A 72,089-nucleotide genomic window follows, 5' to 3' on the forward strand; every position below is an offset into this window, starting at 1 on the left:
CAGAATAACTTCACACACACGCTTCTGTGCATTTCCAAGTCTAATTCTGTCACTAAATCCATACCGGTGACCCAGCGCCTAAATACTAGGCCTCAAATTTAAATCCCTCTAAATCTCTCGTTACCGCTGTCCTGTTGTAGCTGGGAAAGTTATTTAGTGCCCGTCAAAGCACATTTTTTGTTCTGGGTTGAAGTACAATTCCCAATTTAGCAATTTCATAATTTAGTGGTTCCTGCTATATCAGAGCTATTTGAAATCTATCCCAAAAAGGGTATATAATATTCAAGGTGCACATTGGGTCATTCAGAATAACTTCACACACACGCTTCTGTGCATTTCCAAGTCTAATTCTGTCACTAAATCCATACCGGTCACCCAGCGCCTAAATACTAGGCCTCAAATTTATATCCCGCTGAATTTGAATACAATACATTGGGCCAAATAATATATTTGTTGTTGTGGTGAACCATAACAATGAGAAAAACATCTAGTAAGGGACGCGGACGTGGACATGGTCGTGGTGGTGTTAGTGGACCCTCTGGTGCTGGGAGAGGACGTGGCCGTTCTGCCACATCCACACGTCCTAGTGTACCAACTACCTCAGGTCCCAGTAGCCGCCAGAATTTACAGCGATATATGGTGGGGCCCAATGCCGTTCTAAGGATGGTAAGGCCTGAGCAGGTACAGGCATTAGTCAATTGGGTGGCCGACAGTGGATCCAGCACGTTCACATTATCTCCCACCCAGTCTTCTGCAGAAAGCGCACAGATGGCGCCTGAAAACCAACCCCATCAGTCTGTCACATCACCCCCATGCATACCAGGGAAACTGTCTCAGCCTCAAGTTATGCAGCAGTCTCTTATGCTGTTTGAAGACTCCGCTGGCAGGGTTTCCCAAGGGCATCCACCTAGCCCTTCCCCAGCGGTGAAAGACATAGAATGCACTGACGCACAACCACTTATGTTTCCTGATGATGAGGACATGGGAATACCACCTCAGCATGTCTCTGATGATGACGAAACACAGGTGCCAACTGCTGCGTCTTTCTGCAGTGTGCAGACTGAACAGGAGGTCAGGGATCAAGACTGGGTGGAAGACGATGCAGGGGACGATGAGGTCCTAGACCCCACATGGAATGAAGGTCGTGCCACTGACTTTCACAGTTCGGAGGAAGAGGCAGTGGTGAGACCGAGCCAACAGCGTAGCAAAAGAGGGAGCAGTGGGCAAAAGCAGAACACCCGCCGCCAAGAGACTCCGCCTGCTACTGACCGCCGCCATCTGGGACCGAGCACCCCAAAGGCAGCTTCAAGGAGTTCCCTGGCATGGCACTTCTTCAAACAATGTGCTGACGACAAGACCCGAGTGGTTTGCACGCTGTGCCATCAGAGCCTGAAGCGAGGCATTAACGTTCTGAACCTGAGCACAACCTGCATGACCAGGCACCTGCATGCAAAGCATGAACTGCAGTGGAGTAAACACCTTAAAACCAAGGAAGTCACTCAGGCTCCCCCTGCTACCTCTTCTGCTGCTGCCGCCTCGGCCTATTCTGCTGCTGCCGCCTCGGCCTCTTCCTCCGCCTCTGGAGGAACGTTGGCACCTGCCGCCCAGCAAACAGGGGATGTACCACCAACACCACCACCACCACCTCCGTCACCAAGCGTCTCAACCATGTCACACGCCAGCGTTCAGCTCTCCATCTCACAAACATTTGATAGAAAGCGTAAATTCCCACCTAGCCACCCTCGATCCCTGGCCCTGAATGCCAGCATTTCTAAACTACTGGCCTATGAAATGCTGTCATTTAGGCTGGTGGACACAGACAGCTTCAAACAGCTCATGTCGCTTGCTGTCCCACAGTATGTTGTTCCCAGCCGGCACTACTTCTCCAAGAGAGCCGTGCCTTCCCTGCACAACCAAGTATCCGATAAAATCAAGTGTGCACTGCGCAACGCCATCTGTAGCAAGGTCCACCTAACCACAGATACGTGGACCAGTAAGCACGGCCAGGGACGCTATATCTCCCTAACTGCACACTGGGTAAATGTAGTGGCAGCTGGGCCCCAGGCGGAGAGCTGTTTGGCGCACGTCCTGCCGCCGCCAAGGATCGCAGGGCAACATTCTTTGCCTCCTGTTGCCACCTCCTCCTTCTCGGCTTCCTCCTCCTCTTCTTCCACCTGCTCATCCAGTCAGCCACACACCTTCACCACCAACTTCAGCACAGCCCGGGGTAAACGTCAGCAGGCCATTCTGAAACTCATATGTTTGGGGGACAGGCCCCACACCGCACAGGAGTTGTGGCGGGGTATTGAACAACAGACCGACGAGTGGTTGCTGCCGGTGAGCCTCAAGCCCGGCCTGGTGGTGTGTGATAATGGGCGAAATCTCGTTGCAGCTCTGGGACTAGCCAATTTGACGCACATCCCTTGCTTGGCGCATGTGCTGAATTTGGTGGTGCAGAAGTTCATTCACAACTACCCCGACATGTCAGAGCTGCTGCATAAAGTGCGGGCCGTCTGTTCGCGCTTCCGGCGTTCACATCCTGCCGCTGCTCGCCTGTCTGCGCTACAGCGTAACTTCGGCCTTCCCGCTCACCGCCTCATATGCGACGTGCCCACCAGGTGGAACTCCACCTTGCACATGCTGGACAGACTGTGCGAGCAGCAGCAGGCCATAGTGGAGTTTCAGCTGCAGCACGCACGGGTCAGTCGCACTACAGAACAGCACCACTTCACCACCAATGACTGGGCCTCCATGCGAGACCTGTGTGCCCTGTTGCGCTGTTTCGAGTACTCCACCAACATGGCCAGTGGCGATGACACCGTTATCAGCGTTACAATACCACTTCTATGTCTCCTTGAGAAAACACTTAGGGCGATGATGGAACAGGAGGTGGCCCAGGAGGAGGAGGAGGAGGATGAGGAAGAGGGGTCATTTTTAGCACTTTCAGGCCAGTCTCTTCGAAGTGACTCAGAGGGAGGTTTTTTGCAACAGCAGAGGCCAGGTACAAATGTGGCCAGCCAGGGCCCACTACTGGAGGACGAGGAGGACGAGGATGAGGAGGAGGTGGAGGAGGATGAGGATGAAGCATGGTCACAGCGGGGTGGCACCCAACGCAGCTCGGGTCCATCACTGGTGCGTGGCTGGGGGGAAAGGCAGGACGATGACGATACGCCTCCCACAGAGGACAGCTTGTCCTTACCCCTGGGCAGCCTGGCACACATGAGCGACTACATGCTGCAGTGCCTGCGCAACGACAGCAGAGTTGCCCACATTTTAACCTGTGCGGACTACTGGGTTGCCACCCTGCTGGATCCACGCTACAAAGACAATGTGCCCACCTTACTTCCTGCACTGGAGCGTGATAGGAAGATGCGCGAGTACAAGCGCACGTTGGTAGACGCGCTACTGAGAGCATTCCCAAATGTCACAGGGGAACAAGTGGAAGCCCAAGGCCAAGGCAGAGGAGGAGCAAGAGGTCGCCAAGGCAGCTGTGTCACGGCCAGCTCCTCTGAGGGCAGGGTTAGCATGGCAGAGATGTGGAAAACTTTTGTCAACACGCCACAGCTAACTGCACCACCACCTGATACGCAACGTGTTAGCAGGAGGCAACATTTCACTAACATGGTGGAACAGTACGTGTGCACACCCCTCCACGTACTGACTGATGGTTCGGCCCCATTCAACTTCTGGGTCTCTAAATTGTCCACGTGGCCAGAGCTAGCCTTTTATGCCTTGGAGGTGCTGGCCTGCCCGGCAGCCAGCGTTTTGTCTGAACGTGTATTCAGCACGGCAGGGGGCGTCATTACAGACAAACGCAGCCGCCTGTCTACAGCCAATGTGGACAAGCTGACGTTCATAAAAATGAACCAGGCATGGATCCCACAGGACCTGTCCGTCCCTTGTCCAGATTAGACATTAACTACCTCCCCATAACCATATATTATTGGACTCCAGGGCACTTCCTCATTCAATCCTATTTTTATTTTCATTTTACCATTATATTGCGATGCTACCCAAAGTTGAATGAACCTCTCCTCTGCCTGTGTGCTAGGCCTAAATATATGCCAATGGACTGTTGCAGTGGTGGCTGACATGAAGCCTGATTCTCTGCTATGACATGCAGACTAATTCTCTGCTGACATGAAGCCAGATTGTCTGTTACGGGACCTCTCTCCTCTGCCTGGGTGCTGGGCCTAAATTTATGACAATGGACTGTTGCAGTGGTGGCTGACGTGAAGCCTGATTCTCTGCTATGACATGCAGACTGATTCTCTGCTGACATGAAGCCAGATCCTCTGTTACGGGACCTCTCTCCTCTGCCTGGGTGCTGGGCCTAAATTTATGACAATGGACTGTTGCAGTGGTGGCTGACGTGAAGCCTGATTCTCTGCTATGACATGCAGACTGATTCTCTGCTGACATGAAGCCAGATCCTCTGTTACGGGACCTCTCTCCTCTGCCTGGGTGCTGGGCCTAAATTTATGACAATGGACTGTTGCAGTGGTGGCTGACGTGAAGCCTGATTCTCTGCTATGACATGCAGACTGATTCTCTGCTGACATGAAGCCAGATCCTCTTTTACGGGACCTCTCTCCTCTGCCTGGGTGCTGGGCCTAAATTTATGACAATGGACTGTTGCAGTGGTGGCTGACGTGAAGCCTCATTCTCTGCTATGACATGCAGACTGATTCTCTGCTGACATGAAGCCAGATCCTCTGTTACGGGACCTCTCTCCTCTGCCTGGGTGCTGGGCCTGAATATATGCCAATGGACTGTTGCAGTGGTGGGTGACGTGAAGCCTCATTCTCTGCTATGACATGCAGACTAATTCTCTGCTGACATGAAGCCAGATTGTCTGTTACGGGACCTCTCTCCTCTGCCTGTGTGTGTGCTGGGCCTAAATATATGCCAATGGACTGTTGCAGTGGTGGCTGACGTGAAGCCTCATTCTCTGCTATGACATGCAGACTGATTCTCTGCTGACATGAAGCCAGATCCTCTGTTACGGGACCTCTCTCCTCTGCCTGGGTGCTGGGCCTAAATTTATGACAATGGACTGTTGCAGTGGTGGCTGACGTGAAGCCTGATTCTCTGCTATGACATGCAGACTGATTCTCTGCTGTCATGAAGCCAGATTGTCTGTTACGGGACCTTTCTCCTCTACCTGGGTTCTGGGCCTAAATTTATGAAAATTGACTCTTACAGTGGTGGGTGACGTGAAGCCTGATTCTCTGCTATGATATGAAGACTGATTCTCTGCTGACATGAAGCCAGATTGTCTGTTACGGGACCTTTCTCCTCTGCCTGGGTTCTGGGCCTAAATTTATGAAAATTGACTCTTACAGTGGTGGGTGACGTGAAGCCTGATTCTCTGCTATGATATGAAGACTGATTCTCTGCTGACATGAAGCCAGATTGTCTGTTACGGGACCTTTCTCCTCTGCCTGGGTTCTGGGCCTAAATTTATGAAAATTGACTCTTACAGTGGTGGGTGACGTGAAGCCTGATTCTCTGCTATGATATGAAGACTGATTCTCTGCTGACATGAAGCCAGATTCTCTGTTACGGGACCTCTCTCCTCTGCCTGGGTGCTGGGCCTAAATTTATGACAATGGACTGTTGCAGTGGTGGCTGACGTGAAGCCTGATTCTCTGCTATGACATGCAGACTGATTCTCTGCTGACATGAAGCCAGATTCTCTGTTACGGGACCTCTCTCCTCTGCCTGTGTGTGTGCTGGGCCTAAATATATGCCAATGGACTGTTGCAGTGGTGGCTGACGTGAAGCCTCATTCTCTGCTATGACATGCAGACTAATTCTCTGCTGACATGAAGACAGATTCTCTGTTACGGGACCTCTCTCCTCTGCCTGGGTGCCGGGGCCTAAATATCTGAGAATGGACTGTTCCAGTGGTGGGTGACGGGAAGCCAGATTCTCTGCTATGGAACCTCTCTCCAATTGATTTTGGTTAATTTTTATTTATTTAATTTTTATTTTAATTCATTTCCCTATCCACATTTGTTTGCAGGGGATTTACCTACATGTTGCTGCCTTTTGCAGCCCTCTAGCTCTTTCCTGGGCTGTTTTACAGCCTTTTTAGTGCCGAAAAGTTCGGGTCCCCATTGACTTCAATGGGGTTCGGGTTCGGGACGAAGTTCGGATCGGGTTCGGATCCCGAACCCGAACATTTCCGGGATGTTCGGCCGAACTTCTCGAACCCGAACATCCAGGTGTTCGCTCAACTCTAATCCTGCTAAATCTCTCGTTAACGCTGTCCTGTTGTGGCTGGGAAAGTTATTTAGTGTCCGTCAAAGCACATTTTTTGTTCTGGGTTTAAATACAATTCCCAATTTAACAATTTCATAATTTAGTGGTTTCTGCTATATCAGAGCTATTTGAAATCTATCCCTAAAAGGGTATATAATATTCAAGGTGCACATTGGGTCATTCAGAATAACTTCACACACACACGCTTCTGTGCATTTCCAAGTCTAATTCTGTCACTAAATCCATACCGGTCACCCAGCGCCTAAATACTAGGCCTCAAATTTATATCCCGCTGAATTTGAATACAATACATTGGGCCAAATAATATATTTGTTGTTGTGGTGAACCATAACAATGAGAAAAACATCTAGTAAGGGACGCGGACGTGGACATGGTCGTGGACATGGTCGGACATGGTGGGTGACGTGAAGCCTCATTCTCTGCTATGACATGCAGACTGATTCTCTGCTGTCATGAAGCCAGATTGTCTGTTACGGGACCTCTCTGCTCTGCCTGTGTGCTAGGCCTAAATATATGCCAATGGACTGTTGCAGTGGTGGGTGACGTGAAGCCTCATTCTCTGCTATGACATGCAGACTGATTCTCTGCTGACATGAAGCCAGATCGTCTGTTACGGGACCTCTCTGCTCTGCCTGTGTGCTAGGCCTAAATATATGCCAATGGACTGTTGCAGTGGTGGGTGACGTGAAGCCTCATTCTCTGCTATGACATGCAGACTAATTCTCTGCTGACATGAAGACAGATTCTCTGTTACGGGACCTCTCTCCTCTGCCTGTGTGTGTGCTGGGCCTAAATATATGCCAATGGACTGTTGCAGTGGTGGCTGACGTGAAGCCTCATTCTCTGCTATGACATGCAGACTAATTCTCTGCTGACATGAAGACAGATTCTCTGTTACGGGACCTCCCTCCTCTGCCTGGGTGCTGGGCCTAAATATATGCCAATGGACTGTTGCAGTGGTGGGTGACGTGAAGCCTGATTCTCTGCTATGACATGCAGACTAATTCTCTGCTGACATGAAGACAGATTCTCTGTTACGGGACCTCCCTCCTCTGCCTGGGTGCTGGGCCTAAATATATGCCAATGGACTGTTGCAGTGGTGGGTGACGTGAAGCCTGATTCTCTGCTATGACATGCAGACTAATTCTCTGCTGACATGAAGACAGATTCTCTGTTACGGGACCTCTCTCCTCTGCCTGTGTGTGTGCTGGGCCTAAATATATGCCAATGGACTGTTGCAGTGGTGGCTGACGTGAAGCCTCATTCTCTGCTATGACATGCAGACTAATTCTCTGCTGACATGAAGACAGATTCTCTGTTACGGGACCTCCCTCCTCTGCCTGGGTGCTGGGCCTAAATATATGCCAATGGACTGTTGCAGTGGTGGCTGACGTGAAGCCTCATTCTCTGCTATGACATGCAGACTGATTCTCTGCTGACATGAAGCCAGATCGTCTGTTACGGGACCTCTCTGCTCTGCCTGTGTGCTAGGCCTAAATATATGCCAATGGACTGTTGCAGTGGTGGGTGACGTGAAGCCTCATTCTCTGCTATGACATGCAGACTGATTCTCTGCTGTCATGAAGCCAGATTGTCTGTTACGGGACCTCTCTGCTCTGCCTGTGTGCTAGGCCTAAATATATGCCAATGGACTGTTGCAGTGGTGGGTGACGTGAAGCCTCATTCTCTGCTATGACATGCAGACTGATTCTCTGCTGTCATGAAGCCAGATTGTCTGTTACGGGACCTCTCTGCTCTGCCTGTGTGCTAGGCCTAAATATATGCCAATGGACTGTTGCAGTGGTGGGTGACGTGAAGCCTCATTCTCTGCTATGACATGCAGACTGATTCTCTGCTGACATGAAGCCAGATTGTCTGTTACGGGACCTCTCTCCTCTGCCTGTGTGCTAGGCCTAAATATATGCCAATGGACTGTTGCAGTGGTGGCTGACGTGAAGCCTCATTCTCTGCTATGACATGCAGACTAATTCTCTGCTGACATGAAGCCAGATTGTCTGTTACGGGACCTCTCTCCTCTGCCTGGGTGCTGGGCCTAAATTTATGACAATGGACTGTTGCAGTGGTGGCTGACGTGAAGCCTGATTCTCTGCTATGACATGCAGACTGATTCTCTGCTGACATGAAGCCAGATCCTCTGTTACGGGACCTCTCTCCTCTGCCTGTGTGTGTGCTGGGCCTAAATATATGCCAATGGACTGTTGCAGTGGTGGCTGACGTGAAGCCTCATTCTCTGCTATGACATGCAGACTGATTCTCTGCTGACATGAAGCCAGATTCTCTGTTACGGGACCTCTCTCCTCTGCCTGTGTGTGTGCTGGGCCTAAATATATGCCAATGGACTGTTGCAGTGGTGGCTGACGTGAAGCCTCATTCTCTGCTATGACATGCAGACTAATTCTCTGCTGACATGAAGACAGATTCTCTGTTACGGGACCTCCCTCCTCTGCCTGGGTGCTGGGCCTAAATATATGCCAATGGACTGTTGCAGTGGTGGCTGACGTGAAGCCTCATTCTCTGCTATGACATGCAGACTAATTCTCTGCTGACATGAAGACAGATTCTCTGTTACGGGACCTCTCTCCTCTGCCTGGGTGCCGGGGCCTAAATATCTGAGAATGGACTGTTCCAGTGGTGGGTGACGGGAAGCCAGATTCTCTGCTATGGAACCTCTCTCCAATTGATTTTGGTTAATTTTTATTTATTTAATTTTTAATTTAATTCATTTCCCTATCCACATTTGTTTGCAGGGGATTTACCTACATGTTGCTGCCTTTTGCAGCCCTCTAGCTCTTTCCTGGGCTGTTTTACAGCCTTTTTAGTGCCGAAAAGTTCGGGTCCCCATTGACTTCAATGGGGTTCGGGTTCGGGACGAAGTTCGGATCGGGTTCGGATCCCGAACCCGAACATTTCCGGGATGTTCGGCCGAACTTCTCGAACCCGAACATCCAGGTGTTCGCTCAACTCTAGTGGCGACCTTTTGGGAGGGTTTGTCTGGACGTATTAAGGACGAACTCGCAGGTTGCGACGTGCCTACTTCCCTTGAGGCCCTGATCTCTCTGGCTATAAAAATCAACATACGGTTTTCGGAGCAGGCTCGGGAGGTCAGTCGCGAGAAGAGACTTCCACAACATATGTTTAAGTCTAACACGTCTCAGCCTTCATTACATTCCTCCTTTTCGGATCCCAAACCGATACAGGTGAATTCCACTCTGCCCCTGTAACTCGTGCAGGCGTGCATTCCAATCACATGGTTTGGATTTTCTCATAATTATACAGGCAGCATCTCACTATCTAAATACACACTTGGGACCCCATATAGCCCGTGATCCATATTTGTAGGAGTTATAAAAATCGAATCTAAACATTACTTGAACCGAATAACACCCTCAATGGCCTGGCCACATGACGATATGTACAGCCCAGGATTGGCTAATGATTTTCTAGGACCGCCCCCCTCTGGGGTTTAAAAGTGAGTGTGTGTGAATGGACTAATTGGAGCCACATCTTTTTCTGCCCCCTGGAGCACCTCAAGCCATGAACCATCGGTCTGTGAGTTGAAACTGAAGTTCATCAGCAGATAAGTACTACACTGGTATTCAGTACGGTTTATCTAAACTTAGTAGCCACACATATTTTGTGATTACTCTCATAGACAAGTGCTGGCTTGTGGGTGCTCCAGTTTTTAATTGTTTTTTTATTTTGTTTGGTCTCTGTCTTTGCATCTGTTGTGTATCTGTGACACATATGTTATGACATTAGATGATACTTGTGTCCCCTGACGAACCTTCCAGATTAGAAGGGGAAATGCGTTGGGCCGAGTAATGTAACATCATGTTTTGAACGGGACTGTATATCTATACTGCTCTCGATAATTATCTATTTAGTGTGTACCATACTTAGTGTATACTGAGACCCAGGTACATTTTCTTTGGTAGAATATGTATTGAGTATTTCACCTTTAGTAAGGGCATTATAAGGACAGGTAGTCAAGGCACGCAGACAGAGTGCTCCTACCATTCAGGTGCATCTCTGGGCTGAGGATAATCTGAGGGATATCTAGGGACAGACATTAGGAATCCACACATGTTGCCCTATTCCTTTATCCATTAGCATTTGCCGTCTGCCTGGTCCATAATAGCTCTATTCTGTGTTTGTCCATGTGTTCATTGGTCCCCTGTAAGGGATCTGTATTTAATGATCTTTAATAAAAGTTACGTTTTAGGTACCGTATTTATCGGCGTATAACACGCACAGGCGTATAACACGCACCTTCATTTTAAGAGGGAAATTTCAGGAAAAAAAGGGTAGCTCAGAACTTTTTTTTTATTAATATTATTACCACTTATAAGGTAAATAATGTAAAAGGATGACACTTATGGGGCTCTGTGGATGACACTTATGTCATCCACAGATCCCCATAAGTGTCATCTACAGATCCCCCATCAGATGGCTCAGTGTGGAGAGAGGAGGCGGGGACACTCATGGCGGGGCCCGGTGCAGTGACTCTACTCTAATACACCGGGCCCCGCAACTGTTAAACATTCAATCTGATCTCTTGAAGACGCGCTGTACGGTACTTACTGTAGTACCGGAGGTATAACATTAAGACGGCGCAGACCAGCATCTCCCTCGGTCATGCGCCGCCTGTCTCAGCTCCCTCCTGATGCGCTGCCTGCCCCAGCTCCCTCCTCATGCGCCGCCTGCCCCAGCTCCCTCCTCATGTGCCGCCTGCCCCAGCTCCCTCCTCATGCGCCGCCTGCCTGCTTATCTCACTTTATGAATGAACAGGCAGGCGGCGCATGACAGAGTGAGCTGGGGCAGGCGCCGCATGACAGAGGGAGCTGGGACAGGCGGCGCATGAGGAGGGAGCTGCGGCAGGCGCTGCGCCGTCTTAATGTTATACCTCCGGTATGTAAAAACATGGCTTCTTAACATTATATCGGCGTATAACACGCACACATCATTTTCCCCCTATTTTCAGGGGGGAAAAGTGCGTGTTATACGCCGATAAATACGGTAGTTGCTTTCAGTGATAGTGAATTCCACTTGGCTTTCGGACGAGGAATATTGTGTTCTCATGTCTTCCGGACTGTGTCTCTACTGTGGTCGTCCGGGTCACTGTGTCTGCAACTGTCCTCAGAAGTCGGGAAACTCCAGCGCTTAGAGTCTCTTGGAGTGGCGGCCCTAGGCGAAATCTGTTCAACTCTCCAGATTCATGTAACTCTTTTTTTGGGGGGGTATTAAGGACTTAATCGCAGTTCGTGACGTGCCTACTAGTGATGAGCGAGCATGCTCGGCTGAATACCGGTTCAGCTTGAGCATCGCTATGCTCGGCACATGGCGGTACTTGTCCGAGTACTGCATTTGCTCGAGCACCATGATCAAGTCTCCTCCCCGCACGTTTCGCAGGTTTTAAGCAGCCAATAAAGGTGCAGGTAAGTACTGCCCTTACTGTAATGCCAGTAGCCATGTTGGCTGCTGGCATTACAGTGATTGGCTGGCCGGAATGCGGTATCGGGTGCTATATAGCACCCGATGACTCGTGCTCAGATCAGTCATAGTCAGGGAGAGCACAGCGTAGTAAGGGAAAGGCAGTATAGGGAGCAACATTCAGTTATTATTCTCAGAAAGCTTTTTAAAGACCCAGAAGTCCTTTTATGGACTACTGTGTGTGTGTGTTTTAGAGCAGCAATATATTTTTACCTGCGGTAAATTGATCATACTCAGGGACATCAGTGCTGAGGAAGGGACAGATAGTGCAGGGAGAGAAATTTGCTGTTTTTACTACCAAAAGCTTTTCAAAGACCCCAAAGTCTTTTTAAGGACTACTGTGTGTGTGTTTGACAGCAGCAAGGTATTTTTCTTTATTACCTATTAGTGACATATACTGTACAACATCCGCAGACTGTGTCTTTTTGCGTAAATTTGAATAATCAGCGCCACATTTATTGTCTATTGTGTGAGTTTAATACACATCTGTGACATATACAGTACTCCATTCAAAAACAGTTTCTTTAGCGTAAATTTATATAATTAGGGGACAGCCTTCATCTACTGTCTCTGTAGTGTGTGCATGTAATACACAGCCATTATACCTGACACACATCCCATGCCTAGCCCACTTCTTAAACTTAGTGGATCAGCGGTTTATCAAAAACAGACTCAATTTGCCAGAGCTACTAGTGAAGGCTCGCCGCGTGTGTGCCCATGCTTGTGGCATCCAGTTCACCAACTGTTATGCGACATGAGCCTGTCACGGATGGTGTTGCAGAAAGCTGGAACTTAGAAATAAACATCCGACTGGCTTCATCCCAAACTAAGGAGCATATGGGTGAGCCCTATAAAACCCCTAGAGCTCTCCCTGACTGCTATGCCCATGCAAAGGTCTTTATGGTAGACGAGTGCATGCCCACGTACCTTATACTATGTGACACCTGAAAACCCTATAATAGTGAGGGGACACAACCACCCTGCTCTTAATATGGACAGAGTCAGGGTCACCTACAATCAAGCCAGCAAGGTAACACAAATAAAGGAAACAGACTTATCTGAGGAATCAGGAGAATCAGCCTCCAGCAGTGAACAACTCATCCAGGAAAAAGTATAAACCGCAAAGTGAGGCAGTATGGGAGGGAATATAAAGGGAGACAATCAGTGCAAATAGGTGACAGCTGGGAGAAGGAAAGGAGATGACAAAGTGAAACCAAAACATAGAACGTCATGCAAGAGGTAGCGAAGAACGTCTAACAGACCTTCTCACAGAGCTGGCGGTGACAGAGCCATCGGGCGAAACATGTTAGGTAAGTAAGGAACTCTGGAATGGGTGTTTTTGACTGCTTGGTATTAATATTAGCGGCGAAGAACCTTTATGGATATGTGTAGAAAATATAAGGTAGTAGGGCGCACAGGGCTACTAGTCACCAAACAGGGTGCTCACAGTCAGGTAGTATCACCCCACTACTCAGGAAAGACAAAATATATATATAAAGACTGGGCACACCTGGGGAAATTTGGTCACTACTTTTTTTTTGTTAATATACAAGGCTATAGGCACATAACTAAAAAGATAATACACTCAATCAACGCTCCAATAAAAAGATATATAATAGGCTGTAGGAAAAACCAAGATACGGTATATACCACCAGGGTCGGTGGTACACAATATGCAGGATATATAATATACTAAATAAATCAACTGACCTCCTGTAGATAAATACCATAGGCTTAAAACATTATTCAATAAAATGCAATAAATATAGCAGCATATGGCGTATAAAGCAGCATTAGTCTGGGACCAAAGTTCTATATAGCAGCGTAAATCTAGTGTCTCCAATACTGATAAACTTGTTGCAGCAAAGAAAATCGAATGTGACCAAATGTATCAAGGCGGCTGACAGCCGCAAATAGTCACAAGTTATTTCAAGGGTATATATCCATTCCGATAATCAGAGTCATGCGCAAAGTTCAACAAACAATCTCCATTATTTCAATCGTGGAATATTATAACTTGTACGGTAGGTCAGTGCCAAAACCGCAGGTGCATCTAAAGCAACAGTATTTAGACTGAATACAGCGGCGTCCCGCTGTCACTGAACCTAGCGGCGTCCCACTAGAGGTGAATAGTGAAGTTAGTGATCACTCTACTGTCAGAACAGTCTTACCAGTTTCTGAAGACCTCTGCCGTCCTGTGGACTTTAATGGGATACTTTCCCTTTGTCTTCCAGGATATTCGTTTGCCGCGTCGGAGGATTGTTTCACGTGGGCCCGCCGGTTCAAATCCAGGCTACAGCTCACTATCACCTTCTCCCGCGGAATTTAACAATGGTCCTTCACTGGTTACTTGTGGTGCACTCACGTTCAGGTGGGGGGTCTGACCAGACGTGTTTCGGGGTTAAAATATCCCCTTCCACTAAACATGAGGACATCGCAGCTCAGATAAGGTGGTGGGTGGGGCGGGGGACCAGCAGTCTGCAACGCTGTTGAATATCTTGTCAAGGGACTTTTTGGGGCCATATGAAGATATTTTTTTTTCCATTCTGGAGACTGGGCATCCAGGAAAAAGAAAAAGACAGTGCCTAATCAGCGATACATTAGATAAGGTCTGGAATAAAACGAAAAAGTTATCGGGTGTAGGCAGCCCCACACTTTTTACTCCACTTTGGCACAATCACAATTTAAAAGAGTTTAGGTTAATTGAAGATTATAAGTATTGGAATTCACGTGGTATTAATTGTTTAATCCAAATAACATTGCATGGAAGTATTATCCCCTTTGATGGTTTAATAAAGGGTATAAATGTCACCTCTTTAGATAGATATAGATATGCACAAATTAGACACGCATACATGAACACTCAGGATAAAGATTCTTTGAATGCTAGGGCAAACTCTTTCTTAGATTACTGTTTTTAAATTTAGGGATACACAACTCACCCTTTCACAAATATATCGTAGATTTCGGGACTGCATAGGAGAAGTGACAAAATTTAAAAGCGAGGGAGGATGGGAAGCCAAATTAGGTATAGGAAGTTCTGTTGATTGGGATATAGTATATTGAAATATTAAAAAGGTATCGATATCTGAAAAATATAGATTAATCCAGTTTAGGATTGTACATCGCCTGTATTACTCCCCTGCCTTCCTTGCCAAAATATATAGGTAAAGAAGGGATACGTGTTGGAAATGTTCAACCGAAAATGCTGGTTTAAGTCACCTGTTATGGGATTGTCCAGAAATAAAAAGATATTGGACCTGTATTTATGAAGCACTGTATAGCAGATACAAGATTAAACTGAATCGCTGTTTTACGCAGGCAATATTAGGCCTTTTTACCCATATGGATTTAACGCTTTGTCAGATCAGAACCTCCTTGGAGAGCTTCATGGTCGCAAAGGTCTTGATCCTCAAGTATTGAGGCACAAAAAATTGCCCTACCTACTCCGAGTGGAAGGTCCAGACAGATACTATTGATGCATATAGAAGAATTGTAAGAAAAGCAGAGTAGTCCTGGAAGGGGTGGGTTTTTGATGTTCCCCTTCTCTTCGTTCCAATGAGTTCGGCTGCTTGTGGCATCGGGGAATGACCATGAGCAGTAATAGGAGATGACTGGATCCCGCAGCGGTGAATCAAGGGGTGGGGGGTGGGCATAATGGGGTCAAATATGTGAATTGGTGTACGACTATTTGTAATCATCTTTTTTTTTATTATTTGCAATGGAATTCATATTTTTGGTTCAGAAAAACAATAAATAATTATTTTTTTTTAAAACATGAGGACCAGGGAAACAATTCTTCGGTCATCCACCACAGTGGTATTCCGTGGTCTTCCGGGTCTTTTGGAGTTGCTGAGCTCACCGGTGCATTCCTTCTTTTTAAGAATGTTCCAAACAGTTGTTTTGGCCACGCCTAATGTTTTTGCTATCTCTTTGATGGGTTGGTTTTGTTTTTTCAGCCTAATGATGGCTTGCTTCACTGATAGTGACAGCTCTTTGGATCTCATCCTGACAGTTGACAGCAACAGATTCCAAATGCAAAAGGCACACTTGAAATGGACTGTGGACCTTTTATCTGCTCATTGCAAATGGGACAATGAGGGAATAACACACAGCTGGCCATGGAACAGCTGAGAAGCCAATTGTTCCATTACTTTTGGTTCCTTAACAAGTGGGAGGCACGTATGCAAACTGTTGTAATTCCTATGCTGTTCACCTGATTTGGATGTAAATACCCTCAAATTAAAGCTGTCAGTCTGCAGTTAAAGCACATCTTGTTTCATTTCAAATCCATTGTGGTAGTGTATAGAGCCAAAAATGTTACTATTGTGTCGATGTCCCAATATTTATGGACCTGACTTTATGTAATAAGATATTAGCCCCACCCCGGCTGTCTCTCTTTTATACAATTTTATCCCGCTGTAAGGTGTGGACTCCATTTTATGTTTTTAGTGAATTGTATTCAATAAAGATATATATTTTTGGTCTACAATTTGGTCTTTTGTAGTCATATGACATGGGTATACACATTTTTGATGTAGGTTTTGTGTTTTGATAATTATAATCTCAAATTACAATATTTTAACTTACAATAATTTACAATGACTTGGATTGGTTGGGTTTTAAATTTGCAATCTTTATCTCCCCTACATCTGCCATCGAGGAACAGTCAGAAGACCCCCATAAACATTACATAGTCGGCAAGTCCTGTTGAAATAGGAGGGTTCAGCCAATCACTATCCAAAGTGTGTGACCTGTTTACCCATTGTCACGACCAGAGGATGTTGATCCTCTGGGTCAGCTGATAGTTGACTAGGAATTAGCTTAATATTGCTGACTGCAGCCTCCCAGAGTCAGGACCCTGGTATTTATACCAGTCACCCAGAAAGCAGCTAACTGTAGGAGTGTGTACAGAGTCCAACAAAAGCAGAGTAACGGAACAGATGATCTTTACTGGCAGAAGGTAGACAAAAGTTACTTAAAACAAAGGCAAAAAAAAGTTCAGAGTAATACGGTATACTGGGTCAGGCGGACTCATAGTCAGGCAATGAAAAGTCAGAGGTCCAGACGAACTTACAGATGACAGCAAGCAGATTCGTAGTGAGGCATTGCAGGGGTCAATAGTCCAGGTAATCCAAGTAGCAGATGGCAGGTAAAATCATAGTCAGGCAATGCAGAGGTCAATTCTGGAGGCAGACAGGCAGAGGAAGTCAGGGTTAATTGGCAAAAGTCCAGTACACAGCAGGACAGAGCAGCAGGAAGCTTCAGCAGAGGTTATCAGGTATAACAACCACGCTTGGGCACTTTATGATCAGTGAAGCTGCCCTAAATACCAGTAACCCAACCTCTGGAGCGGGGACAGTAATCAGGAAGTGTTCTTCACTCTACACTATAACAAAGGGAGAGGTGCATGCGCGTACGCAATAGCGCACAAGACGAGACCTGGCAGTAAGGGTGTATGCTGGTGGGTGCCTGCTCCTTCTACAGGGTAGGCTAGAGCTCGGACCCATGGCGTTACAGTGCGCAGACAGCGGTCTGCCACACTTCGGTGAGGTCACGGACCCAATATACCGACACCCGTTATGTGTTTTTTTTTTGTTCCCTCTATAGAGAAAACATATTATTTATTCAACTTTACTCAGGAAAACCATTCAATGGCTACATGAATGGATGGATCACAAAGGGACAACATCCATAATAAAACAGTATTTTTTTAACTCAATGATGACGAAACACAGGTGCCAACTGATGCGTCTTTCTGCAGTGTGCAGACTGAACAGGAGGTCAGGGATCAAGACTGGGTGGAAGACGATGCAGGGGACGATGAGGTCCTAGACCCCACATGGAATGAAGGTCGTGCCACTGACTTTCACAGTTCGGAGGAAGAGGCAGTGGTGAGACCGAGCTAACAGCGTAGCAAAAGAGGGAGCAGTGGGCAAAAGCAGAACACCCGCCGCCAAGAGACTCCGCCTGCTACTGACCACCGCCATCTGGGACCGAGCACCCCAAAGGCAGCTTCAAGGAGTTCCCTGGCATGGCACTTCTTCAAACAATGTGCTGACGACAAGACCCAAGTGGTTTGCACGCTGTGCCATCAGAGCGTGAAGCGAGGCATTAACATTCTGAACCTTAGCACAACCTGCATGACCAGGCACCTGCATGCAAAGCATGAATTGCAGTGGAGTAAACACCTTAAAAACAAGGAACTCACTCAGGCTCCCCCTGCTACCTCTTCTGCTGCTGCCGCCTCGGCCTCTTCTGCTGCTGCCGCCTCGGCCTCTTCCTCCGCCTCTGGAGGAACGTTGGCACCTGCCGCCCAGCAAACAGGGGATGTACCACCAACACCACCACCTCCGTCACCAAGCATCTCAACCATGTCACACGCCAGCGTTCAGCTCTCCATCTCACAAACATTTGATAGAAAGCGTAAATTCCCACCTAGCCACCCTCGATCCCTGGCCCTGAATGCCAGCATTTCTAAACTACTGGCCTATGAAATGCTGTCATTCAGGCTGGTGGACACAGACAGCTTCAAACAGCTCATGTCGCTTGCTGTCCCACAGTATGTTGTTCCCAGCCGCCACTCCACTCCAAGAGAGCTGTGCCTTCCCTGCACAACCAAGTATCCAATAAAATCAAGTATTCACTACGCAACGCCATCTGTGGCAAGGTCCACCTAACCACAGATACGTGGACCAGTAAGCACGGCCAGGGACGCTATATCTCCCTAACTGCACACTGGGTAAATGTAGTGGCGGCTGGGCCCCAGGCAGAGAGCTGTTTGGCGCACGTCCTTCCGCCGCCAAGGATCGCAGGGCAACATTCTTTGCCTCCTGTTGCCTCCTCCTCCTACTCGGCTTCCTCCTCCTCTTCTTCCACCTGCTCATCCTGTCAGCCACACACCTTCACCACCAACTTCAGCACAGCCCGGGGTAAACGTCAGCAGGCCATTCTGAAACACATATGTTTGGGGGACAGGCCCCACACCGCACAGGAGTTGTGGAGGGGTATAGAACAACAGACCGACGAGTGGTTGCTGCCGGTGAGCCTAAAGCCCGGCCTAGTGATGTGCGATAATGGGCGAAATCTCGTTGCAGCTCTGGGACTAGCCGGTTTGACGCACATCCCTTGCCTGGCGCATGTGCTGAATTTGATGATGTAGAAGTTCATTCACAACTACCCCGACATGTCAGAGCTGCTGCATAAAGTGCGGGCCGTCTGTTCGCGCTTCCGGCGTTGACATCCTGCCATTGCTCGCCTGTCTGCGCTACAGTGTAACTTCGGCCTCCCCGCTCACCGCCTCATATGCGACGTGCCCACCAGGTGGAACTCCACCTTGCACATGCTGGACAGACTGTGCGAGCAGCAGCAAGCCATAGTGGAGTTTCAGCTGCAGCATGCACGGGTCAGTCGCACTGCGGAACAGCACCACTTCACCACCAATGACTGGGCCTCCATGCGAGACCTGTGTGCCCTGTTGCGCTGTTTCGAGTACTCCACCAACATGGCCAGTGGCGATGACGCCGTTATCAGCATTACAATACCACTTCTATGTCTCTTTGAGAAAACACTTAGGGCGATGATGGAAGAGGAGGTGGTCCAGGAGGAGGAGGAGGAGGAGGAAGAGGGGTCATTTTTGGCACTTTCAGGCCAGTCTCTTCGAAGTGGCTCAGAGGGAGGTTTTTTGCAGAGGCCAGGTACAAATGTGGCCAGCCAGGACCCACTACTGGAGGACGAGGAGGACGAGGATGAGGAGGAGGTGGAGGAGGATGAGGATGATGTCACGACCCTTGGTTATGGTCGTGACTCTTAGAGCCGCATGCAGTTGCCAGCGGCCAGGTTGGTTGTTTACTACAGGTGAGGGCTGTTAGTTGGAAGCCTCACGTGCGGTTGCCACTGGCAACGTGGTGTTGTTGGCAGTGTAGCAGCCTGAGCTTGTTGCTAGGCGGCTCACTGTCAATGCATGCGGTTGCCTCTGGCAACGTGTGTTTATATGTGTGCACATTCCCTGTTTGGTGTGCACAGGGTTTTAGTTGTATGCACTTCCCCTTTAAGTTGCTGTCTTCCCTTACCTGGTGTGTCTGGTAGGTGTGGTGGGTGTGACCTCAGGCCTCCTTATATGTTGGTGTGGTGGAGCCTGAAGGTCAGTTTGATTTTGTTGTCAGCTTGGTGTGGAGCTCTGCTCCTGGGCTGCTTGTGATTACGTCTGTGTGAGTCACCCTTATTTATTATTCTGTTTCCTTTGCTGTGTCTGTTGTCCCCTCCGGTGTGTTTGTCATTCCTCCCCCCACCTGGTGTATGTAGTTATGGTGTGGGTTTTGTCTGGAGGTTTGATTGTGGTGTGTGACTGCTACAGAAGGGGCGTGCTTTCCCGGAGGGGTTAAGCGAAGGCAAGACCGTGGGTTTCCCAGCCTGGAGCCTCTTTCCATCTTGGCTGCGGCAGGTAAGCGTAGATAACATTGTTATTTTGCTTTGTGACTTACCTGCCGTACTGCTTCACCCATAGCCTTGCATCCTGTCAGCTACTGGGCCTTTGGAGACGCCTGTCATCCGTGTCGTGGATGCACAAGCATTCTCTGCCCTGTCATCAGGCCTAGGGCGTAGCAGGGATAGTAGGGTCCTAGGTTGGTGAGCATGAGCCCCCTTACCTTATGAGGCGGCTCATGCGCTAGGAGTCTAGGGAGAGTGTTTAGGGTTACGTTAGGAGGTGACCTGCTCCCTGTTCCCTGCTATATGGCGTTGCAGCCTCAGCTATTGCACGGTGGGGGGTTATCCCCACTCCCCGCCGTGACAGATGAAGCATGTTCACAGCGAGGTGGCACCCAACACAGCTCGGGCCCATCACTGGTGCATGGCTGGGGGGTAACGCAGGACAATGACGATACGCCTCCCACAGAGGACAGCTTGTCCTTACCTCTGGGCAGCCTGGCACACATGATCGACTACATGCTGCAGTGCCTGCGCAATGACAGCAGAGTTGCACACATTTTAACGTGTGCAGACTACTGGGTTGCCACCCTGCTGGATCCACGGTACAAAGACAATGTGCCCACCTTACTTCCTGCACTGGAGCGTGATAGGAAGATGCGCGAGTACAAGCGCACGTTGGTAGACGCGCTACTGAGAGCATTCCCAAATGTCGCAGGGGAACAAGTGGAAGCCCAAGGCCAAGGCAGAGGAGGAGCAAGAGGTCGCCAAGGCAGCTGTGTCACGGCCAGCTCCTCTGAGGGCAGGGTTAGCATGGCAGAGATGTGGAAAAGTTTTGTCAACACGCCACAGCTAACTGCACCACCACCTGATACGGAACGTGTTAGCAGGAGGCAACATTTCACTAACATGGTGGAACAGTACGTGTGCACACCCCTCCACGTACTGACTGATGGTTCGGCCCCATTCAACTTCTGGGTCTCCAAATTGTCCACGTGGCCAGAGCTAGCCTTTTATGCCTTGGAGGTGCTGGGCCTTCCCGGCAGCCAGCGTTTTGTCTGAACGTGTATACAGCACGGCAGGGGGCATCATTACAGACAAACGCAGCCGCCTGTCTACAGCCAATGTGGACAAGCTGACGTTCATAAAAATGAACCAGGCATGGATCCCACAGGTCTGTCCATCCCTTGTGCAGATTAGACATTTATAACTTCCTCCCCTTAACCATGTATTATTGTACTCCATGGCACTTCCTCATTCAATCCTCTTTTTATTTTACCATTATATTGCGGGGCAACCCAAAGTTGAATGAACCTCTCCTCTGTCTGGGTGTCGGGGCTAAAAATATCTGACAGTGGCCTATTCCAGTGTGGGTGACATGAAGCATGATTCTCAGCTATGACATGAAGCCTGAATCTCTGCTATGGGACCTCACTCCTCTGTCTGGGTGCCGGGGCCTAAAAATATCTGACAATGGCCTGTTCCAGTGGTGGGTGACATGAAGCATGATTCTCTGCTATGACATGAAGCCTGAATCTCTGCTATGGGACCTCTCTCCTCTGTCTGGGTGCCGGGGCCTAAAAATATCTGACAATGGCCTGTTCCAGTGGTGGGTGACATGAAGCATGATTCTCTGCTATGACATGAAGCCTGATTCTCTGCTATGGGACCTCTCTCCTCTGTCTGGGTGCCGGGGCCTAAATATATGACAATGGACTGTTCCAGTTTTGGGTGACGTGAAGCCTGATTCTCTGCTATTAAATGAAGCCTGAATCTCTGCTATGGGACCTCTCTCCTCTGTCTGGGTGCCGGGGCCTAAATATCTGACAATGGACTGTTCCAGTTTTGGGTGACGTGAAGCCTGATTCTCTGCTATGACATGAAGCCTGATTCTCTGCTGACATGAAGCCTGAATCTCTGCTATGGGACCTTTCTCCTCTGTCTGAGTGCCGGGGCCTAAATATCTGAGTGCCGGGGCCTAAATATTACTTTAGTTGCCCTCCTCTGGACCCTCTCCAGCTCTGCTATGGCTGCCTTGTTCACAGGAGCCCAGAACTGTACACAGTACTCCATGTGTGGTCTGACTAGCGATTTGTAAAGTGGTAGGACTATGTTCTCATCACAGGCATCTATGCCCCTTTTGATGCAACCCATTATCTTATTGGCTTTGGCAGCAGCTGCCTGACGCTGGTTTCTACAGCTAAGTTTGCTGTTCACTAAAATTCCTAGGTCCTTTTCCATGTTAGTGTTACCCAGTGTTTTACCATTTAGTATGTACGGGTGACTGGCTGCATTCCTTTCCATGTGCATAATTTTACATTAGTCATTGTTATAATATATATTATTTTTTTGTAATATGTAGTATATTTTCTATTAACATGTTATAAACATATTTGCTGCTTCACTATTTTAAACTAATAAACATAGTTTATTCCATTTTAGATGTCAGAATGAATCTATTTTTCTCATCATTTCAGTGGCACACAGTCTTATTTCCAGCATGTTACTGTAAGGTTCTGAAGGAATGTTCAGAGTCTCACACCATTAGTTCTAGCCATGTGCTATTACTTTCTTGCTTATAGTGCTGTGCCAAAGATTTATACAACAGACCTCAGAGCCTGCCCTGACTCAGTTCACAGTTTAAATTTACAATAGCTGAAAATAAAACCATACATTATTCATATGCACCCTAATGTGAGTTATAAACTCCGTAGTCTACAAAGTTAATTATGTTGCTTAATGGGCTTTTATCATGCAAGTTATGTTTATCTATGTTTATTACTAGAATTGTGAAAGTGTTTTTCTTGGGAAGAACTATTCTCGGAGGGTCAAGAGGAAAAAAAATGAATGCCGTTTGAAGAAAAAAGTGTAATTGTAGTTATGGAGGCATGACCGAATGGACTATTTGTGTTAAATGATCCCACTACTCAAAATACTGTATATGCATCCTACAAATAAGATCCCATTGATGTGGCGCTTTAATGGCACCCATTTTCACACACTACTGATTTCCAATATTCCTTATAAATCTGCAGAGTGAAAACATTAAAGCAAACAAAAAGAGTAAAATGTAAAATATCTCTCTTACAGACTGCATAATCTTTTTAGCGTCTTACACCTCTTATAGTACCAGGCATGTGATTAGCATGGTAAAACATTAGGCTTCCAAAAAATTCAGGTTGGTTTGGATGTTGTGATGATTTAATGAAAGGTTCTCTACATTAAATAGCAATGAATACCAATTAGAATTAAACTGCACATCTCACAACTTTATAAATGAACAAAAGAGGCACACATCGTGCGGCAAATGTTTTCCACACTAGGCCACGCCTCTAACTCCTGTTAGAGTAGCTTTCTCTAATAAAAATGAAGTTGTCGAGGTTCAAGCGATTCACTGGCCAGGAGACATCAAGCGCACACAGAGTTGGTGTACAATCGAGTCCGGGTTTCTACTTTCTCAGTGTTTATTTATACACAATTATTTATTAATATTATTTATTATTAAAGCACAATTCATTCCATGGCGCTGTACATATGAAAAGGGGTATACATACATAATACAGACAATTGCACTAAGCATAAACAAGATGAGTTACAAACTGGTACAGAAGGAGAGAGGGCCCTGACCATGAGGGCTTACAATCTACATGGTATAGGAGAAGGACACATTAGGTGAGGGTAAAGATGGTCATGGCGGTATAGAGGCAGCCGGGTCACTGGTTGTAGGCTTGTCTGAAGAGATGTTTTTTTATGTTTCTTTTAAAGAATTCCACTGTAGGTGAGAGTCTGATATATTGGGGTAGCGAGTTCCAGAGTGTGGGGGATGCACGTGAGAAATCTTGAAGGCGATAGTGGGAAGAGGTGATAAGAGGAGAGGAGAGAAGGAGGTCTTGAGAGGATCGGAGATTGTGTGTGGGGATGTATTGGGATAGTAGCTGAGAGATGTAGGGAGGGGACATGTTGTGGATGGCTATCACGACCGGCGTGCCTATCACATACGTGACACAGAGGGAGGGAAAGAGGAAGGCCCTGTCCAAGGGAGAGGGAAAGGTGGTGACCCCTATCTCACCTTGAGGCTGGCACCTGACTGCCCTGACGTCCCTAGACGGGTTCCTCACCCGTACGCCGATCACGTGCCTAAAACCCTGGCTTTCCCTAAGATGAGCCCTAGATAGTGAATAGGGCGGTGGGAACACTAGTCCGCACCACTAGCTCTAAAGGAAAACGCCAAGGGGAGGACAGACAATACAGACTAAACATATAATCCCAGGTGGGCGACAACAGAAGACAACAAAAAGCCCAACAGGGATCCGGAGGATAACACTCTGGAACAACAACCAGGATTCACAGCTCCAGTGGGTCAGTATAGAAGTCCAGGCAGGAAGCTCTATATCTGGCAACTAGAGAAGTGTGAGAGGAGAATATAAGGAGGTTGGGAGTGACAGACAAGAAACAGCTGAGGAGGAGAAGCTACGGATCCCTGAGTGAGACAAAAAGGATTGCAAGGCAAACACAGAAAACTATCATTAAGAAACAATGTGATCTTTAGACATAGAGCGCGCAGCCACCCGCTGCGACTTCCTGACCCCGGGTATAACGGAGTCAGACGTGGCTCTTGACACCCTCGTGACAATGGCCTTGTATGTATTTGTTAGCATTTTGAACTGAATTCGCTGGGCAATGGGGAGCCAGTGAAGGGATTGCAAGAGGGGAGAGGCAGAGGAGTAACAGGGTGAGTGGTGGATTAGGTGTGCAGCAGAGTTGAGGATAGAGTTGAGAGGTGCGAGAGTGCTAGATGGAAGGCCACAGAGGAGAATGTTGCAGTAGTCTAGGCGGGAGATGATGAGGGCATGTACAAGCATTTTCACAGATTCAAAGTTGAGGAAAGCGCAGATGCGAGAGATGTTTTTGAGTTGGAGGCGGCAGGTGGTGGAAAGGGCTTGGATGTGCGGTCGGAAGGAGAGGGCAGAATCAAAGGTCACTCCAAGGCAGCAGACTTGTTTGACCGGGGAGAGTGTGCAGCCATTGATTGTGACAGATAGATACATAGATAGATGATAGATAGATAGATAGATAGATAGATCTGTTGGGGGGGGGGTTGAGCAAGATGGGGGAAAGATGATGAATTCCGTTTTATCTATGTTAAGTTTTAGAAAGCGAGAGGAGAAGAAGGATAATATAGAAGATAGACATTGTGGGATTCTTGATAATAAGTTTGTGATGTCTGCACAAGAGAGGTAGATTTGTGTGTCATCAGCAGCATAAGAGTGATACTGTAAGCCATGGGACTCTGTGAGATGTCCCAAGCCAAAAGTGTAAATAGAGAAGAACGGGGGTCCTAGGACAGCAGTTATGTAGCTGACTGACCTAGCAGGACACCAACAGAGAGGGAATGAGAATAAGAGGTGGTGTGAGAGTGGGAGACGCTAAACGTCCAGTCTGTGAGGCATGATGTGATCCAAGAGAGGGCCAGGTCAGTGATGTCAAGAGATGAGAGTTTGCAACACAAGGGAGTGGTCGACAGTGTCAAAGGCAGAGGACAGGTCAAGGAGAAGGAGGACAGAGCGATGTTTTTTGGTTTTGGCTGTTAGTAGGTCATTGGTGACTTTGGTAAGGGCAGTCTCAGTTGAGTGGTGGGGTCGGAAGCCAGATTGTAGCTGGTCAAAGAGGGAGCAGGAGGAGAGGTGAGAGAACTGTTTAGAATGGACTTGTTGTTCAAGTAGCTTTGAGGCATACGGAAGAAGTTATAAGGGGCGATAACTGGACAAAGAAGATGGGTCAAGAGAAGGCTTTTTGAGGATGGGTGTAATGGTAGCATGTTAAAAAGCAGAGGGGAAGACACCAGAGGTTAGAGATAGGTTGAAGAGATGAGTTAGGACTGGGATAAACACTGTGGTGAGGTTAGGGATGAGGTGGGATGGGATTGGGTCAAGTGCACAGGTGGTGAGATGTGATCCGGAGAGTAGAGTGAAGAGTTTTTCTTCTGTAATGGTGGAAAAGCAGGTTTTGGGAGAAGAGGACTGAGCTGTTCTGTAGAGGGTCTGTGGGGACTGTGTACTGAAGCTTTCTCTGACGTTGACTATCTTTTGTTTGAAGTATGCGGCAAAATCCTCAGCTGAGATTGGAGGAGAGGGTGGGGGCGCTGGGTGATGGAGAAGGAAGTTGAAAATGTTAAAAAGTTGTTTAGGACTGTGGGCCAGGGAAGATATGAGAGATGAGAATTAGGCCTGTTTTGCATCAGAGAGTGAGGATTTGAATATGAGGAGGGGTTGCTTGTATGTAGTGAATTGATTTTTAGAATGGGATTTCTTCTATTGCCGCTCAGCAGCCCTGAAAGCTTGTCTGAATTTTTTTGGTCAGGTTGGTGTGCCAGGGTTGTCTGTTGATTTTTCGGGTTTAGTTGTGTGTGAGTGGGGCAACAGTGTCCAGAGCTGTAATTGTTGTGATGTTATACAGGGTGGTGGCAGCATCTAGGTCTTGGAGGGAAAAAATAGTAGAGAGTGGCACAAGAGAGTCAGAAAGCAAGCAAAAGTCGAGATTGTTAAGGTTCCTGAGGGGGTGTGCTAGTGTGTGGGTCGGGGTAGCAGCAGAGGAGACCAATGAAGAGAAGGTGAGTAGGTTGTGAGTAGGGGGAGAGGCGAATTAGAAATGTTAGATAGGGAGCAGAGGCGGGTAAATATAAGATCCAGAGTGTGACCATCTCTGTGGGTGGGAGCAGAAGACCACTGTGAGAGGCCGAAAGAGGAAGAGAGCGATAGCTGAGTGGCAGGTGTCAATAGGGATTTTGAAGTCACCCATGATGATAGTGTGGATATCAGCAGAAAGAAAGTGCAGTAGCCAGGTGTTAAAGTGGTCAAGAAACATGGTGGGTGGGACTGGGGGGCGGTACATTACAGCTATTTGAAGGTTGGAGTGAGAGTAGATGCGAACAGAGTGTACTTCAAATGCAGTGAGCATAATATAGGGTGGCAGTGGAGTTGAGCTGTAGGAGCAGTTGTGTGATAGGAGAAGACCAACTCCTCCACCATGTTTGCAGCTGGGGAGGGGTGTGTGAGTGAAATGAAATCCACTATAAGAGAGTAAAGCAGGGAAGGAGGTGTCAGAGGGTGTCAGCCATGTTTCTGTGAGGCCCAGAAAGGAAAGTTTTCGAGAGATGAAAAGATCATGACTGTAGGACAGTTTGTTACAGAGAGAGCGTGCATTCCATAATGCTCCTGCTAGAGGAACCAAAGAAGCAGGGGTCAGAGGAATAGTTATTAGGTTTAAGTGGTTGCAGAATTTTGTAGAAGGAGATTTGTACTTGGACGTAGAGGTAATAGTGGGGATTTGCTGAGGGGGGCCTGGATTTATCACCTGCAATAAGGAGAAGCAGAGAAAGTGTTAGTAGGTGAGAATAAGAGAGGGCATGAGGTATCTGTGTGTGTTTGGGAAGGAAGTGTTTTACGTTGCCAAACAGGTTTGTGCAAGCGGTCAGATTAGGAGGTAAGATGGAGGGAGAGTTGAATAGTTCCTTGCTGGGTGAATGGATGTGGGGGTATTTCAGGAGGTTTTGGAGAAGTCGGGAGAGAAGGATGAAAAAAATGAAACATTGTTTGCATGAACTATTTCTGTAATTACCTGTGGGTCACTTCTAGTTCAATTCTAGTATAATTCAGTATGTGCACTTAAAGAGTTGCACTTGAAAGATGTTGCATTTGGAAAGACCAAGGTCTGGAAGACCTAGGAAATTAGATTTATACCACTCAGTGTTTAATCAGGTGTGAGGGGGGCGACATATGGAGGGGGCGACATATGGAGGGGGCTACATATGGCCTAATCAAGGGAGGACCAGATACAGGGGTGAAATAGTCAATGTAAACAAATACTCAATAAATCCATCAGGGAAAGAAACATTAAAGTTCAATGGAAACATACTTGGGACTGATAAGGAAAGATGAGGGGTGTGGACAATATCAGACTGTGGCAAAGCTGGGTGCAGCAGTTAGCTTCAATGTAGACATACCTGGAGAGGAGAGAATAAGGTGATGGTCAGTAGGCAGTGATGACAATGTGGATTCCATATCCATAATATTACATTCTGGTATAATTCAGTATGTGCAGTATGTTCAGTATGTGCACTTAAAGAGTTGCACTTGAAAGATGTTGCATTTGGAAAGACCAAGGTCTGGAAGACCTAGGAAATTAGATTTATACCACTCAGTGTTCAATCAGGTGTGAGGGGGGCTACATATGGCCTAATCAAGGGAGGACCAGATACAGGGGTGAAATAGTCAATGTAAACAAATACTCAATAAATCCAGCAGGGAAAGAAACATTAAAGTTCAATGGAGACATACTTGGGACTAATAAGGAAAGGTGAGGGGTGTGGACAATATCAGACTGTGGCAAAGTTGGGTGCAGCAGTTAGCTTCAATGTAGACATACCTGGAGAGGAGAGAATAAGGTGATGGTCAGTAGGCAGTGATGACAATGTGGATTCCATATCCATAATATTACATTCTGGTATAATTCAGTATGTGCAGTATGTTCAGTATGTGCACTTAAAGAGTTGCACTTGAAAGATGTTGCATTTGGAAAGACACAAACACAAAACCAATCAAAGGTTTATGGTATAGGACACTGACCAATTAGATTATAGATAACAGGGCATGATAGCCTCATGTCAGGATAGAGCAGGTTATGGTGGAATGTGTAGACAGGATCTGCCTAGCCTTAGCACTTGTCAACTGAAACAAGTCTTGTAGCCCACCACCCCATCCCATACCTTATACTGAAATGTCCTTAAAGGGTTTCTATCACCAGAAATTTTGTTATGTAGCTGACTGACATTAGTGATGTGCTAATGTCAGCAGTACATAACAGTGTTCTTTATACTTTTGTCCCTGCCGTCGTTCTCCTAAAAAACACACTTTTAAAATATGCTAATGAGCCTCTAGGTGCTATGAGGGTGTTGATTGATTCAGCACCTAGAGGCTCGGTCTACTAACCATTTATCCCTCCCAGGTCCTCCATTTAGCCCACCCCTCTCCTCTTGAGTGACGTCTGCGTTAGCTTGATCGCTGAAGAAATCCAGCGCCTGCGACGTCCACGTCTGTATTCGGCGCAGACGCAGTGAGTGAAGGACGCGCTCCTGGTGCCGGCTTCCTCACTGCGCCTGCGCTGACTACATCACAGTGAGGAATATCATTTAGTGGTCTATTTCAATACAATACAATAAATATATACGCAGGTCACTTTTGTTGTTATTTGCGCTAAAAACATTTGCAGTTATTTCTGGTGAAAGAGTATAGGGCGGTATTTCAGTAATACAAAAAAAAAAATTAAGTGCACTGCATGGTTGCATTAATTTCTGGTTAAAGAGTATAGGGGCTTAATTCCTTAAAAAAATTAAAATATATACGCACTGCTGGTGAAAGCGTATAGTGGCCTATTTCAGTCCATATTCAAATTGGAGTTTATACACCTCCAGGCATCTCTATATTACAAATAAACTGAAAAACAATGGCTCCTGTAATTCTCCCACTGGCCCCTGGCATTGCCCACATGGCTCAGGTAGGTGAGTGTTAGGACCCGAGCTACTTGAGAAACCTTAGCACGGTGTTCGGGTTCAGACATGTCCTCCACAGTAGGATATGTTGGCTAATCTCTCAATTTTAACAACAATTTGAGGGTTTAGTAAATCCGCAGAGTGCACTTGTCTTTGTTATTATAATATTGAAAGAGTATTAGGCCTCCTGCACACGACTGTATGGCTTTTTCAGTGTTTTGCGGTCTGTTTTTCACAAATCCATTGTTCCGTTGTGTTTCTGTTTCCATTCCAGTTTTCCATATGGCATTTACAGTATACAGTAATTACATAGAAAAAATTAGGCTGAGCATAACATTTTCAATAGATGGTTCCACAAAAACAGAACAGATACGGAAGACATACGAAGTACAAACCGCATGGGTTCCATTTTTTTTACGAACCCATTGACTTGAATGGAACCACAGAACGTGATTTGCGGGCAATAATAGGACATGTTCTATCATTCAACGGAACGGAAAAATGGAAATATGGAAACGGAATGCATGCAGAGTACATTCAGGTTTTTTTTTGCGGAACAATTGAAATCAATAGTTTCGTATACGTTGTGTGCAGGAGGCCTAAGGCCGTATTTCAGTAAAAAAAAAGAAAAATATATACCCACTTCACTGTTGCAGTTATTTCTGGTGAAAGAGTATAGTGGCCTTATATCAGTAATATATGAAAAAATATATGCCCACTGCACTGTTGCAGTAATTTCTGGTAAAAGAGTATAAGGTCGTATTTCGTATTACAATAAAAAAATATATACTCACTGCACTGTTGCAGTTATTTCTGGTGAAAGAATATAAGGCCTCCTGCTCACGAACATGTGCGCCCTGTGGTTGTGCTGCGGCCCATAAAAAAATGCAGACCGCAATGCCCGAACACTGTCCGCGGGGCAGCCGTAGCGGATCGCGGACCAATTCACTTTAATGGGTCCGCGATCCGGTTGATTCGCAGAAAGAAAAGACATGTTCTATCATTTTGCGGAATGGAAGTACGGGACAAAACCCCACAAAAGCACTCCATACTGCTTCCGTACGGTTCCATTCCGTGCTTCTGTTCCACACCATTTTGCATTTCCAGATTTGCAGATCCATTGAAGTGAATGGGTCCGCATCCGTGAAGCGGAATGCCCACGGAACGGCACACGTGTATTGCGGATCCGCAAATGCGGTCATCAATACGGCAACGGGGCTCTCCATTCAGAATGCATGGGGATAAAACTGATCAATTCTTTTCCGGTATAGAGCCCCCGTGACGGAACTACACTCACCTAAAGAATTATTAGGAACACCATACTAATACGGTTTTGGACCCCCTTTTGCCTTCAGAACTGCCTAAATTCTACGTGGCATTGATTCAACAAGGTGCTGATAGCATTCTTTAGAAATGTTGGCCAATATTGATAGGATAGCATCTTGCAGTTGATGGAGATTTGAGGGATGCACATCCAGGGCACAAAGCTCCCGTTCCACCACATCCCAAAGATGCTCTATTGGGTTGAGATCTGGTGACTGTGGGGGCCATTTTAGTACAGTGAACTCATTGTCATGTTCAAGAAACCAATTTGAAATGATTTGAGCTTTGTGACATGGTCATTATCCTGCTGGAAGTAGCCATCAGAGGATGGGTACATGGTGGTCATGAAGGGATGGACATGGTCAGAAACAATGCTCAGGTAGCCCATGGAATTTAAATGATGGCCAATTGGCACTAAGGGGCCTAAAGTGTGCCCAGAAAACATCCCCCATACCATTACACCACCACCAGCAGCCTGCACAGTGGTAACAAGTAGAGTTGAGCGAACACCTGGATGTTCGGGTTCGAGAAGTTCGGCCGAACATCCCGGAAATGTTCGGGTTCGGGATCCGAACCCGATCCGAACTTCGTCCCGAACCCGAACCCCATTGAAGTCAATGGGGACCCGAACTTTTCGGCACTAAAACGGCTGTAAAACAGCCCAGGAAAGGGCTAGAGGGCTGCAAAAGGCAGCAACATGTAGGTAAATCCCCTGCAAACAAATGTGGATAGGGAAATTAATTAAAATAAAAATTAAATAAATAAAAATTAACCAAAATCAATTGGAGAGAGGTTCCATAGCAGAGAATCTGGCTTCCCGTCACCCACCACTGGAACAGTCCATTCTCAGATATTTAGGCCCCGGCACCCAGGCAGAGGAGAGAGGTCCCGTAACAGACAATCTGGCTTCATGTCAGCAGAGAATCAGTCTTCATATCATAGCAGAGAATCAGGCTTCACGTCACCCACCACTGTAAGAGTCCATTTTCATAAATTTAGGCCCAGCACCCAGGCAGAGGAGAGAGGTCCCGTAACAGACAATCTGGCTTCATGTCAGCAGAGAATCAGTCTTCATATCATAGCAGAGAATCTGGCTTCCCGTTACCCACCACTGGAACAGTCCATTCTCAGATATTTAGGCCCCGGCACCCAGGCAGAGGAGAGAGGTCCCGTAACAGACAATCTGGCTTCATGTCAGCAGAGAATCAGTCTTCATATCATAGCAGAGAATGAGGCTTCACGTCACCCACCACTGCAACAGTCCATTTTCATAAATTTAGGCCCAGCACCCAGGCAGAGGAGAGAGGTCCCGTAACAGAGGATCTGGCTTCATGTCACCAGAGAATCAGTCTGCATGTCATAGCAGAGAATCAGGCTTCACGTCACCCACCACTGCAACAGTCCATTTTCATAAATTTAGGCCCAGCACCCAGGCAGAGGAGAGAGGTCCCGTAACAGAGGATCTGGCTTCATGTCACCAGAGAATCAGTCTGCATGTCATAGCAGAGAATCAGGCTTCACGTCAGCCACCACTGCAACAATCCATTGGCATATATTTAGGCCTAGCACACAGGCAGAGGAGAGAGGTCCCGTAACAGACAATCTGGCTTCATGTCAGCAGAGAATCAGTCTTCATATCATAGCAGAGAATCAGGCTTCACGTCAGCCACCAATGCAACAGTCCATTGTCAGATATTTAGGCCCAGCACCCAGGCAGAGGAGAGAGGTCCCGTAACAGAGGATCTGGCTTCATGTCAGCAGAGAATCAGTCTTCATGTCATAGCAGAGAATCAGGCTTCACGTCACCCACCACTGTAAGAGTCCATTTTCATAAATTTAGGCCCAGCACCCAGGCAGAGGAGAGAGGTCCCGTAACAGACGATCTGGCTTCATGTCAGCAGAGAATCAGTCTGCATGTCATAGCAGAGAATGAGGCTTCACGTCACCCACCACTGCAACAGTCCATTTTCATAAATTTAGGCCCAGCACCCAGGCAGAGGAGAGAGGTCCCGCAACAGAGGATCTGGCTTCATGTCAGCAGAGAATCAGTCTGCATGTCATAGCAGAGAATCAGGCTTCACGTCAGCCACCACTGCAACAGTCCATTGTCATAAATTCAGGCCCAGCACCCAGGCAGAGGAGAGAGGTCCCGTAACAGACAATCTGGCTTCATGTCACCAGAGAATCAGTCTGCATGTCATAGCAGAGAATGAGGCTTCACGTCAGCCACCACTGCAACAATCCATTGGCATATATTTAGGCCTAGCACACAGGCAGAGGAGAGGTTCATTCAACTTTGGGTAGCCTTGCAATATAATGGTAAAATGAAAATAAAAATAGGATTGAATGAGGAAGTGCCCTGGAGTCCAATAATATATGGTTATGGGGAGGTAGTTAATGTCTAATCTGGACAAGGGACGGACAGGTCCTGTGGGATCCATGCCTGGTTCATTTTTATGAACGTCAGCTTGTCCACATTGGCTGTAGACAGGCGGCTGCGTTTGTCTGTAATGACGCCCCCTGCCGTGCTGAATACACGTTCAGACAAAACGCTGGCTGCCGGGCAGGCCAGCACCTCCAAGGCATAAAAGGCTAGCTCTGGCCACGTGGACAATTTAGAGACCCAGAAGTTGAATAGGGCCGAACCATCAGTCAGTACGTGGAGGGGTGTGCACACGTACTGTTCCACCATGTTAGTGAAATGTTGCCTCCTGCTAACACGTTGCGTATCAGGTGGTGGTGCAGTTAGCTGTGGCGTGTTGACAAAAGTTTTCCACATCTCTGCCATGCTAACCCTGCCCTCAGAGGAGCTGGCCGTGACACAGCTGCCTTGGCGACCTCTTGCTCCTCCTCTGCCTTGGCCTTGGGCTTCCACTTGTTCCCCTGTGACATTTGGGAATGCTCTCAGTAGCGCGTCTACCAACGTGCGCTTGTACTCGCGCATCTTCCTATCACGCTCCAGTGCAGGAAGTAAGGTGGGCACATTGTCTTTGTAGCGTGGATCCAGCAGGGTGGCAACCCAGTAGTCCGCACAGGTTAAAATGTGGGCAACTCTGCTGTCGTTGCGCAGGCACTGCAGCATGTAGTCGCTCATGTGTGCCAGGCTGCCCAGGGGTAAGGACAAGCTGTCCTCTGTGGGAGGCGTATCGTCATCGTCCTGCCTTTCCCCCCAGCCACGCACCAGTGATGGACCCGAGCTGCGTTGGGTGCCACCCCGCTGTGACCATGCTTCATCCTCATCCTCCTCCACCTCCTCCTCATCCTCGTCCTCCTCGTCCTCCAGTAGTGGGCCCTGGCTGGCCACATTTGTACCTGGCCTCTGCTGTTGCCAAAAACCTCCCTCTGAGTCACTTCGAAGAGACTGGCCTGAAAGTGCTAAAAATGACCCCTCTTCCTCCTCCTCCTCCTCCTCCTCCTGGGCCACCTCCTCTTCCATCATCGCCCTAAGTGTTTTCTCAAGGAGACATAGAAGTGGTATTGTAACGCTGATAACGGTGTCATCGCCACTGGCCATGTTGGTGGAGTACTCGAAACAGCGCAACAGGGCACACAGGTCTCGCATGGAGGCCCAGTCATTGGTGGTGAAGTGGTGCTGTTCTGTAGTGCGACTGACCCGTGCGTGCTGCAGCTGAAACTCCACTATGGCCTGCTGCTGCTCGCACAGTCTGTCCAGCATGTGCAAGGTGGAGTTCCACCTGGTGGGCACGTCGCATATGAGGCGGTGAGCGGGAAGGCCGAAGTTACGCTGTAGCGCAGACAGGCGAGCAGCGGCAGGATGTGAACGCCGGAAGCGCGAACAGACGGCCCGCACTTTATGCAGCAGCTCTGACATGTCGGGGTAGTTGTGAATGAACTTCTGCACCACCAAATTCAGCACATGCGCCAAGCAAGGGATGTGCGTCAAATTGGCTAGTCCCAGAGCTGCAACGAGATTTCGCCCATTATCACACACCACCAGGCCGGGCTTGAGGCTCACCGGCAGCAACCACTCGTCGGTCTGTTGTTCAATACCCCGCCACAACTCCTGTGCGGTGTGGGGCCTGTCCCCCAAACATATGAGTTTCAGAATGGCCTGCTGACGTTTACCCCGGGCTGTGCTGAAGTTGGTGGTGAAGGTGTGTGGCTGACTGGATGAGCAGGTGGAAGAAGAGGAGGAGGAAGCCGAGAAGGAGGAGGTGGCAACAGGAGGCAAAGAATGTTGCCCTGCGATCCTTGGCGGCGGAAGGACGTGCGCCAAACAGCTCTCCGCCTGGGGCCCAGCTGCCACTACATTTACCCAGTGTGCAGTTAGGGAGATATAGCGTCCCTGGCCGTGCTTACTGGTCCACGTATCTGTGGTTAGGTGGACCTTGCTACAGATGGCGTTGCGCAGTGCACACTTGATTTTATCGGATACTTGGTTGTGCAGGGAAGGCACGGCTCTCTTGGAGAAGTAGTGCCGGCTGGGAACAACATACTGTGGGACAGCAAGCGACATGAGCTGTTTGAAGCTGTCTGTGTCCACCAGCCTAAATGACAGCATTTCATAGGCCAGTAGTTTAGAAATGCTGGCATTCAGGGCCAGGGATCGAGGGTGGCTAGGTGGGAATTTACGCTTTCTATCAAATGTTTGTGAGATGGAGAGCTGAACGCTGGCGTGTGACATGGTTGAGACGCTTGGTGACGGAGGTGGTGGTGGTGGTGTTGGTGGTACATCCCCTGTTTGCTGGGCGGCAGGTGCCAACGTTCCTCCAGAGGCGGAGGAAGAGGCCGAGGCGGCAGCAGCAGAATAGGCCGAGGCGGCAGCAGCAGAAGAGGTAGCAGGGGGAGCCTGAGTGACTTCCTTGGTTTTAAGGTGTTTACTCCACTGCAGTTCATGCTTTGCATGCAGGTGCCTGGTCATGCAGGTTGTGCTCAGGTTCAGAACGTTAATGCCTCGCTTCAGGCTCTGATGGCACAGCGTGCAAACCACTCGGGTCTTGTCGTCAGCACATTGTTTGAAGAAGTGCCATGCCAGGGAACTCCTTGAAGCTGCCTTTGGGGTGCTCGGTCCCAGATGGCGGCGGTCAGTAGCAGGCGGAGTCTCTTGGCGGCGGGTGTTCTGCTTTTGCCCACTGCTCCCTCTTTTGCTACGCTGTTGGCTCGGTCTCACCACTGCCTCTTCCTCCGAACTGTGAAAGTCAGTGGCACGACCTTCATTCCATGTGGGGTCTAGGACCTCATCGTCCCCTGCATCGTCTTCCACCCAGTCTTGATCCCTGACCTCCTGTTCAGTCTGCACACTGCAGAAAGACGCAGCAGTTGGCACCTGTGTTTCGTCATCATCAGAGACATGCTGAGGTGGTATTCCCATGTCCTCATCATCAGGAAACATAAGTGGTTGTGCGTCAGTGCATTCTATGTCTTTCACCGCTGGGGAAGGGCTAGGTGGATGCCCTTGGGAAACCCTGCCAGCGGAGTCTTCAAACAGCATAAGAGACTGCTGCATAACTTGAGGCTGAGACAGTTTCCCTGGTATGCATGGGGGTGATGTGACAGACTGATGGGGTTGGTTTTCAGGCGCCATCTGTGCGCTTTCTGCAGAAGACTGGGTGGGAGATAATGTGAACGTGCTGGATCCACTGTCGGCCACCCAATTGACTAATGCCTGTACCTGCTCAGGCCTTACCATCCTTAGAACGGCATTGGGCCCCACCATATATCGCTGTAAATTCTGGCGGCTACTGGGACCTGAGGTAGTTGGTACACTAGGACGTGTGGATGTGGCAGAACGGCCACGTCCTCTCCCAGCACCAGAGGGTCCACTAACACCACCACGACCATGTCCACGTCCGCGTCCCTTACTAGATGTTTTTCTCATTGTTATGGTTCACCACAACAACAAATATATTATTTGGCCCAATGTATTGTATTCAAATTCAGCGGGATATAAATTTGAGGCCTAGTATTTAGGCGCTGGGTGACCGGTATGGATTTAGTGACAGAATTAGACTTGGAAATGCACAGAAGCGTGTGTGTGAAGTTATTCTGAATGACCCTATGTGCACCTTGAATATTATATACCCTTTTTGGGATAGATTTCAAATAGCTCTGATATAGCAGGAACCACTAAATTATGAAATTGCTAAATTGGGAATTGTATTTCAACCCAGAACAAAAAATGTGCTTTGACGGACACTAAATATCTTGCCCAGCAACAACAGTACAGCGGTAACGAGAGATTTAGCAGGATATAAATTTGAGGCCTAGTATTTAGGCGCTGGGTGACAGGTATGGGTTTAGTGACAGAATTAGACTTGGAAATACACAGTAGCGGGTGTGTGTGAAGTTATTCTGAATGACCCAATGTGCACCTTGAATATTATATACCCTTTTAGGGATAGATTTCAAATAGCTCTGATATAGCAGAAACCACTAAATTATGAAATTGCTAAATTGGGAATTGTATTTCAACCCAGAACAAAAAATGTGCTTTGACGGACACTAAATATCTTGCCCAGCAACAACAGTACAGCGGTAACGAGAGATTTAGCAGGATATAAATTTGAGGCCTAGTATTTAGGCGCTGGGTGACAGGTATGGGTTTAGTGACAGAATTAGACTTGGAAATACACAGTAGCGGGTGTGTGTGAAGTTATTCTGAATGACCCAATGTGCACCTTGAATATTATATACCCTTTTAGGGATAGATTTCAAATAGCTCTGATATAGCAGAAACCACTAAATTATGAAATTGCTAAATTGGGAATTGTATTTCAACCCAGAACAAAAAATGTGCTTTGACGGACACTAAATATCTTGCCCAGCAACAACAGTACAGCGGTAACGAGAGATTTAGCAGGATATAAATTTGAGGCCTAGTATTTAGGCGCTGGGTGACAGGTATGGGTTTAGTGACAGAATTAGACTTGAAAATACACAGTAGCGGGTGTGTGTGAAGTTATTCTGAATGACCCAATGTGCACCTTGAATATTATATACCCTTTTAGGGATAGATTTCAAATAGCTCTGATATAGCAGAAACCACTAAATTATGAAATTGCTAAATTGGGAATTGTACTTCAACCCAGAACAAAAAATGTGCTTTGACGGACACTAAATATCTTTCCAAGCAACAACAGTACAGCGGTAACGAGAGATTTAGCAGGATATAAATTTGAGGCCTAGTATTTAGGCGCTGGGTGACAGGTATGGGTTTAGTGACAGAATTAGACTTGGAAATACACAGTAGCGGGTGTGTGTGAAGTTATTCTGAATGACCCAATGTGCACCTTGAATATTATATACCCTTTTAGGGATAGATTTCAAATAGCTCTGATATAGCAGAAACCACTAAATTATGAAATTGCTAAATTGGGAATTGTACTTCAACCCAGAACAAAAAATGTGCTTTGACGGACACTAAATAACTTTCCCAGCTACAACAGGACAGCGGTAACGAGAGATTTAGCGGGATATAAATTTGAGGCCTAGTATTTAGGCGCTGGGTGACAGGTATGGGTTTAGTGACAGAATTAGACTTGGAAATACACAGTAGCGGGTGTGTGTGAAGTTATTCTGAATGACCCTATGTGCACCTTCAATATGATCTACCCTTTTAGGGATAGATTTCAAATAGCTCTGATATAGCAGAAACCACTAAATTATGAAATTGCTAAATTGGGAATTGTATTTCAACCCAGAAGAAAAAATGTGCTTTGACGGACACTAAATAACTTTCCCAGCTACAACAGGACAGCGGTAACGAGAGATTTAGCAGGATATAAATTTGAGGCCTAGTATTTAGGCGCTGGGTGACAGGTATGGGTTTAGTGACAGAATTAGACTTGAAAATACACAGTAGCGGGTGTGTGTGAAGTTATTCTGAATGACCCAATGTGCACCTTGAATATTATATACCCTTTTAGGGATAGATTTCAAATAGCTCTGATATAGCAGAAACCACTAAATTATGAAATTGCTAAATTGGGAATTGTACTTCAACCCAGAACAAAAAATGTGCTTTGACGGACACTAAATATCTTTCCAAGCAACAACAGTACAGCGGTAACGAGAGATTTAGCAGGATATAAATTTGAGGCCTAGTATTTAGGCGCTGGGTGACAGGTATGGGTTTAGTGACAGAATTAGACTTGGAAATACACAGTAGCGGGTGTGTGTGAAGTTATTCTGAATGACCCAATGTGCACCTTGAATATTATATACCCTTTTAGGGATAGATTTCAAATAGCTCTGATATAGCAGAAACCACTAAATTATGAAATTGCTAAATTGGGAATTGTACTTCAACCCAGAACAAAAAATGTGCTTTGACGGACACTAAATAACTTTCCCAGCTACAACAGGACAGCGGTAACGAGAGATTTAGCGGGATATAAATTTGAGGCCTAGTATTTAGGCGCTGGGTGACCGGTATGGATTTAGTGACAGAATTAGACTGGGATATGGCCAAAAAATAACCACACTATTGCTGGTTAAATGCACTTGGTGACGGGCGCAGCTTGCCCCTGATGTAGTATATGGCCAAAAAATGAACAGACTATTGCTGGTTAAATGCACTTGGTGTCACAGCTTGACCAACCACACTACTGAGGGTTAAATGCACTTGGTGACGGGCGCAGCTTGCCCCTGATGTAGTATATGGCCAAAAAATAAACAGACTATTGCTGGTTAAATGCACTTGGTGTGACAGCTTCACCCTGATGTAGGCTTTAGCCAGAAAACAACCACACCATTGAGGGTTAAATGCACTTGGTGACAGGCGCAGCTTGCCCCTGATTTTGTATATGGCCAAAAAATGAACAGACTATTGCTGGTTAAATGCACTTGGTGTGACAGCTTCACCCTGATGTAGGCTTTAGCCAAAAAACAACCACACCATTGAGGGTTAAATGCACTTGGTGACAGGCGCAGCTTGCCCCTGATTTTGTATATGGCCAAAAAATGAACAGACTATTGCTGGTTAAATGCACTTGGTGTGACAGCTTCACCCTGATGTAGGCTTTAGCCAAAAAACAACCACACCATTGAGGGTTAAATGCACTTGGTGACAGGCGCAGCTTGCCCCTGATTTTGTATATGGCCAAAAAATGAACAGACTATTGCTGGTTAAATGCACTTGGTGTGACAGCTTCACCCTGATGTAGGCTTTAGCCAAAAAACAACCACACCATTGAGGGTTAAATGCACTTGGTGACAGGCGCAGCTTGCCCCTGATTTTGTATATGGCCAAAAAATGAACAGACTATTGCTGGTTAAATGCACTTGGTGTGACAGCTTCACCCTGATGTAGGCTTTAGCCAAAAAACAACCACACCATTGAGGGTTAAATGCACTTGGTCGCAGCTTGTGCTGGCGCACCACAAGACACAAAATGGCCGCCGATCACCCCAGAAAAATGTGACTGACAAACGGTCTGGGCAGCCTAAAAACAGTGAGCAATTGAGGATCAGCAGCTCAATGATCCACAGCTGCAGATCGATCAGTTAATCAAGTCCTTTGGAGGAGTTAATCTGCCTAATCTCGCCCTACTGTCGCAGCCGCAACCTCTCCCTACGCTAATCAGAGCAGAGTGACGGGCGGCGCTATGTGACTCCAGCTTAAATAGAGGCTGGGTCACATGGTGCTCTGGCCAATCACAGCCATGCCAATAGTAGGCATGGCTGTGATGGCCTCTTGGGGCAAGTAGTATGACGCTTGTTGATTGGCTGCTTTGCAGCCTTTCAAAAAGCGCCAAGAAAGCGTCACAAAAGCGCCAAGAAAGCGACGAACACCGAACCCGAACCCGGACTTTTACGAAAATGTCCGGGTTCGGGTCCGTGTCACGGACACCCCAAAATTCGGTACGAACCCGAACTATACAGTTCGAGTTCGCTCATCCCTAGTAACAAGGAATGATGGATACATGTTCTCATTCTGTTTACGCCAAATTCGGACTCTACCATTTGAATGTCTCAACAGAAATCGAGACTCATCAGACCAGGCAACATTTTTCCAGTCTTCAACAGTCCAATTTTGGTGAGCTTGTGCAAATTGTAGCCTCTTTTTCCTATTTGAAGTGCAGATGAGTGGTACCCGGTGGGGTCTTCTGCTGTTGTAGCCCACCTTTCTTTCCCATTCTGACATTCAGTTTGGAGTTCAGGAGATTGTCTTGACCAGGACCACAACCCTACATGCATTGAAGCAACTGCCATGTGATTGGTTGACTAGATAATCGCATTAATGAGAAATAGAACAGGTGTTCCTAATAATTCTTTAGGTGAGTGCATACCCACTCATTTTTGTTGAAAGCAGTATTTTAGTAAAAAATGAGAAATATATATACCCACTGCACTCCTGCAGTTATTTCTTTTGAAAGCGTATAGGGCAGTATTTCAGTAAAAAAGAGAAATATATACCCACTGCACTGTTGCAGTTATTTCTGGTGAAAGCATATAAGGCCGTATTTAAGTAATACAAGAAAAATATATACCCACGGCACTGTTGCAGTAATTTCTGTTAAAAGAGTATAAGGCCGTATTTCAGCAATGCAAGAACATTTTTTAACCACTGCACTTCTGCAGTTTTTTCTGTTGAACGCTTATAGATCAGTATTTGAGCAAAAAAGAGAAATATATACCCACTGCACTGTTGCAGTTATTTCTGGTGAAAGCATATAGTAGCATTATTTCAGTAATAGAAAAAATATATATACCCACTGCACTGTTGCAGTGATTTCTGGTGAAAGAGCATAAGGCCGTATTTAAGTAATACAAGAAAAATATATACCCACTGCACTATTGCAGTAATTTCTGATGAAAGCGTATAAGCCAGTATTTCAGTAATGCAAGAAAAATATATACCCACTGCACTGTTGCAGTAATAACTGGTGAAAGCGTATAAGGACATATTTCTATGATACAAGAAAAATATATACCCACTACTGCACTGTTGCAGTTGTTTCTGGTGAAAGCGTATAGTGGCCGTATTTCAGTAATACAAGAAAAATATATACCCACTGCACTGTTGCAGTTAATTCTGTTGAACGTGTATAGGGCACTATTTCAGCAAAAAAAAAAGAGAAATATATACCCAATGCACTGTTGCAGTTATTTCTGGTGAAAGCGTATAGTGGCTTTATTTCAGTAATATAAGAAAAATATATACCCACTGCACTGTTGCAGTTATTTCTGTTAAAAGTGCATAGGGCAGTATTTCAGTAAAAAAGATAAATATATACCCACTGCACTGTTGCAGTTGTTTCTGGTGAAAGCGTATAGTGGCCTCATTTCAGAAATACAAGAAAAATATATACCCACTGCACTGTTGCAGTTGTTTCTGTCTAAAGTGTATAGGGCAGTATTTCAGTAAAAAAAAAAGAGAAATATATACCCAATGCACTGTCGCAGTTATTTCTGGTGAAAGCGTATAGTGGCTTTATTTCAGTAATATAAGAAAAATATTTACCTACTCCACTGTTGCAGTTATTTCTGTTGAAAGTTTGTTTTGCAGGGTAGTCAACGTGTTTCGAGGGCTGGATTGCCCTCTTCTTCAGGACTGTATACACTGAGGGGAATTACAGCACATTTAAAAAATATAAAAAATCTGAATTTTTGGCGTGCAGGCCAAGGGGAGTGGGGGGAAGTTGGGGATTGGGGCATGTTTGGGTTGGGTTGATTGACATTACGACAAAAACTCACTGAAAAAAGTGGCCTAAACAGGTGAAAATGCTCCAAACCCAGACACTGTAGTGTGTCTATAACCGGGGGAGCAATTCCTCTGCATGCAGTCCGCAGACAACGGCAATCCCCAGCAAAAAATGCATACAATGGAGGATGCTGGGGCAGACCGCATGCACCACAAGAACATCTTACACAAAATGATACATTGTGCAGATAAAAAAATATACATACACATATAACTGCAAAAAATGCACCAAAATGATACGCAACTGACAATACTAGCCAATCCCTCAGGCCAATGTTAAAAGCTGAGAACTTTGCCAATATCTTCCAGTCAGCAACATATCGAAGCCCATCATGCACCACGTCACGGTGTTTTAGCACGCATAGGGTCCTGCCACTCAACTGCCTGTGGTGTGTGAACATGGGTCTGAAATTACCCTTCCCGTTATACATCATATAGCAATGGTATACTGTATGCTTAATTATTTTTTATTTTTTTATAATCTTTATTAAATGCTTATTTTTTACAATTATTCATACAGTTCATTTTCTTTTTTTTAAACAGTAAACAATTAGTACATTACATGTCACCCTTACCCTCCAACCCTACCTATTGCTTAGTCTGCTCCTGAAGGGAGACGGAAGAGGACAAAAAAAAAAAAAAAACACCATCATTGCTGTCCTACTTGTCTAAAAACTGAATGCAATGATGTGGAGATGGAGACTGTGCATAACATCATCCGAAGATTCAGAGAATCTGGAACAATCTCTGTGCGTAAGGGTCAAGGCCGTAAAACCATACTGGATGCCTGTGATCTCCGGGCCCTTAAACGACACTGCACCACAAACAGGAATGCTACTGTAAAGGAAATCACAGAATTGGCTCAGGAATACTTCCAGTAACCATTGTCAGTGAACACAATCCACCGTGCCATCCGCCGTTGCCAGCTGAAACTCTACAGTGCAAAGAAGAAGCCATTTCTAAGCAAGATCCACAAGCTCAGGCGTTTTCACTGGGCCAGTGATCATTTAAAATGGAGTGTGGCAAAATGGAAGACTGTTCTGTGGTCAGACGAGTCACGATTCTAAGTTCTTTTTGGAAATCTGGGACGCCATGTCATCCGGACCAAAGAGGACAAGGACAACCCAAGTTGTTATCAACGCTCAGTTCAGAAGCCTTCATCTCTGATGGTATGGGGTTGCATGAGTGCGTGTGGCATGGGCAGCTTGCATGTCTGGAAAGGCACCATCAATGCAGAAAAATATATTCAGGTTCTAGAACAACATATGCTCCCATCCAGACGTCATCTCTTTCAGGGAAGACCCTGCATTTTTTAACAAGATAATGCCAGACCACATTCTGCATCAATCACAACATCATGGCTGCGTAGGAAAAGAATCCGGGTACTGAAATGGCCAGTCTGCAGTCCAGATCTTTCACCTATAGAGAACATTTGGCGCATCATAAAGAGGAAGGTGCAACAAAGAAGGCCCAAGACGATTGAACAGCTAGAGACCTGTATTAGACAAGAATGGGAGAGCATTCCTATTTCTAAAGTTGAGAAACTGGTCTCCTCGGTCCCCAGACGTCTGTTGAGTGTTGTAAGAAGAAGGGGAGATGCCACACAGTGGTGAAAATGGCCTTGTCCCAACTTTTTGGGGATTTGTTGACTCCATGAAATTCTGATTCAACATATTTTTCCCTTAAAATGGTACATTTTCTCAGTTTAAACTTTTTTTCCGTGATGTATGTTCTATTCTGAATAAAATATTAGAAGTTGGCACCTCCACATCATTGCATTCAGTTTTTATTCACGATTTGTATAGTGTCCCTGGAATCCGGTTTCTATGTTGAATTGAGTGATTCTATGGGAGAAGCTGTTAGACACCCTATTTTTTGACTGTATGGCCTTTTCCCAAATTCTGCCCGTTGCAGATTTAGGACATCTTGCCATCTATAATTTAGATTGGCAGTAGCTTTTTTTTGGGTCTTCTTATATAGCAAGCATCATTATATTTTGGAGATCAATTTCCTCCCAGGTACTAGATTCGAGATATTAGCTAAGGTTGGTGGAAGAGGGGCAATTTGCGTTCCTTTTCCTATCTCTGCTCGCAGAGCTTGTTTCAATTGTATATAAAAGAAACTCAGACCTTTACTACCCATTACATATTCATTTTTGAGATCTTGATAGGTAATTATATCTCCCTCTCTCCATGTCTGGCCCAGTTTGAAAATTCCATATTTCCACCAGACTTTTTGTTCAATTAGTTTTAGTTCCATTAAATGAGTATTATCCCATAGCAAAGTGTCTGAATGTATTCCCTTCTGAGACCATAGTTCGTTTGCCATATTCCAAGATTTAGTCCACAACTCAAATAGGGGTATTTTCTTAACTTGTTATTGTGACAGGATATCTGCTTCTACAAATTGAAAAATGCTACAGTTTTCCAGAAATTTCTTAACCCCAGCTACCATAATCTTGTACCTATATGACTTGCTCCACATTATCATATTTCTGATCTGTCCAGAGATAAAAAATACAACTCTAGATCCAGGGCTGATAATCCTCCCTCTTTCTCATGAATATACATTATCTGTGCTCTTATTCTCGTTTTTTTGCCTCGCAATATCAGATCTGTTATTAAGGTAGCTATTGTTTTAAAGAGTCTTTTAGGAATTATTATCGGTGCATTCCATAACTTGCAATTTATGGAGGGTAGTTTACACATTTTCCCCAATGAGTTTATATTCAGTCCAGTATATTTACTGTATTCTTCAAATACCTGAAAGATCTTCATAAGTGAGCCGTGAGATCCCACGAACAGCATAATATCGTATGCATACAGTAAAAATAATTTCCTCATGTGCCCCAAACCAAAAGCCAACAATTTATTTATGTTGCCTGATCATATCCGCTAGAGGTTCCATAGCTATGGCGAATAGTAAGGGGGATAAAGGACAACCCTGCCTAACCCCCCTACCAATGTAAATTTTCTCCGAATATTCGCCATTCAATATTACCCTTGCGGAGACTTTGGTATATAATAGCTTAACCCAAGATCCAAATTTGTCTCCAAATCCCATTCTCTTCAATATTGCGAGTAAAAAGGGCCATTCTATAGTCTATAGTTACAATCATGCGTTCTCCACAGTTCATGGGTTCCAACTGGGTACCCATGAAGTATCCTATTATGTTATCAGTTGTAGTTCTACCTGGCATAAAGCCGGACTGATCCTCATGAATGATCCCAGGCGCCACTTGCCCAAGTCTGTTTGCCAGGACCCTTGCTAATATTTTATTATCAGTGTTGATTAATGAGATAGGGCGGTATGAATTCGGGAACACTGGGTCTTTCCCTGGTTTTAATATTAGGATTATTAAAGCTTCTCTCACAGAATCTGGGAGTTTTCCTAATTCCCTCGAGACTGTCCACATTGTAAGCAATTTTGAGATTAGTACTTCTTTATATTGGGTGTACATTTCAAATGGAATACCATCTGTTCCTGGGGTCTTGTTCTTAGTTATCCTGGACAGTATTGGCTCTACTCCAGCTGAGTCTAAAGGGGCTTCTAGGCTCTCTCTTTGATCAGTAGTTAACTTATACAAACTGAAAAGAATGGCGTGGTATTAGACAGGCAGGAAGTGCTCAAACCCAAATGCAGTTGTGCATATATATACAGTGGAGCAAATCCTGCACTTGTGGCCCGTTGCTAATGACGATCCCAAGCAAAAATGCATACAGTGGAGGATGCCCGCAGTGAACCACAAGTACCACAAGAGACATCCTACAAAAGATAGAAATTATGTGGATGTGATAAACAATATAACGATATAATAGCAAAGACAGGTTCACTCTGCGGTCTTACTAAACCCTCAAACTGATTTAAAAATTGAGAGATTAGCCAACATGTCCGTTTCAGTTTCTATATATGAAGATGCCTGGAGGTGTATAAACTCCCATTTAAATGTGCTTGCTTTCCATCTACAGGCTACATTTAGGTGCACCTGTGAGGCCTGGGCCATATCAGCCAGTCTTGAATGGGACTCGCAGACTCCTCGCTCATCCCATTGCTAGCATGGTTACATGCTGGAGGTAACTGGTGAGATGTCTGTGAGTCGGCCTCATGCTCCTGTAATTTGCCCACTGGTCCCTGGTATTGCCCACATGGCTCAGGTAGGTGAGTGTTAGGTGCCGAGCTACTTGAGAAACCTTAGCGCGGTGCTCGGGCTCAGACATGTCCTACACCGTAGGACATATTGGCTAATATCTCAATTTTAAAATCAGTTTGAGGGTTTAATAAGACCGCAGAGTGAACCTGTCTTTGCTATTATTTTGTCAGTAGTTAACTTAGTAATAGTTATTCTCCTTAGGAACTGTTGTAATTCCACCGCGCTCTTATTTATCTTACTACTGTATATATCTTCAAAATGTTCCATGAGAAGCTCTATTTTAGCCATTTGTTCAACAGTTTTATGGCCAGATTTATCTGTCAAACAGTGAATATATCTATTATTTTTAGTCTGAGTTGCCACCAGGGCAGCCAACTTTTTACCAGGTATATGTGCATAGATATAGTTATCCCTTACATAGTTCTCTTTTTGTTGTTCAGCCAATAGAAGCAAATCACTTTCCAGTTTGGTATATGCTTAATTAAAACCAATAAATAAATAAATAAAAGTATACTCTTTGCTTATAGTAGTTTTTAAAATATATATACTTTATTTTTTATTTTTTTATAGCAGGCACCCATTATTTTTGTGGAGCAAATGTTGCCCTGTGTCTCTACAGCAGTGATGTGTGTGCGGATACCTATATGTAAGGTATCTAAGGATGTCTCTGGGGTCGCATTTGTATGTATGTGTGTGTGGTTGGCAATCTGGTGCAGTTTGTCTCATGAAAATGACAGTTTGCCTCACAGAATAGCAGTCAGGTAAACATTTTGCCTCAAGTTTATATTTTATGTATTTTAACTATGGGGTGGGCAGTATATACATATACACATATATACAGTACAGACCAAAAATTTGGAAACGCCTTTTCATTCAAAGAGTTTTCTTTATTTTCATGACTATGAAAATTGTAGATTCACACTGAAGGCATCAAAACTATGTATTAACACATGTGGAATTATATACATAACAAAAAAGTGTGAAACAACTGAAAATATGTCATATTCTAGGTAGTGATGTCCCGAATAGTTCGCCGGCGAATAGTTCCCGGCGAACATTGCTTGTTCGCGTTCGCCGCTGTGGGCGAACATATGCGATGTTCGGACCGCCCCCTATACATCATCATTGAGTAAACTTTGACCCTGTACCTCATAGTCAGCAGACACATTCCAGCCAATCAGCAGCAGACCCTACCTCTCAGACCCTCCCACCTCCAGGACAGCATCCATTTTATATTCATTCGGAAGCTGCATTCACAGTGAGAGGAGGGACACTGCTGCTGCTGATTCAATAGGAAAAGCGTTAGCTAGGGCATTGTTCTGTGTCCACAGACTCATCTGCTGTAAGGACAGCGTCCTGACAGCACCCCAAAAAGCCCTTTTCAGGGCTGGTACATCAGTGTGCTTTTTTTTATATATATATATATATATATATATACATACATATATATATATATATATATATATATATATATTACAGTTGCCTGGCTTCCCGTGTGTGAGAGGTTGCAGGCTCAGTCACAGACAGCACATGCACACCATTCATACAGGGTGTGACAGAAAATACCTCGCAGATAAAAAAAAAAATCTGCTTAATATTTTTCTGTGACATAATCACATTTGCAAGCCCGTGTGTGTCAGGCCCACACAGATTGTATTGTGGCCACTGGCTAGTGGCTAGGTCTCCACTCATACCATTACAGGGTGTCATTCACTCAAATACCTTGCAGATAAAACAAATTCTATTAAAAAATGTTCTGTGATATAATTACATTTGCAAATTGCAATCCCGTGTGTGTCAGGCCCACACAGACTGTATTGTGGCCACTGGCTAGGCCTCCACTCATACCGTTACAGGGTGTCATTCACTCAAATACCTTGCAGATAAAAAAAATTATATTACATTTTTTTCTGTGATATAATCACATTTGCAAATTGCACGGCCATGTGTGTCAGGCCCACACAGACTGTATTGTAGGCCTCCACTCTTACCGTTACAGGGTGTCATTCACTCAAATACCTTGCAGATAAAAAAATTCTATAAAAAATGTTCTGTGATATAATCACATTTGAAAATTGCAAGCCCGTGTGTCATGACTGAGGATGGGGAAAATCCTCAGCCGTGCGATGCCAGAAGATGTAAACCACTGCTCGGCCAGGACGAGAGAATTAGGGAGCAGGTCACCTCCTAACGCATCCCTAATCCGTCCCTAACTCCTAGCTGCATGGGCCGACCTTGAAGGTAGAAGGGCCCATGCTCAGGAACCTCAGATCCCTACTCACCCTCCGCCGGTCCCTGAACTAGGAGTGAAGGGTAAGACAACCTGTTCCTTCTGGACACGGAGGAACAGGAGTCTCACTGGCCAAGCTGCAGGAAAAAGGGGAACAGAAACAGGCCTATGGATATGGCAGATGCTGCACTAGTTCCAGCCACCTGCCACAGCCTTGCTGACTGGATCCGTGTGCAGGCAAGCTGAAGTCCACAACAATACATATAGAACTCAGCACACACACAGGAACCCAGATACATAGCTGCACAGAATAATAAAGGAAAAGATAAACTGAACATCACACAAACTTAAACTTATGACCACAAGGGTGGCCCCCACTGGCAGGTGAAATAACACAGGAGGCTACTCCAGCTAGTCATAGCTGAAGTACCCCTCAGACTGGAGATAACAATGAGGCTTTATAGCCCCAAGTAGTCACACCCACACAGACACGCCCAGTGTTCACACACACAGAAGGGAATTAACCCTTCCAACACCAGGAAGTGTAGTGAGACCACATAAGGGAAAATGTCACAGTGCACACCAAACATAACACCAAGTGCACACCAGACATACAAAGTGCATAACATACACACACACCTAAGTGCAACCGCATGCACAACATAGCAAGCTGCAAAGATACAGCTCAGGCTGCTATGCTGCCACATAAATACTGTTGCCAGCGGCAACCACAGGTGAGGCAAATACCACAGCCCTCACCTGTGATTGAACAACCAGACCAAACTGCTGACAACCGCATGCGACCACAAGAGTCACAACCAAACCAAGGTACCAATACAGGGTGTCATTCACTCAAATACCTTGCAGATAAAACAAATTCTATTAAAAAATGTTCTGTGATATAATTACATTTGCAAATTGCAAGCCCGTGTGTGTCAGGCCCACACAGACTGTATTGTGGCCACTGGCTAGGCCTCCACTCATATCAATACAGGGTGTCATTCACTCAAATACCTTGCAGATGAAAAAAATTCTATTAACATTTTTTCTGTGATATTATCACTTTTGCAAATTGCAAGCCCGTGTGTGTCAGGCCCACACAGACTTTACTGTGCCCACTGCCCACAACTTATATAGGGTGGCACAGTACCTTGCACGCATAAACCACTTATCAAAAAAAATAATGTCAGGCAGATTCAGGCCACTCCGCAGGGGCCGTCGTGATCGTGGTGCTTTGATTTCCACTGGCCCTGGAATAATGCCCAGTGTTCAGAGGCCACATACCCTGAACCCAAAAAATTCAGAGAAAATAGTTGACTGGCTTACACAGGACACCCAATCTTCAACAGCTTCCGCTAAGAACCTTGACGCACCATCCTCCTCCAGCTCAGCTTTGGTCACCACTCTTCCGCCCGCTGCCACCACCACCACTACCACCACAGCCACCACAGCAGCTTCACTTGATCCCTCAGAGTAGTTATTTACACATCAGTTGGATGAAATTAGTGATGCACAACCATTATTGCCAGGGGATGTAGATAACAGGGATATGTCTCAGTCAGGCAGCATTACACACATGGACGTACAGTGTGATGATGATGATGTTGTACCCGCTGCTGCTTCCTTTGCTGAGGTGTCAGATACAAGTGAAGTGGTTGATGATGACGATGTGTCCGTGGATGCATCGTGGGTGCCTGCTCGAAGAGAAGAAGAAGAGGGGGAAAGTTCAGAAGGGGAGACAGAGAGAAGGAGGAGATGAGTTGGAAGCAGGGGGAGGTCATCGCAAGTAGCTAGTGGCACAGTCAGACAGCATGTATCGGCCCCCTGGGTCAGCCAGACAGCACGCCAATCAACGCATGCTGTTGCCACCACCAGAATGCCGTCATTGCAAAGCTCAGCAGTGTGGCATTTTTTTTGTGTGTCTGCCTCTGACAACAGCGATGCCATTTGCAACCTGTGCCAAAAGAAACTGAGTCGTGGGAAATCCAACACCCACCTAGGTACAACTGCTTTGCGAAGGCACATGATCGCACATCACAAACGCCTATGGGATCAACACATGATGACGAGTAGAAGCAGCACACAAGCCACCATCCTCCTCCTGGTCCAGCATCTTCAGCCACGTCAACCACTGCTGTCCTCCTTGCCCCCTTTCAACCACCCGCCACTCCGCCTTTCACATTCAGCAGTTCCATCTCATCTGCCCACAGTCAGGTGTCTGTAAAGGAAATGTTTGAGCGTAAGAAGCCAATGTCACAGAGTCACCCCCTTGCCCGGCGTCTGACAGCTGGCTTGACGGAACTCTGAGGCCTTCAAAAAATGTGTCGCTATTGGGACACCACAGTGGAAGGTACCCGGACAAATTTTTTTTTCAAATAAGGCAATCCCAAACCTCTACTCAGGGATTGAAAAGGAAGTCATGGCATCTCTGGCATACAGTGTTGGGGCAAGAGTACATCTGACCACTGATACCTGGTCTGCAAAGCACGGTCAGGGCAGGTATATCACCTACACTGCGCATTGGGTCAACATGCTGATGGCTGCGAAGCATGGAATGCGTGGCTCTGCAGCAGAGTGGGATCAGGCTGTAGATGAGCGTGAAGAGGAAGAGGAAGAGTTGTGGTCACCATCACCACCAGAAACAGCCTTGTCATCATCGCTTGCCGGACCTGCAGCAACGCTGCAAGAGGAGTATGAGGAAGAGGAGTCAGAGGAGGAATGTGGCTTTGAGGAGGAGGAAGACCAACCACAGCAGGCATCCCAGGGTGCTCGTTGTTGTCACCTATCTGGGACTCGTGGTGTTGTACGGCTGGGGGGAAGAACAGACCATCAATGACATCAGTGAGGAGGAGGAACAGGAAAGGAGTAGCTCGGCATCTAACCTTGTGCAAATGGGGTCTTTCAGGCTGTCATGTCTGTTGAGTGACCCTCGTATAAAAAGGATGAAGGAGAATGACCTGTACTGGGTGGCCACGCTACTAGACCCCCGGTATAAGCAGAAAGTGGCGGAAATGTTACCAAATTACCGGAAGTCAGAAAGGATGCAGCAGTTCAAAACCAAACTAAAAAATATGTTTTACACAGCTTATAAGGGGGATGTCACAGCACAACGGGAATCTAACAGGGGAAGAGGTGAAAGTATTCCTCCTCCTACCACGACCACGGCGGCAAGGACAGGACGCTTTACAGATGTGTTGTTGATGGAGGACATGCAGAGCTTTTTCAGTCCTACACATCGCCGCAGCCCGTCGGGATCCAGCCTTAGAGAATGACTAGCAGACGACCTCACCTTAACTGCAGATATCGACACTCTGAGGAGCGATGAAGCCCTTGACTACTGGGTGTGCAGGCTTGACCTGTGGCCTGAACTATCCCAGTTTGCGATAGAACTTCTGGCCTGCCCCGCTTCAAGTGTCCTGTCAGAAAGGACCTTCAGTGCAGCAGGAGGCATTGTCACTGACAAAAGAAGTCACATCGGTCAAAAAAGTGTTGATTACCTCACCTTCATTAAGATGAATGAGGCATGGATCCCGAAGGGACTGACAGTGGGGGATATGTTTGACTAACAAAAGGCCTGATGACATGCCTTGGCCTCAAAATGGTCCCCACGCTGCTGTATTTAATGTCTGCATACCGGATGACTTTTGTGAATTCTCCGCCACCAACTAGGGTTCAAGCCGCAATGTTTTAGTCACCTTTCTGCCTGGAAAACATCAATTTTTCCGGCCGCTGCTACAGCATCGGCTGCAACGATACCTTATTTTTCAGGCATGTGTACATGCTCAATTTTTCTGGCCTCTAGTGCTGCACTGTGGCTGCAAAAACAAAACGAAAAAAAAGGCACATACATGTGTCAATTCCCCTTCGTGATAGGTACCTTGTTGTGGTGAAGGGGCTTGCGTATCACAATGAAGCGATCATCACCTCTATGAGTGTGTTGACAATGTTGCCACACCCCAGATAAGGCCGTTGCTTTATTATGGTCAGACTAAATGCGATCGGCTGGATAATTTTTCATAAAAAAAACTTTTTTTTTAAAGTTGTATGGGTTTTTAATACATAAAATAAACTATTAAGAGACTTTATTATGATTTTTTTTATTAGAAATAATGCAGACAATTTAAAAAATCCCCATCAATTCCAATACAAAGCAAGTACAGAGCTCAGAAAAAAATTATTTCAGGATGTCGTTAATTCGACAATGATTAATCAATTCGACACATGTCCCCGGATAGGGGACGTAACAGGGATTAAACTGATGAGAATAGTACTACAGAAATACCACTCATATCGGGTGTGACAGTAAATTGCACGGCGCAGACACAGTGACCGTGGCGTGGATTCAAACAAAGGGGAGGGAGCCATCGTTTTTTTAACCATCTCCCCGTTCGAAAAATCAATTTAATAAATGGACTCCAGATTGGGGATGTCACGTAAAAGGGATTAAACTGATGAGAATAGTACTACAGAAAATACCACTCATATCGGGTGTGACAGTAAACTGCACGGCACAGACGCAGTGACCGTGGCGTGGATTCAAACAAAGGGGAGGGAGCCAGCGTTTTTTATCCATCTCCCCATTTGAAAAATCAATTCAATTCACCTTTCGGGGACCCTTGGTGTTGTACGTGGCTGGGTGGAGGAAGAAACCTTCAATGACATCAACGGGACATGGCTAGCTTGGTATCCAACCTTGTGCAAATGGGAAGTTTGCTGTTGGGCAAATGCATTGTTTGCGGTGCATTAAATGGGGAGTTTACTGCTTTGCACACTCTTGGCATTCTCTTGATGAGCTTTAAGAGGTAGTCACCTGAAATGGTTTTCACTTCACAGGTGTGCCCTGTCAGGTTTAATAAGTGGGATTTCTTGCCTTATAAATGAGTTTGGGACCATCAGTTGCGTTGTGGAGAAGTCAGGTGGATACACAGCTGATAGTCCTACTGAATAGACTGTTAGAATTTGTATTATGGCAAGAAAAAAGCAGCTAAGTAAAGAAAAATGAGTGGCCATCATTACTTTAAGAAAGCACTACAAAGAAACTGGCTCACATGCGGACCGCCGCAGGAAAGGAAGACCAAGAGTCACCTCTGCTGCGGAGGATAAGTTCATCCGAGTCACCAGCCTCAGAAATCGCAGGTTAACAGCAGCTCAGATTAGAGACCAGGTCAATGACACACAGAGTTCTAGCAGCAGACACATCTCTAGATCAACTGTTAATAGGAGACTATGTGAATCAGGCCTTCATGTTAGAATATCTGCTAGGAAACCACTGCTAAGGACAGGCAACAAGCAGAAGAGACTTGTTTGGGCTAAAGAACACAAGGAATGGACATTAGACCAGTGGAAACCTGTGCTTTGGTCTGATGAGTCCAAATTTGAGATCTTTGGTTCCAACCACCGTGTCTTTGTGCGATGCAGAAAAGGTGAACGGATGGACTCTACATGCCTGGTTCCCACCGTGAAGCATGGAGGAGGAGGTGTGATGGTGTGGGGGTGCTTTGCTGGTGACACTGTTGGGGATTTTTTTTTCAAAATTTAAGGCATACTGAACCAGCATGGCTAACACAGCACCTTGCAGCGGCATGCTATTCCATCCGGTTTGCGTTTAGTTGGACCATCATTTAGTTTTTCAACAGGACAATGACCCCAAACACACCTCCAGGCTGTGTAAGGGCTATTTGACCATGAAGGAGAGTGATGGGGTGCTGCGTCAGATGACCTGGCCTCCACAGTAACCGGACCTGAACCCAATCGAGATGGTTTGGGGTGAGCTGGACCGCAGAGTGAAGGCAAAAGGGACAACAAGTGCTAAGCATCTCTGGGAACTCCTTCAAGACTGTTGGAAGACCATTTCAGGTGACTACCTCTGGAAGCTCATCAAGAGAATGCCAAGAGTGTGCAAAGCAGTAATTAAAGCAAAAGGTGGCTTCTTTGTAGAACCTAGAATATGACATATTTTCAGTTGTTTCACACTTTTTTGTTATGTATATAATTCCACATGTGTTAATTCATAGTTTTGATGCCTTCAGTCTGAATCTACAATTTTCGTAGTCATGAAAATAAAGAAAACTCTTTGAATGAGAAGATGTGTCCATACTTTTGGTCTGTACTGTACCTACATAAAAACACACAATATACACATTTACACTCTGGTATGGCCATACTGTAATTACATTCACTTTACACACACATACACTTACTTTTTATGCACATAGCTGGGTGAGCTGGAGGGAGAGTTAGCTGGGAGGATCGAGAGTGGATGAAAACATCCTCCCTCACCTTCTCTGTCCCGACGCTGCTCTTCTCTGTGTGTGTGTGGCGGGGGAGAGGGGAGTGTATGACGGGAGCAAAGGCAGGAAATCAGCTACTAGCAGACGGAACCTCTTCTAGAAGGAAGGAGCTGCTGCTCAGCTAGTGCAGATTGATTCTGGTTCAGTCTCATAGCATTGTTCAATGTAAAAATAGGAGAAAGACCACCTGAAGGGGGCCCTTTGGTGATGGGGCCGAGGGCAATTGCCCAGTTTGCCCCCCCCTAACTCCGGCCCTGCCTATAGATCTAATAAAAACATTCATTACTGCTTTGGGGCCACTTCTATGCTCGGGCCCCGAAGCAGTCACTTCCCCTGCTTCCCTGATAGCTACGCCACTGTTCTGCCACAGGGTGGGGGTGTGTCCATGTGCTGAAACATCTCAATTGGCTGTCCTGTCCCACCTGATGCATGTGTCATTGGTCAAAGTTTGGCGCAATGCAAAAGAATATGGCGCATGCGGACATCGCCATATGCTTGCATGTTCAGCAAATCTCAAATGAGCAATATTCGCCACAAAACGACCGCCGGGGAGAACCGCAAGGCCATATATACTCTTTGTTCCCTAATAGTGTTGGGCGCGAATATTTGAATAGCAAATATTAATCGCAAAAAATTGGCACTTCGAGAATTCGCAAATATTTAGAATATAGTGATATATATTTCATAATTTCAAATACTCTAGATTTTTTTTTCCATAAGTAACCTCCCTTCTTGCTTGTGGACCAATGAGAAAGCTGCAATGTCTTTGTCAGAGCTTAGCAACATCCCTAGCAACCAATAGGAATGTTGCCTAAGCCTTACTATATAAGAACCTCCCCAGCAGCTTTTGTATGCAGTATTTTGCAGATCTGATAGAGACAGCGGTGTTATTGATGTGCTCTCTGCTTTCCATTCATTACATTAGATAGTTAGTTAGATATCTTATATATATAATACAGATAGTTAGTGGGAGATAGTCAGTGTAGGTTACATCCTGATATAGTGTAGCTGGTTCTGCTGTCCATACATACATGCTACATACATAGTGCTGTATGTATGTATGTATGCTACATACTGTACATACATACATAGTGCTGTGATGTCACAAGTTCACAACAATACTTAGTGCACCAATCACTAATAAGTAGTCTGACCTATTAAAATGTGAAGTTGCACGTATTGCGCTAAAATATTTGCATCATTAGTGCCGATTTTGCAATCGCAAATATATTTGAGGACTCTGTCTGCATATAAAGCTATTGTAATGTTCTGCCGTGCCAACCATTTTCTCCAGTCTCAGAAAACTTCTAGCAGCTTGAAAAATGTAGCTATAATGACCCACGCCTGTATTTTGCACGGATTACGTGAATATTACATTGCTGTTTTTTTGCAATCAAGAAAATAATCTCGAACTTGCGAATTCGCAAATATATGATGAATATTCTACTAAATATTTGTGAAATATAGCGAATTCAAATATTGCCCCTGCCATTCATCACTATTCCTTAATGTAATTGTGCCTCTACACAGCAATGATTTTCCTTTTGTGCCATACTTGTGTCCCTCACATGATAAAAATACCCTTCAAAGTGCCTCCAAAAATAATAATACCTAATAGCTACCTACATAATCTATTCCCATATTCCCATAACCAACCATACATGCATACTGTAAATAAATCTTACATATACAAACGCTAGATGTACAGTACGTACAGATTATCGCACAAGCTACTGGATGAATCAATCACTTTCTTGGTCTAACTATGTTATTGTGTTACTATGTAACTTGAATTCATGGGTTGTTCTATATTAAGCAAAGGACATAAAGCTTTTAGGTTTCTGCAGTTATTTTAAAACAAAATGCTAATAAATGACATGAAAGTTGGATATGATAAATGATGCGGTGGTCCAATCTCCAAGAACCCCACCAATAATCAGAATGAGGTTTCCACCATTTGAGTGGAGCGGTGGTCATGCATGCATACTTCAATTCACTGTCTATTGGATTGTTGGAAAAAGCTTAGATCTGCAATATACTTGGCTATCTCATTCAGTCCATTAGTCAGTGAGTGGAGCAGGAGTAAGAATGCATGACTACTGCTGCATTCACACAGGGGAACAAAAATTCTAATGATTGGTTGGAGTCCCCAGTGTTGGACTCCACACAATCATACATTTATCAGCAGTGCTGTGGATAGATGATAGATGAATATTTACTGAATACAATTTATGCATATATTGTGCATTATATATATATTTATTACAACATCATTTTTTTCTCTACATTTGAGTAAGTAAAATCTATAGTTGACCAGAAGAATTTATAGTTTATGAATATATTAATTTTGAGTTAATGGGTAACATATTTGTTGTTTAGACCTGTGCAGAAGAATTGTGTTTCCAGCATCTTCCTCAACAATTTGTTTACATACTTTCAAAACATGAATAATTGACAAAAAAACTATCCTTTGCTAATGTGCTTTCATTTGAGCTCTTTGTATAATAGCTTTCTAATGATGACAGCCTCTGAACCCAAATGGAATCTATTCTTGGATACAATGGAACTGTTTATATCTTAACATGGGGCATATTCTTCTGGATTTGACCCTAGATCCACATTTTGTATCTTGCCTAAATGAATTACTCTCTGCCACTAGTAGACAAGGCATTAAGAAATCTTTTCCAGTCAGTCAGATGGAGAACTCTATGTCATAAATATGGTATATTTTGCAGTGCAACAATTATCAAGCGATATTAAGATATGTCCATGCAAAGCTACTGTATATTTTAAGTCTTGTATTCCCTGTGGGCAGCTGTAGGAATTTGGAATTTCTGCCTATATTTCAGCATAATTACAGCAAAAAAATTGAGACTTATCTGAGCTCAGACAGGTATTCGAGTTTCTGTAGCTTTCTAACAAACCCTTCTGGTGACTCCAATATGATTTCTTTAATAGCAAGTTATACTTGATAAAGAATGTATTACCTTCTGGAAGGCACTAGCTGAACTATCTATTGCTGGATTTAATTCTGGGACTTGTAGTTTTAGGAGCCAAGAATTTTATTTTCATGGTGAAGCTCTAGTCTTATTTCCAAAAGCATTTTAATTTGTTTTTTTACAGTTTTAGATTTGTTTCCTTTATATATATATATATATATATATATATACACACATATATATATATATATCAAAAACATAATTGCATAATATAGTGCTATTCTTTTTTCCTTTTTTGGATGTGCTCCTGGCTTCATTAGAAAATTCATGAAAAAGTCATACGAACAACATAGACAAGTTATTGAACCTGGCTGACATATTTTTCCAGTGATATGCTGGTTTTATACAGAAGTTTTGTGTTCCAAATATCTGTATTTATATAATTTGTAATAGATCTATAAATGGTTAATTAATTCTCTTGTCTGCCAAAAATGTATATGGTCTAAATTATCTCTCTTTACTTGTATCTCTTCTTAATCTTGTATTAAAAGGGTCAATCTTTCCCTAGCTGTGTGTGTCTGCATCTGTTTGACTAATCAGTTTCTTAAATCTGCTATATAGTACTGAGTTCTGTGTCACTTTGATATGTGTCTCTTGAATGCTGTGACTTGCCCTGGATGTGCAATGAAGTAATGTCTTTCATGTCTTGCAACATGTCTTGCTTTGGTCCATTTGGTATATGAACCCTGTTTTTGTTCTTGGCAGTCTACTGTATGTACAGTACTCTGTTTGCTTGACCTTGTCATGGATTGTATATGCTCAGCTAGAGTTTGTATGGAGCTTATACTGTATGTTTGTTTGTGTGTGCCAGTTTCAGTCCGTATTCTTGTAAGCGCTGTGTCCAAAATGTGTTCTTTAACGAGTGTGAGCACCTTATGATTTCTTCTCCCGAGATGTCTTGACCATTCCTGTCCAGTATCTGCTTTGTATCTCTGGGTTACTGATGTCCATTTGTCCAAATTCCCAAAGTTTGCATGTCTGATTTCTGTGTATTCCCTGTTCACCAGTATATGACACTCTTGCCAAGTGTGAACAGTGTCCTGCAGCTCCGACTGAGTATAAAAAGATTCCTGCAGCTCTTACTGGATGTGATCAGATTCCTGCAGCACGAGTGAACGGGTTCCTACATTCATCTGCATGGGTTCCTAATCTGTTTGTCTGCTAGTAATCCATATTTAGTGCCATGCCTGTGTCTCTGGTGCTTTGCACTAATATCCCAGGTCAGCTGCCAAGTACACAGGGCCTATCCCAGGAGGTAGCCGTCTAGCCGTTAAGCCATTAAGCCACAGCAAAGTCTACATCCCAGTATAGGGCTCAAACAATGAATTCCAGAGAGGTGCCAGAATAATGCCCTAGGGTTTGGCCCAGTATCAAAAAGGTCATTTTGAACCATTGTCAGTACGCATGTTTGTAACAATATTTTTGCTTATTATCCCTTTGATGTGTATTGAATGGAAGTTAACATAAAAATCCCTTTTACTGTCCTGATCATGTGGTGTATGCACTGTGAAAATTTTGTCAACTTCTTTTAGATTCAAAGGCAACCGGTTGATTACTAGGTGCCAGCTGATTCCAGTCGTAAGTGCTACAACTCTGCTGCTTCATGTGCATTCTAAGTCTGTTTAGGCCTCTTTCAGATGGGCGTCCCGGATTTGCTCCAGATGCGTCCCGGGTGCATTGCGGGAAAGCCATGCTAGTGTGCACGCAATTTCATTCAGTTTGGACTGCAATTGCATTGCCTTGTTCAGTTTTTATCGCATTGTGTTTTGCACACGTGTGATAAAAAACTGAACGTGGTCCCCAATCCTGAACTTCTTCACTGAAGTTCAGGTTTGGGTTTGGTGTCGTGTAGATGTTATTATCTTCCCTTATTCCCTTATAACATGGTTATAAGGTAAAATAACAGCATTTTTAATACAGAATGCTTAGTAAAATGTTGCTTGAGGGGTTAAAAAAAAATTATAATTAACTCACCACATCAACTTGGTGAGCACGATTACGTCATCAAAGGTCCTTTTGTAGGTCCTCAAAGAATAAGAAAGAAGAGCATGCCGGCTGCGCGATCAAGTAGATGAGGTTAGTTAGTTTTATAAATTTTTTAACCCCTCAAGCCCTATTGTACTGTGCATTCTGTATTAAGAATGCTATTATTTTCCTTTATAGCCATGTAATAATGGAAAATAATACAGTATGTAAATTGGCTTTAACCACCTCAGCCCCCCTAGCTTAACCACTTCAGCCCCCCTAGCTTAAACACCCTTAATGACCAGACCACTTTTTACAATTCTGCACTACACTACTTTCACCGTTTATTGCTCGGTCATGCAACTTACCACCCAAATGAATTTTACCTCCTTTTCTTCTCACTAATAGAGCTTTCATTTGGTGGTATTTCATTGCTGCTGACATTTTTACTTTTTTTGTTATTAATCGAAATTTTACGAAATTTTAGCAAAAAAATGCAATTTTTCACTTTCAGTTGTAAATTTTTTCTAAAAAAAATCTATATAAATAATTTTCTCTAAATGTATTGTTCTACATGTCTTTGATAAAATAAAAATGTTTGGGTAAAAAAATGGTTTGGGTAAAAGTTATAGCGTTTACAAACTATGGTACAAAAATGTGAATTTCCGCTTTTTGAAGCAGCTCTGACTTTCTGAGCACCTGTCACGTTTCCTGAGGTTCTACAATGCCCAGACAGTAGAAAAAACCCACAAATGACCCCATTTCGGAAAGTAGACACCCTAAGGTATTCGCTGATGGGCATAGTGAGTTCATATAGAACTTTTTATTTTTTGTCACAAGTTAGCGGAAAATGATGAATGTTTTATTTATTTTTATTACAAAGTCTCATATTCCACTAACTTGTGACAAAAAATAAAAACTTGCATGAACTCTTATAGGGTAGTTATACTGCCCTGGCATTTTAGGGGCCCAAATGCGTGCAAAGTAGTTTGAAATCAAAATCTGTAAAAAATGGCCGGTGAAATCCGAAAGGTGCTCTTTGGAATGTGGGCCCCTTTGCCTACCTAGGCTGCAAAAAAGTGTCACACATCTGGTATCACCGTACTCAGGAGAAGTTGGGGAATGTGTTTTGGGGTGTCATTTTACATATACCCATGCTGGGTGAGATAAATATCTTGGTCAAATGCCATCTTTGTATAAAAAAAATGGGAAAAGTTGTCTTTTGCCGAGATATTTCTCTCACCCAGCATGGGTATATGTAAAATGACACCCCAAAACATATTCCCCAACTTCTCCTGAGTACGGCGATACCACATGTGTGACACTTTTTTGCAGCCTAGGTGGGCAAACGAGCCCACATTCCAAAGAGCACCTTTCGGATTTCACCGGCCATTTTTTACAGATTTTGATTTCAAACTACTTTGCACGCATTTGGGCCCCTACAATGCCAGGGCAGTATAACTACCCCACAAGTGACTCCATTTTGGAAAGAAGACACCCCAAGGTATTTCGTGATGGGCATAGTGAGTTCATGAAAGTTTTTTATTTTTTGTCACAAGTTAGTGGAATATGAGACTTTGTAAGAAAAAAAAAAATCATCATTTTCCGCTAACTTGTGACAAAAAATAAAAAATTCTAGGAACTCGCCATGCCCCTCATGGAATACCTTGGTGTGTCTTCTTTCCAAAATAGGGTCACTTGTGGGGTAGTTATACTGCCCTGACATTTTAGGGGCCCTAATGCTTGAGAAGTAGTTTGAAATCAAAATCTGTAAAAAATGCCCTGTGAAATCCGAAAGGTGCTCTTTGGAATGTGGGCCCATTTGCCCACCTAGGCTGCAAAAAAGTGTCACACATGTGGTATCGCCGTACTCAGGAGAAGAAGGGCAATGTGTTTTGGGGTGTCTTTTTACATATACCCATGCTGGGTGAGAGAAATATCTCGGCAAAAGACAACTTTTCCTATTTTTTATACAAAGTTGGCATTTGACCAAGATATTTATCTCGCCCAGCATGGGGATATGTAAAATGACACCCCAAAACACATTCCCCAACTTCTCCTGAGTACGTCGATACCACATGTGTGACACTTTTTTGCAGCCTAGATGCGCAATGGGGCCCAAATTCCTTTTAGGAGGGCATTTTTAGACATTTGGATCCCAGACTTCTTCTCATGCTTTTGGGACCCTAAAATGCCAGGGCAGTATAAATACCCCACATGTGACCTCATTTTGGAAAGAAGACACCCCAAGGTATTCAATGAGGGGCATGGCGAGTTCATAGAATTTTTTATTTTTTTTGCAAAAGTTAGCGGAAATTGATTTTTTCTTTTTTTTCTTACAAAGTCTCCCTTTCCGCTAACTTGGGACAAAAATTTCAATATTTCATGGACTCAATATGCCCCTCACGGAATACCTTGGGGTGTCTTCTTTCCAAAATGGGGTCACATGTGGGGTATTTATATTGCCCTGGCATTTTAGGGGCCCTAAAGCGTGAGAAGAAGCCTGAAATATAAATGTCTAAAAAATTGTACACATTTGGATTCCGTGAGGGGTATGGTGAGTTCATGTGAGATTTTATTTTTTCACACAAGTTAGTGGAATATGAGACTTTATAAGAAAAAACAAAAAACAAAAAAAATCTATTTCCGCTAACTTGTGCCAAACAAATGTCTGAATGGAGCCTTACAGGGGGGGTGATCAATGACAGGGGGGTGATCAGGGAGTCTATATGGGGTGATCACCACCCTGTCATTGATCACCCCCCCCCCCCGTAAGGCTCCATTCAGATGTCCGTATGTGTTTTGCGAATCCATAAATCCATGGATCGAATCCTCAAAACACATACGGACGTCTGAATGGAGCCTTACAGGGGGGTGATCAATGACAGGGGGTTGATCAGGGAGTGTATATGCGGTGATCACCCCCCTGTCAGGCTCCATTCAGACGTCCGTATGTGTTTTGCGGATCCATGGATCCATGGATCGGATCCGCAAAACACATACGGACGTCTGAATGGAGCCTTACAGGGGGGTGATCAATGACAGGGGGGTGATCAGGAAGTCTATATGGGGTGATCACCACCCTGTCATTGATCAGCCCCCTGTAAGGCTCCATTCAGACGTCCGCATGTGTTTTTCGGATCCGATCCATGGATGCGTGGATCCATAAAACACATGCGGGCGTCTGAATGGAGCCTTACAGGGGGGTGATCAATGACAGGGGGGTGATCAATGACAGGGGGTGATCAGGGAGTGTATAATGGGTGATCACCCCCCTGTCATTGATCACCCCCCTGTAAGGCTCCATTCAGACGTCCGTATGTATTTTGCGGATCCGATCCATGGATGCGTGGATCCGTAAAACACATGCGGGTGTCTGAATGGAGCCTTTTACAGGAGGGTGATCAATGACAGGGGGGTGATCAATGACGGGGTGATCAGCCCCCTGTCATTGATCACCCCCCTGTAAGGCTCCATTCAGACGCCCGTATGTGTTTTGCGGATCCGATCCATAGATGCGTGGATCCGTAAAAAAAACACATACAGACGTCTGAATAGAGCCTTAAAGGGGGGGTGATCATCCCATATAGACTCCCTGATCACCCCCCTGTAAGGCTCCATTCAGACGTCCGTATGTGTTTTGCGGATCCAATCCATGGATGCATGGATCCGTAAAACACATACGGACATCTGAATGGAGCCTTACAGGGGGGTGATCAATGACAGGGGGGTGATCAATGACAGGGGGGTGATCAGGGAGTCTATATGGGGTGATCAGGGGTTCATAAGGGGTTAATAAGTGACAAGGGGGGTGTAGTGTAGTGTAGTGGTGGTTGGTGCTACTTTACAGAGCTATCTGTGTCCTCTGGTGGTCGATCCACAAAAACAAAAACAGCGTCTAATATACCTGTTAGGGGGAAAAAAAAATCGCATCTACAGCCTGCCAGCGAACGATCGCCTCTGGGAGGCTGAAGATCCAGTCTCTTACCTTCCGTTCCTGTGAACATGCGCGCCTGTGTGTGCGCGTTCACAGGAAATCTCACCTCTCGCGAGATGATGCACGGATGCGTCCAGGAGGAATGAATCGACCGCCTCCGTTAGGCGGTCCTGGAGCGGTTAAACCCCCTTAATGACCAGACCACTTTTTACAATTCTGTACTACACTACTTTCACGGTTTATTGCTCGGTCATACAACTTACCACCCAAATGAATTTTACCTCTTTTTCTTCTCATTAATAGAGCTTTCATTTGGTGGTATTTCATTGCTGCTGACATTTTTACTTTTCTTATATTAAATAAAAATGACTGAAATTTTTGCCAAAAAATTACATTTTTCACTTTCTGTTGTAACATTTTTCAAATAAAACTACATTTCTATATAAATTTTTCTCTAAATTTATTGTTCTACATGTCTTTAATTAAAAAAAATGCATTAAGTGTATATTTATTGGTTTGGGTAAAAGTTATAGCGTTTACAAACTATGGTGCAAAAAAATTAATTAACGCACTTTGACTTTCTGAACACCTGTCATGTTTCCTGAGGTTCTACAATGCCCAGACAGTAGAAACACCCCACAAATGACCCCATTTCAGAAAGTAGACACCCTAAGGTATTCACTGATGGGCATAGTGAGTTCATGGTAGTTTTTATTTTTTGTCACAAGTTAGCGGAAATGGAATTTTTTTTTCTTACAAAGTCTCATATTCCACTAACTTGTGACATGAACTCAACATACCCCTCACGGAATACCTTGGGGTGTCTTCTTTCTAAAATGGGGTTACTTGTAGGGTATTTATACTGCCCTTGCATTTTAGGGGCCCTAAAGCGTGAGAAGTTGTTTGGAATCCAAATGCGTAAAAATGCCCTGTGAAATCCTAAAAGTACTCATTGGAATTTGGGCCTCTTTGCGCACCTAGGCTGCAAAAAAGTGTCACACATGTGGTATCGCCGTACTCAGAAGTAGGGCAATGTGTTTTGGGGTGTATTTTTACATATACTCATACTGTGTGTGAGAAATATCTCTGTAAATGACAACTTTAAAAAAAAAATTATACAAAGTTGTCAATTTACAAAGATATTTCTCTCACCCAGCATGGGTATATGTAAAAATACGCCCCAAACCACATTGCCCTACTTCTCCTGAGTACGGCGATACCACATGTCTGACACTTTTTTACAGCCTAGGTGCGCAAAGGGGACCAAATTCCAATGAGTACCTTTTAGGAGGGCATTTTTAGGCATTTGGATTCCAGACTTCTTCTCACACTTTAGGGCCCCTCAAATGCCAGGGCAGTATAAATACCCCACATGTGACCCCATTTTGGAAAGAAGACACCCCAAGGTATTCCGTGAGGGGCATGGCAAGTTCATAGAAGTTTTTTTTTTGGCACAAGTTAGCAGAATTTTTTATTTTTTTTTCTCACAAAGTCTCCCTTTCCGCTAACTTGGGACAAAAAGTTAAATCTTTCATGGACTCAATATGCCCTTCAGCGAATACCTTGGGGTGTCTTTTTTCCAAAATGGGGTCATTTGTGGGGTGTTTGTACTCCCCTGGCATTTGAGGGTCTCAGCAATCATTACATGTATGGCCAGCATTAGGAGTTTCTGCTGTTCTCCTTATATTGAGCATACGGGTAATGAGATTTTATTTTTCCATTCAGCCTCTGGGCTGAAAGAAAAAATGAACGGCACAGATTTCTTCATTCGCATCGATCAATGTGGATGAAAAAATCTCTGCCCAAAAATGTGCAAAAACAAAAAATGAGGGGAAAGGCGTCTGCCAGGACATAGGAGCTCCGCCCAACATCCAAACCCACTCAGCCCGTATGCCCTGGCAAACCCGATTTCTCCAGTCACATCAATCGATGTGGATGAATAAATAATTGCCAGAATTATTATTTTTTTTTATATACAAAGTGTTTGCCAAAGCATATGAACACCGCTCCCTCAGCTCAGAAGCCTCGGCAAACGTATCTTTTTTTACTGCAGAGGAGAAATCTTGTGCTTGGTGTACTCACAGTGATCTGTGCTCTCTGCTGGAACCAACCGACGAAAAGGACCCAGCAGAGAGCACAGAAGCCATTTAACACATTATATTTATAAATATAATGTGTTATATGGCTGGTGGTTCATTATTTTAAAAGTCACCAACCTGCCAGTGCTGATCATTGGCTGGCAGGCTGGTGACCAACTCCTTGTGCGCCTTTTGCCGACACGCACTGCGCATGTGCGGGGAGGATATGCGCGTCATCTCGCGTCTCCCGAGACGACTCGTAGATGCTTGAAGAAGGAATTACCCCGCAGCCCGCAGGACGCATCCCTGGTTAATCAATTTACTAACATCATCTCCTAGCAACCATGCGTGAAAATCAAATTGCATCTATGGGGCCAACTCAGAATATAAAACATGCTGCGATCTTCCCGCAACGCACAATTGAACAATTGATGTATGAAAATCACCGCTCATCTGCACAGCCCCAATGAAGTGAATGGGTCCGGATTCAGTCCGGGTGCAATGCGTCCACTCACTTTGCCAATAAACGGTGTCTGCAGTGAATTGTCACATCTGCGCTGCTATAGCGTGTGTCAGGGCTAGATATTGGGAAAAATATTACTGACAACAAATATATTTTTTCCATAATTTATCCACACTTTGCCTATAAACGGTGTCTGCAGTAAATTGTCACATCTGCACTTCAATAGCATGTGTCAGGGGCAGATATTGGGAACAATATTACTGACAACAAATATATGTTTTACATTATTTATCCACACTTTGCCTATAAACGGTGTCTGCAGTGAATTATCACATACATGCTGCAATAGCGCATGTGTTTTAGGGCCAGATATTGGGAAAATATTTGCGAAAACAATTATATTTTTTCTATAATTTATCCACACTTTGCCTATGAATGGTGTCTGCAGTGAATTCTCACATCTGCGCTGCAATAGCTCATGTATGTGTCAGGGCAAGATATTGGGGAAATATTAGCGATTTTTTAAAAAAAAATCCATAATTTATCCACACTTTGCCTATAAACGGTGTCTGCAGTAAATTTTCATATCTGCGGTGCAATAGCGTGTGTCAGGGACAGATATTGGGAAAAATATTACTGACAACAAATATATTTTTCCATAGTTTATCCACACTTTCCCTATAAATGGTGTCTGCGGTGAATTGTCACATCTGCGCTGCAATAGCATGTGTGTGTGTGTCAGGGCCAGATATTGGGAAAAATATTATCGAAAACAATTCTATATTTTTTTATAATTTATCCACGTTTTTCCTATAAATGGTCCCTTATAACATATAACATTTAATATGAAGAAGGCAATCATTAAGCGACGGAGAAGTAACCATGATGCTGATGGTAGCCCTGTGCGCAGTGAAACTGTGCCTGCTGCCAGAGCACAAGAAAAACAATCATCCAAGATACCTAGCTTCATGTGCCAGTTTTCAGGGCGACGCAGGAGACCATTCTTGAAGTCAGCCCAGTGTGAGGAGGTAATCGGTTAGATTGCAGCAGATAGTGCTTCCAGTCGGTTAAGCACCACCCTGTCTTCCACCAAGTCCGGTCTCAGTAGCCTGGAGTCTGGTCCACACAATCCTCACCCTGATCCTTCTTCCTCCCACCATTTACAGTCTGGCCAAACAAGTGATCCCACACTCGGATATTCCGAGGGACTCTTTGCATCACCATTAATTGATTTGGCTCTCTCGCCAAGAATGTTTGAAGAGGGACCTGAGATCTTGTGCCTGATTCCCAACCAGTTAGTGTTTATGGTGTGGATGATGATGAGACAGAGTTGCCAATGACTCAACCGCAATTACTGTCTCAAGAGGTTGAGGAAGAGGATGACACACAGTTGTCAATTACTGAGGTTGTGATTAGGTCAACAAATAAGGAGGATGATAAGAGTGAGGAAGTGGAAGAGGAGGTGCTGGACGATGAGGTCACTGACCAAACCTGGGAAGGTCGCAACAAGCCGAGCGAGGAGTGCAGTACAGAGGGGGAGGGATCTGCAGCACTGCAACAAGCTGGAAGTGGCAGTGTGGTGGCAAAAGGTAGAAACCAGGCACCACCGAACAGGCCCGCAACTGTTCCACGGAGCATCCCCTTGTGTATATCTCCCTTGCCAAGGGGTAGGTGTTCGGCAGTATGGAGCTTTTTTTGAGGAAAGTGCGGACGACAAAAGAATAGTAGTTTGCAACCTGAGCCATATCAAACTGAGCCGGGGCGTGAACACTAGCAACCTCACCACCACCAGCATGATTCACCACATGTCATCAAAGCACCATAAAAGGTGGGCCTATGGGCTGGGTCCACAATCTGTGTCTGTGGGTCACACCACCTCTTCTTCCCCTGTGTTACGTTCTGGCCAATCCCCTGTCCAAGACGCAGGCCCAGATGCCTCCCGCCCTACACCTGGACCTTTGCAAGCACCATCAGTGACCACATCCACTTCTGTGTCCCAGCACAGCGTCCAAATGTCATTACCCCAGGCATTTGAACGCAAGCGCAAATAACCAGCCACCCACCCATAGGCCATAGCACTAAATGTGCAGCTTTCCAAATGATTGGCCCTGAAAATGTTGCCATTTAGGCTTGTGGACACTGAGGGCTTCTGCAGCCTGATATCGGTGGCCGTCCCTCATTACGCATTCCCCAGCCACCACTATTTTTCAAGGTGTTACATGCCAACCTTACACCAACATGTGTCCCTTAACAGCACACGTGCCCTGATCAATGCAGGTACTGAAAAGGTCCACTTAACCACAGACATATTGACAAGTGCTTTCGGCCAGGGATGCGACATTTCCCTGATGGCACACTGGGTGAATGTTGTGGAGGCTGGGAGTGACTCTTACCCTGGGATGGCACAGGTGCTACCGACGCTAAGTATCCACATGCAGCAACATTCAGTCATCAGTCGGTAACTGGAAGCAGTGTAGCACTGCAGTGGGGAAGTGGCAACAGGCCTTGCCGAAGCTGATCTGCCTAGGTAACAAACAGCATACCACTGCAGAGCTGTGGCAGGGTATAAGAGACCAGACTGAGCTGTGGCTCTCGCCACTCAACCTAGAACCAGGCATGTTTGTGTCTGATAATGTCCGTAACTTGGTGGCGGCTTTGGAGCTGGGCAACCCATGCCTTGCCCACGTATTCAACCTTGTGGTTCAGCGGTTTCTAAAAACATATCCCAATTTGCCTGAGCTACTGGTGATGGTGCGCAGCATGTGTGCACATTTCGGTAAGTCACCGATAGCTTTAGCCGGTCTATCAACGCTGCAGCAGCGCTTGAAATTGCCAGCTCACCGGCTGTTGTGCAACATGAGCACGTGCTTAAACTCCACGTTCCACATGTTGGCCAGGCTTTGTGAGCAGCAGAGGGCAGTTGTGGAATATCAGCTACAACATGGTTGTCACCTTTCCAGTCACTTTCCACTATTCACAAGCGAGGAGTGGGCATGGATGTCTGACCTCTGTGAGGTTTTACTTAACTTTGAGGAATCAACATTAACGCTATTATCAGCTTTACCATCCCACTTCTGTGTCTTCTCAAATGCTTGCTGCTCACATTTAAGGACGACGCTGTGCATGTGGAAGAGGTGGACATGCGGGAAGACATTTCACAGGTGTCACGGCTGAGGATGGGGAAAATCCTCAGCCGTGCGATGCCAGAAGATGTAAACCACTGCTCGGCCAGGACGAGAGAATTAGGGAGCAGGTCACCTCCTAACGCATCCCTAATCCGTCCCTAACTCCTAGCTGCATGGGCCGACCTTGAAGGTAGGAGGGCCCATGCTCAGGAACCTCGGGATCCCTACTCACCCTCCGCCGGTCCCTGAACTAGGAGTGAAGGGTAAGATGACCTGTTCCTTCTGGACACGGAGGAACAGGAGTCTCACTGGCCAAGCTGCAGGAAAAAGGGGAACAGAAACAGGCCTATGGCTATGGCAGGTGAACTGCACTAGTTCCAGCCACCTGCCACAGCCTTGCTGACTGGATCCGTGTGCAGTCAAGCTGAAGTCCACAACAATACAAATAGAAGTCAGCACACACACATCCACACACAGGAACCCAGATCCATAGCTGCACCGAATAACAAAGGAAAACATAAACTGAACATCACATAAACGTATGACCACAAGGGTGGCCCCCACTGGCAGGTGATATAAGACAGGAGGCTACTCCAGCTAGCCATGGCTGAAGTACCCCTCAGACTAGAGATTAACACTGAGGCTTTATAGGCCCAAGTAGTCACACCCACACAGACACACCCAGTGTTCACACACACAGAAGGGAATTAACCCTTCCAACACCAGGAAGTGTAGTGAGACCACATAAAGGGAAATACACACAAATACTCACTGCAGCTGTTACCGTTGACAACGACATGTGTGGCAAACGTGTCCTGGGAGCCGGCCAAAAGGCCGAGACACTGCCACCACATGTACTAACACCAAACGTTGCCACGGGCAGCCACAGATGAAAGAAAAATGTCAGAGTGCACACCAAACATAAAACAGAGTGCACACCAGACATTTAGAGTGCATACATACACACACACCACTCAGGTGTAACCGCATGCACTTGACAGTAAGCTACCTAGCACCAGCTCCGGCTGCTATACTGCCAAGTACCATCACATGTTGCTAGCGGCAACCACAAGTGAGGCAACAAACTAGCGGCCCTCACCTGTGGCTGAACAACAAGACCCAAACCGCAGGCAACAGCATGCGGACACAGGAGTCACGACCATGACCATGGCCGTGACAACAGGTTGATGATAGCCAGACCACCCTCAGTTGGTCTTCTCAGCGCGAAGAGGAGGAGGAGCAGAAGACAGTTGCCTCAGCTACAGAGAGTAGTACCTGTGGAAGTTAAATTCCATCTGTTCTGCGTGGGTGGGCAGAAGAGGAGATTGGGATTGATCCTCCTGATGACGACAGCGAAGTCTCGCCTGTTGGTACTCTGGCACACATGGCTGACTTCACGTTAGGCTGCCTTTCCCGCGATCCGTGCGTTATACGCATTTTAAACAGCACAGATTACTGGTTGTTCACCCTTCTCGACCCCCGCTACAAAGAGAACTTCTCATCTCTCATTCCTCTGGTGGAGAGCAGGAGCAAAATGGTGCAATACCAGAAGATCCTTATTGGAAAATTGCTCCAAAATTTTCCAGCTGACAATGCTGGCGGCAGAGTCCATACTTCCTTGGCCCACTGAGGATGTGAGACACACAGCAGTTCCAACAGAGGCAGGGCAACACCCTCCAAAGCCTGGGACAGTTTCATGACACCCGCCAGCACCCTCACACTGATGTGCGGCCTACTGCCATAAGGAGAGAACATTTTGAGAAGATGGTGAAGGAGTACATAGCAGACAGTGTCAGCGTCCTCAATGATCCCTACAACTACTGTGTGTCCAAGCTGGACATGTGGCACGAGCTTGCGCTCTACGCTTTGGAGGTGCTGGCATGCCCTGCTGCTAGCGTTTTGTCTCAGTGCGTATTTAGTGCTGCTGGTGGCATTATAACAGATAAGCGTATCTGCCTGTCAACTGAAAATGCTGACAGGTTGACTCATATAAAAATGAAAAAGGCCTGGATTGATCATGACTTCTCGACTCCACCAGAGGAATGCTGATGAACATAAAGGCACTTTACGTGTGTTGTTTTTAATGTAGTTA

Source organism: Bufo gargarizans, chromosome 2 (assembly GCF_014858855.1).
Source record: "Bufo gargarizans isolate SCDJY-AF-19 chromosome 2, ASM1485885v1, whole genome shotgun sequence".
NCBI lineage: Eukaryota > Metazoa > Chordata > Amphibia > Anura > Bufonidae > Bufo > Bufo gargarizans.